The sequence below is a fragment of the Salvelinus sp. IW2-2015 genome, unplaced genomic scaffold, assembly GCF_002910315.2.
Source record: "Salvelinus sp. IW2-2015 unplaced genomic scaffold, ASM291031v2 Un_scaffold16475, whole genome shotgun sequence".
NCBI lineage: Eukaryota > Metazoa > Chordata > Actinopteri > Salmoniformes > Salmonidae > Salvelinus > Salvelinus sp. IW2-2015.
This window is the reverse complement of record NW_019957604.1, coordinates 53,658-125,746: the sequence shown is the minus strand read 5'-3', so window position 1 is coordinate 125,746 and position 72,089 is coordinate 53,658. Positions and strand designations below refer to the sequence as shown.

Sequence of the window (72,089 nt, the reverse complement as noted above, 5' to 3'; positions counted from 1 at the left end):
CTAGGGAGTTTTTCCTAGCCACTGTGCTTCTACATCTGCATTGCTTGCTGTTTGGGGTTTTAGGCTGGGTTTCTGTACAGCACTTTGTGACATCGACTGATGTAAAAAGGGCTTTATAAATAAATTTGATTGATTGATAATAAAATTGCCAATTTTAGGAAATGTTGTATAACATTCTATTTACAAGTTTTTTTTAACCTTTATTTAACTAGGCAAGTCAGTTAAGAACAAATTCTTATTTTCAATGACGGCCTAGGAACAGTGGGTTAACTGCCTGTTTAGGGGCAGAACGACAGATTTGTACCTTGTCAGCTCTGGGATTTGAACTTACAACCTTTCGGTTACTAGTCCAACGCTCTAACCACTAGGCTACCCTTCCGCCCCTGGAATAGTTTGCATTGGTAGGATTTATGGGCTTTGACCCTCTTATGTAGGTGTCATAACCAGCCATAAAATATTGCAATATGTCACAACACGTCTWAATATGTCATGACAATGTTATGACAGGTTATGCCAGCTGTAAAGACACTCTTGACATGCTAATGACTGTGTCATATCATGTTATGACGCTAGGTGTCAGTGTTACCAATTCAACTAACAGGGCTGTCTGAGTGGGTGAATATAARTTGTAATCTCATTGATCAACGTCTCAACCAAATATTACTCAATTATCAATTTTGCAAAGACGTAATGTGCCCAGTGGGACAGGCCTACACATGCTGGTGCACATGCTGAAAGAAATATACACTGGTACGGTTGTTCAAACAACAGACACACACACATGCATGCACATGTATACACAACCAGGCTGTGTTCTGTGGTTGCAGTTCTGTTCAGTATGGACTCACAGAGGAAATTCTTCCCTCACAGTTTCCCTGGACTGAACTGGGAGTGACCTGGCAGGCAGAATTGCAGCCCCGATGGAAGGAATGTGACCCAACTCCCCCCTATCCTGCCTGTATGTGTGTGTGTATGTGTCTGTGTATTTGTGTGTGTATGTGTGTGTGTGTGTGTGTGTGTGTGTGTGTTTGTGAGGAAGAAGAGCTAGGAAGTAAGGAAGAGAGAGAACACTCCACTACAGTGTTATGCAAAATCATGTTTTAACAGTCACTCATGTGCTGTTTTGAACATTCATTCAATAGTTTATAAAGCCCTCTTTCTCTTTTCTCTCCCATGGTGTCAATGGGGGCTCAAAGTCTGCTGGGGCTCTCTGGTGAGTCACAGGTCACATAGTCACTTTGTTGAGGGGACATTCTTAACCCAGATCCCCAGGGGTGGTTTACTTTACACAAACTAGGCCTAACCAGCAGACACCATGGTTATGAACTCCAACAAATAGTGCTCTTTCTGTCAAGTTTGCATGAACATTTGATATACTGTTTGGCAGTGTGATACGCATTGCCCAGTGAAAATGACCCCCCCCCAGTGCAGAACATATTGCTATTAATGGGCTGTCTGGTGTACTGGTGTATTCCTCCCACATAACTTTCATTTGGGGGCAGTCGGGGGCCATGTGGACAGACAGGTAGACATGCAGGCAGGCAGACATGCAGACCTACACTATGGCCTGGTCCAGAAAGATCCCATATCCCCTACCGCCTAGGCACTTCAATTATTGGTATATGCAATATGGAAACAATTCCAACTAGCCTATCAAAAGCCAGGTAAGGTGAACCTACAACCACATTGCTTTTCATATCCAATCCTTTCAGATCTACGCAAGTGCTTAAGGGTGTAGGGGCTAAGGGTTGTTCCTGCCTGGGGCCGGTGTCTCCCTCAGTGAGGGGTATCAGAGTGCTTTCAGTGAGTGACTTGGAGGAACGCAGGTGGCCCTGGGAGCCAATAAACCGGGCTGCAGGAAAGAGGACACCACCAGGGGAGTCTGGACATGAGAGACATCCAGACAACAGCCCTGTAACCCTGTCCTGCTAACAGCTGAGCCTCAAAACCCCAGCACCGGCAAGCCGCCACACGCCACTCTTGCCTTTCATTTTCGTCCCTTTTTTTAATTTGCCCTCTTTTTCTAATTTCACCCCATTTCTCACTATTACTATCCATCCTGTTCTCATTGTGTGAAAAGAGGACATTTCGGGGAAGAGAAAATAACATGGAAAGAGTTTCTAAGTATTCTGAACAAAACTATAAACGCAACAACTTCAAAGATTTTACTGAGTTATATAAGGAAATCAGTCAATTGAAATAAATTCCTTAGGCCCTAATCTATGGATTTCAACTGTGCCGGGCAGATGGCAGACAGCGTGTATGGCGTCGCGTGGGCGAGCGGTTTGCTGATGTCAATGTTGTGAACAGAGTGCCCCATGGTGGCAGTGGGGTTATGGTATGGGCAGGCAGAAGCTACGGACAACAAACACAATTACATTTTATCGATGGCAATTTGAATTTACAGAGATACCATGACGAGATCCTGAGGACCATATTTGTGTCATTCATACGCTGTCATCAGATAACACTTTTTTTCTCACCTAGTCGGCTTGGTGATTCGAACCAACAATCTTTCGGTTACTGGCCCAATGCTCCAGCCCCATCACCTCATGTTTCACCATGATAATGCACGGCCCATGTTGCAAGGATCTGTACACAATTCCTGGAAGCTGAAAATGTCCCAGTTCTTCCATGGCCTGCATACTCATCAGACATGTCACCCATTGAGCATGTTTGGGATGCTCTGGATCGACGTGTACAACAGCATGTTCCAGTTGCCACCAATATCCAGCAACTTTGCACAGCCATTGAAGAGGAGTGGGACAGCATTCCACAAGCCACAATCAACAGCCTGATCAACTCTATGCGAAGGAGATGTGTTATGCTGCATGAGGCAAATGGTGTTCACACCAAATACTGACTGGTTTTCTGATCCATGCCCCTACTTTTTTTTAAGGTATCTGTGACGAACAGATGCATATCTGTATTCCCAGTCATGTGAAATCCATAGATTATGGCCTAATTAATGTATTTCAATTGACTGATTTCCTTATGAACTGTAACTCAGTAAAATCTTTGAATTTGTTGCATGTTGTGTTTATATTTTTGGTCAGTGTATATGAGAGAGGGAGTGATTGTCACGTTCTGACCTTAGTTCCTTTTTTATGTCTTTATTTTAGTTTGGTCAGGGCGTGAGTTGGTTTGGGCATTCTATGTTGTTTTTTTATGTTTTGGTCTGTATGTTATATTTCTATTTGTTTGGCCTAGTATGGTTCTCAATCAGAGGCAGGTGTCGATCGTTGTCTCTGATTGAGAATCATACTTAGGTAGCCTGTTTTCCCACTATGGGTTGTGGGTAGTTATTTTCCGTTTCAGTGTTTGCACCATACAGGACTGTGTCGGATTTCATTTATTCTCTTGTTCTTTTTTGTATTTTGTATTCATTCTCGATTAAACGATATTATGGATACGTACCACGCTGCATTTTGGTCCTCCTCTGCTTCCACGAACGAAAGCCGCTACAGAACTACCCACCAACAAAGGACCAACCAGCGTGGGAACACGGACTCCTGGACATGGGAGGAAATTTTGGACGGCAAAGGACCCTGGACACAGCCGGGGGAGTATCGCCGTCCGAAAGAGGAGCTGGAGGCAGCTAGAGCGGAGCGGCGCCACTACGAGGAATTGGCGCGAGGTAACGGGCACGAGAGGCAGCCCAGAATTCTTTTTGGGGGGGCACACGGGTGATTTGGCGGACTCAGGTAGGAGACCTGAGTCAACTCCCCGTGCTTACCGTGGYGAGAGAGTGACTGGGCAGGCACCGTGTTATGCGGTGAAGTGCACGGTGTCCCCAGTGCGCACGCATAGCCCGGTGCGCTACATTGCAGCTCCTCGAATCGGCCGGGCTAGAGTGGGCATCGAGCCAGGAGGGATGATGCCGGCTCAGCGCATCTGGTCTCCAGTGCGTCTCCTCGGCCCGGGGTATACTGCACCAGTCCTACGCACGGTGTCCCCAGTTCGCCAGCACAGCCCAGTGCAGCCTGTTCCAACTCCCCGCACTTGCCGGGCTACAGGGGGGATCCAGCCAGGACGAGTGGTGCTAGCTCTGCGCTCGAGCCCGCCAGTACGCCTCCACGGTCCAGTGCATCCGGTGCCTCGGCCAAGGACAAGGCCTCCTGCATGTCTCCCCAGCCTGGTGAGTTCTGTGCCTGTGCTAAGCACTAACCCTCCTACATGTCTCCCCAGCCTGGTGAGTCCTGTGCCTTCTCCCAGAGCCAGGCCTCCAGTGATAATCCATGACACGAAGCCTCCAGTGATAATCCATGGCAAGAACCCTCCAGTGATAATCCATGGCAAGAAGCCTCCAGTGATAATCCATGGCACGAAGCCTCCAGTGATAATCCATGGCAAGAAGCCTCCAGTGATGATCCATGGCAAAGAAGCTCCAGTTGAATAATCTATGGCAACGAAGCCTCAGTGATGATCATGGCACGAAGCCCTCAGTGATGATCCTTGGCAAGAAGCCCCAGTGATGATCCATGGCACGAAGCCCTCAGTGGATAATCCATGCAAGAAGCCTCCAGTGAGGATCCATGGCACGAGCCTCCAGTGATGATCCATGGCACAAAGCCTCAGTGATAATCCATGGCAAAAAGCCTCCAGTGATAATCCATGGCACGAAAGCCTCCAGTGATGATCCATGGCAAGAAGCCTCCAGTGGATAATCCATGGCACGAAGCCTCCAGTGACTGATCCATGGCAAGAAAGCCTCCAGTGATAATCCATGGCACAAAGCCCCAGTGATGATCCCCTGGCACGAAGCCAGTGATAATCCATGGCAAGAAGCCTCCAGTGATGATCCATGGCACGAAGCCTCCAGTGATGATCCATGGCACGAAGCCTCCAGTGATGATCCATGGCACGAAGCCCTAGTGAGGATCCAAGGCACGAAGCCCCCATGTGAGGATCCATGGCACGAAGCCTCCTGTGAGGCATCCATGGCACGAAGCCTCCTGTGAGGATCCATGGCACGAAGCCTCCAATGAGGATCCATGGCACGAAGCCTCCGTGAGGATCCATGGCACGAGGCCTCCAATGAGGGACGCTAGTCCGGAGCCTCCAGCGACGCCCGCTAGTCCGGAGCCTCCAGCGACGCCCTCTAGTCCGGAGCCTCCAGCGTCGCCCTCTAGTCCGGAGCCTCCAGCGACGCCCTCTAGTCCGGAGCCTCCAGTGTCGCCCTCCGGTCCGGAGCAGCCAGTGTTTCCCTCCTGTCCGGAGCAGCGGGAGCCGCCCGTCTGTCTGAGCTGCCAGAGCCGCCCGTCAGTCAGGAGCTCCAGAGTCGCCCTTCACTCCGGAGCTGCCAGAGTCGCCTTTCACTCCGGCGCTGCAGTCTCCCGTCTATTCGGGGCCCGCTGCTAGGGTCTCCAATCCGGGGTCGTGGTGAGGGTCGCCGCTCCTAAGGTGCCACAGACCTCCCCTATAGGTTCAGGTTTTTGCGGCCGGAGTCCGCACCTTTGGGGGGGGGGGGGGTACTGTCACGTTTCTGAACCTTAGTTCTGACCTTAGTCTTTATTTTAGTTTGGTCAGGGCGTGAGTTGGGGTGGGCATTCTATGTTGTTCTTCTATGTTGGTCTGTACGTTATATTTCTATGTGTTTGGCCTAGTATGGTTCTCAATCAGAGGCAGGTGTTGATCGTTGTCTCTGATTTAGAATCATACTTAGGTAGCCTGTTTTCCCACCATACGGGACTGTGTCGGTTTTCATTTATTCTCTTGTTCTTTTTTGTATTTTGTATTCATTCTCGATTAAACGATATTATGGATACGTACCACGCTGCATTTTGGTCCTCCTCTCCTTCCACCAACGAAAGCCGGTACAGTGATTCAGGAAATAGATTTTGGTTTGGGAAACTCAGCAAGAGAGAGAGCTTTACCATATGCTAAATGAAAACAGGATTAGAAAAAAAACACAGAGAAAAGGTTCTTGTGGGGACTATATTTTTTTTTTTAAAGAGCAGTGGCAGGGTAACCATTGGTGAACGGGGAGAGTATCACTCTATTTCCTTCCTCTTTTTTAATTTAAATTCTCCATTCATCAACCACCCTTCATCTCCTTCTCTCCCTCTCCTATGAGAGCAGTTGGCTGGCATGCTCACAGCTCTTTCCTCACTTTTTAATGGGATCTTCCCAATCAAGTTTTTATTGCAGGAAATTTTAGCACACCACATTGCGTGAGCCGGAGGAACGCGCCATTCTTAGCTCCATGCTGTCAAGTGCCAGGGTGCCTTCGCTTGCCAGGAGAGAAGGGGGTGGAGGAGGAGAGGAGGCAGTGGTGTCAGATTGGTGCCAACATTACAGTTCTGGAGGATTTTTCTTTCTTTCTCAACAGTACTGAAGTCAGAGAGAATGCTTGCTGAACCATTGAGCTAAACAAAACAAACATTGCCAGTCACAATAACACAGATGGAAGACGGATAGAATTTTCTTTGTTAGATTCTTGGTAATCTCTCGTGGACAGACACATGTAACATAACTGGTATCAAAGACTGGGATGCCGTGACTAACAAGGAACTTGTTCCTGTGTGCAAATTTTTCGTCACTGATCATTTGGACCAATCATATTTTTTAACACGTCTCCTACCCAGACCTTAATCGAGCATCTGACGCAATTACATGAGATTTTAGTTCTGGGTTAGCTGACAACGTCACAAAATCTATTTGCACGCTTCAATGGGGCAGAAGTCCCTGTGTTGTTGTGATTCTGGATGGCCAGATAGCTAGCAACAATGACAAGAAGCTACCTCGTATCTTGTTATCTCTGMTCTTTTCCTTTTCACCAACCTTCCAGACAGGCTTATCTCTGAAATAAGGTCTGTGGTTTAATTGCAATAATTTGCTGTACTCGCAGCCTCCCCAGTACTGTTCCAGCGGTAACCCTAATGAAGCCGACTTAAGATGAAAGTCAGTGAGTGAAGTTGGGGGAGGTGCATCTGCAACAGCCGAAAGTCAGACACTGTTTCAGGGGTCCCCAATTACATTCAGCCGTGGACCGATTTTTCCTTGAACGGATGGTCAGGGGGGCTGTTCAGAACATAGTTATAAATAATTTGTACATTGCAAATTGACCTCATGAATCCCAAACAGATATTGTATTTGATAAAAATAATAATTTCAAACCTTGATTACATTGGGATATGATCACATGTGCCTCGCTCTTTATGAATTGAAATACTTGGAACAGATTTCCTAAATAAAAATTACTTTGAACTGATTTTCTGGTGATTTTAGTCTTATGGCAACGAAAACTACATAAAAAATATATAAATATTTTTTTGCTCAGAAAACTTTAAAATCACCCGGCCCGCGGGCCGCCTATTTCCAATAGCAAGGCTCAGATCAACATAGCTGCTATTGTTTATAAATGTCTTTCTTTAAAAATGTCAAAATAAACTTTTCTATACCCGCATATTACGCACTCACAAACTGAAAATAATTGGTTAGAGAGAGTTCTCAAATATCACTTTCATTTATATCCCCCGTAGCTATAAAATCAGGGCAAAGTTGTTTCCTGTTTCAGTCACGTCTTTGGCCACAGTCGCATGGGTAAAAAAAAACACAATGCAGGTGATGGCTGCTTGGTGCAGTTGGTGAGAAGCTTGAAGGCGACCTTCAAAAACTGCATGACCTTTGATCACATGATTTTTGTCAAATTCATGTAGTCGCAAGTCGGATGATTTTTATAACCATAATGCAACATACTGAAAGGCGGTGACCATCAACTTCACAAAAGTGAACCGCTTGAACGCGCCCCTATTCTCCCTTAACAACAAGCATTATTTTTAGCTTCTGCACAGACTTCTGTCATTTCCTGTTGGCGGTTCAGACCCTGCACACTTGATTCAGCCCACAAGTATCACAAAGCCTCTGAGCTGAGGCTTTGACGCTAACACCATTCTCGAAACCAAACATGTCCTCTGAGCCCGGAGAATATAATCTCTGATCCTTCACTACCAAAAAAAATCCTATTTTCACCAGGAAAATACCAGCAAGACACCACCTATCACATTCCATTCCATTTGCAATGATCCTGCATCGGTTCGTTTGGTGTAGCCATGTCTGACTAGAGTGAGAAGAAGCACAAGGAATGTGTCTCTTCTTTCGGTCTCTTCTAATTTTCGATCTCTTCTTTCACAGTTCCAGGAACAGAGAGATCTGTACAGACAGAGCATGCATCAGAGGTCTAGAGTGACAAAGAAAGTCTGAGGGGGGGGCAGTAATTCCTCAACTTCTGGCTCTATTCCTAGAATTCCATTTCCCTCAGCACGGCTGCACGTAAAGCATATAAGCCCAACTCCCTGTGTGATATACGATTGGGCAACATGAACATTGCAGTCCTAAATAACAACAGCACAACACATTTATTAGCGCTTTATAACAGCTTATTTGGTACTTCATAAAAAAAGCTTAGAGCCTAATAAGCTTATGTCGACAAGCCAAATTGACATGAGGCATGAGTCACGACGTCCTTGTGGATGTTTAAGTGGTTAGGGTTAGGGCGTGTTCTGCTTTGCTTACGAATGTGTTTACGTCCTTATTTACTGGTGGACCCCTTAAAAGGGGTTACATATCATACTCAAACCAACACATTTGACAGAAGTAACCTTAAACTCACATGAAAACTGTTGAAATAGTGGCCAGTCCTGTAGTGACAGCAGTGTAAGTCACATGACTCCCCTGGGAGGTTGGTTGGGGAGAGGAGGAGAGATGCTGTGGTCAGGCCCTGACCCCTCTCACTGTTCTGGGCTAGAGAACAGAGGATGGAAAGGCTCATGGCCACTCTGTGGTTTCCCTCTCTGATTCATCCTTCTGGGAACAGGCAGTGGGAAAGGAAACCACAGGGAGACTTTCTCTCCTTCGTCTCATTCAGACACTACCTGCCATCCCTGTCTGCCTGTAGTGAAGGCAGGAATCTACCGCTCCTGGCTTCATTTTATGGTTCCCATTAATAKTTTGAGTTTGTAGACTGACGTTTGTGTTGTTTAAGTGTTCACACAGCCAATCATCCACAAATCTGGGCATCTCCACCACACAGCCCCACCACAGGGCTCTCACTACTCCACCACATAGACCACGTGGTAGCTCCAGCTCAGGGCCTACACTACATCGCAGAGCCCTTGCTTTCTCTGGAAAGAGAGATTCAATAGACTGCTGGCATGTTAAGTCTACAGCACAAGAGAGCGAGCGAGGAGGAAGGAATTTGTCAGAAGTCCATAAGCACACGAACGAGATCCTGATTATAAGCATTATAAGTGAGTAGAGCTTCCTGGAGCCTTCAAGACACAGGGAAGCTGGGGGTGAGAGTAAGCAGAGCTCCTGGGCTTGGAGTTTACAGGAAGGCCAGCCAAGCAACAATGATACAGTAGGCTACACTTGGAGAGAGGCAGAGAAAGAGAGTGAGAGGACAAACAATTCAAAAGAGAGCAAGACAGACAGATGGATAAATACAGTTTGTGGTGGGATCATTTGTTCGCATTTTATATGCATATCATATATGCTATGTATGTGACAGTGGGTTAGTGGGCAGCAATCACTTGAGGAAATATATGGAGGTACAGTAGAGAGAGAGGAATAGTGGAAGGACATGCCGGAGAATATTTTCCAGTGTATCTGTCAGAGGGGGAAAAAGAGGTCAGTCCAGATGCTCACTGTTAACATGTGTTCCGGCTTTTCTTCAGAAGACAGGGGAGGTTGAGGGGTGTGGTGTTGATGATGAAGATAGAACGGGGAGATATGAGAGAGAGAGGTGAGGAAGGAGCTAGCTGYGTGCTCCCTCGTTGACTTGGGCATGGGGAGTGAGGGGGAGAAAATCAGATGTTGGTTCCCAGATGTTGGACAGGTGGGAACTTTTTAATGGGGTGGGTGTGAGGAGGTTGGGGGATCACTAAGCCGCACTACATGACCAAAAGCGTGTGGACACCTGCTCGTCGAACATCTCATTCCAAAATCATGGGCATTAATATGGAGTTGGTCCCCCCTTGCTGCTATAACAGCCTCCCCTCCTCTGGGGAGGCTTTCCACTAGATGTTGGAACATTGCTGTGGGGACTTGCTTCCATTAAGCCACAAGAGCATTAGTGAGGTCAGGCATTGATGTTGGGTGATTAGGCCTGGCTCGCAGTCAGTGTTCCAATTCATCCCAAAGGTGTTTGATGGGGTTGAGGTCAGGGCTCTCTTCATGCCAGGCAAGTTCTTCCACACCAATCTCGACAAACCATTTCTGTGTGGACCTCACTTTGTGCATGGGGGCATTGTCATGCTGAAACAGGAAAGGTCCTTCCCCAAACTGTTGYCACAAAGTTAAAAGCACAGAATCGTCTAGAATGTCATTGTATGCTGCAGTGTTAAGATTTCCCTTCACTGGAACTAAGGGGCCTAGCCCGAACCATGAAAAACAGCCCCAAACCATTATTCCTCCTCCTCCACCAAACTTGGAGTTGGCACTACGCATTGGGGCAGGTAGTGTTCTCCTGGCATCCTCCAAACCCAGATTTGTCCGTTTGACTGCCAGATGGTGAAACGTGATTCATCACTCCAGAGAACGCGTTTCCACTGAACCAGAGTCCAATGGCGGCGAGCTTTACACCACTCCAGGCAATGCTTGGCATTGCGCAATGTGATCTTAGTTTTGCGTGCAGCTGCTGGGCCATGGAAACCTACAATTGAAGTCGGAAGCTTACATACACTTAGGAGTCATTAAAACTCATTTTTCAACCACTCACAAATGTCTTGTTACCAAACTATAGTTTTGGCAAGTCTCTTAGGACATCTACTTTGTGCATGACACAAGTAATTTTTCCAACAATTGTTTACAGACTTATAATTCACTGTATCACAATTCCAGTGGTTCAGAAGTTTACACACACTAAGTTGACTGTGCCTTTAAACAGCTTGGAAAATTCCAGAAAATGATGTCATGGCTTTAGAAGCTTCTGATAGGCTAATTGACATAATTTTTGTCAATTGGAGGTGTACCTGTGGATGTATTTCAAGGCCGACCTTCAAACTTAGTGCCTCTTTGCTTGACATCATGGGAAAATCAAAAGAAATCAGCCAAGAACTCAGAAAAAAAATTGTAGACCTCCACAAGTCTGGTTCATCCTTGGGAGAAATTTCCAAACGCCTGAAGGTACCACGTTCATCTGTACAGACAATAGTATGCAAGTATGAACACAATGGGACCACACAGCCGTCATACTGTTCAGGAAGGAGATGCGTTCTGTCTCCTAGAGATGAACGTACTTTGGTGCGAAAAGTGCAAATCATTCCCAGAACAACAGCAAAGGACCTTGGGAAGATGCTGGAGGAAACAGGTACAAAAGTGTCTATATCCACAGTAAAACAAGTCCTATATCGACATAACCTGAAAGGCCGCTCAGCAAGGAAGAAGCCACTGCTCCAAAACCGCCATAAAAAGGCCAGACTACAGTTTGCAACTGCACATGGGGACAAAGATCGTAGTTTTTGGAGAAATGTCCTCTGGTCTGATGAAACAAAAATAGAACTGTTTGGCCATAATGACCATTGTTATGTTTGGAGGAAAAAGGGCGATGCTTGCAAGCCGAAGAACACCATCCCAAACGTGACGCACGGGGATGGCAGCATCATGTTGTGGGGGTGCTTTGCTGCAAGAGGGACTGGTGCACTTCACAAAATAGATGGCATCATGAGGTAGGAAAATGTTGTTGATATAATGAAGCAACATCTCAAGACATCCGTCAGGCAGTTAAAGCTTGGTCGCAAATGGGTCTTCCAAATGGACAATGACCCAAGCATACATCCAAAGTTGTGGCGAAATGGCTTAAGGACAACAAAGTCAAGGTATTGGAGTGGCCATCACAAAGCCCTGACTTCAATCCTATAGAACATTTGTGGGCAGAACTGAAAAAGCGTGTGCGAGCAAGGAGGCCTACAAACCTGACTCAGTTACACCAGCTCTGTCAGGAGGAATGGGCCAAAATTCACCCAATTTATTGTGGGAAGCTAGTGGAAGGCTACCCGAAACGTTTGACCCAAGTTAAAYAATTTAAAGGCAATGCTACCAAATACTAATTGAGTGTATGTAAACTTCTGACCCACTGGGAATGCGATGAAAGAAATAAAAGCTGAAATAAATCATTCTCTCTGCTATTATTCTGACATTTCACATTCTTAAAATAACTGACATAAGACAGGCAATTTTTACTAGGATTAAATGTCAGGAATTGTGAAAAACTGAGTTTAAATGTATTTGGCTAAGGTGTATGTAAACTTCCGACTTCAATTGTATTTCATGAAGCTCCCGACAAACGGTTCTTGTGCTGACTGCTTCCAGAGGCAGTTTGGAACTCGGTAGTGAGTGTTTCAACCGAGGACAGACAATTTTTACACGCTTCAGCACTCTGCGGTACCGTTCTGTGAGCTTGGGTGGCTTACCACTTCGCGGCTGAGTCGTTGTTGCTCCTAGACTTTTCCTCTTCACAATAACAGCACTTTGAAATTTGACGAACTGACTTGTTGGTGGCATCCTATGACAATGAAAGGCACTGAGCTCTTCAGTAAGGCCATTGTACTGCCAAATGTTTGTCTATAGAGATTGCATTGATGTGTGCTCGATTTTATACACCTGTCAGCAAAGGGTGTGGCTGAAATAGCTGAAACCGCTAATTTGAAGGGGTGTCCACATACTTTTGTATATATAGTGTAATTTATTAAATACAGTAGCTTGACTTACTAAAGCATGGTTAAAAAATTAAGAGCATTAGGATTCAATTAGCGGAAAATCAAGACACTAGTCTAGGAGCCAAAGAAAGACAAAGATGTTGAATAACTTTTGCCACTAACAGTTTTTGAAATGAAATATGGATGGATAGGCTACTATCCCTGTAGTCCCTGCACTGTCTTCTATCTCTAGATGACAGTGTGATTCGATAGGCCAGTTGTTCTTGGCTCAGGCCGGGGCTTCAGTTTGGCTTAGAGAGGAGAGGCGCAGCTTCTGGGCCGGCCCTCTCAGCACAGCCACTGGGAGGAGGTGATCTCTGGAGCGGGTGTAAAATACTGTCTGCGGAGTATTTCTGGTATGAAATGGATGGGAGCGTGTGTGTGTGTGTGTGTGTGTGTGTGTGTGTGTGTGTGTGTGTGTGTGTGTGTGTGTGTGTGTGTGTGTGTGTGTGTGTGTGTGTGTGTGTGTGTGTGTGTGTGTGTGTGTGTGTGTGTGTGTGTGTGTGTGTGTGTGCGTGTGCGTGCGTGCGTGCGTGCGTGTGTGTGCGTGCGTGCGTGTGTGTGTGCGTGCGCCTGGATGAGGTGAGCGGGAGGTCAGCTCACTTCGCCGCCACAGACTTGGCGGCAGTCCAATGCTGGAGATGCAGCGGCAGCTCTCTCCCTTCACCCTACCGTTCTCTCCTTCCTAGTACTGTCGGCCTGGTTGCGTGCAGATGACATGCGAGAGCCGTTTGGTGTGTATCTGTGTTGAGCGCTGGACTTAGCACTCTGTGCAGGGAGAAACGTTTAGCTTTGAGCTTGATAAGGGAAGGAAATTAAAAACGTAAGTGGTTCAGGAGCGAGTGAGGAGTCGGAGCAACAAAAGGGTGACTCATTATTAAGGTTAATTGGCATTAATGGAAGCATAAGTTCATCTCTCAGAAGCAGAGACCTCAGCGCCATTCTACAAAGTTGATAGGAATGTGTTCTCAAAGACGCTAGACTGGCTAGAGTACCAAAAATATAGGATATAGTCACACCAGGGCACATAGTTTTTAGGTCACGAAAGGCCAGGGAGTGCAATTTAGAGACATACAGCTAGTCATATTAGCCTGGGTACCAGTCTGTTTAACTAGCCTGGGTACCCGTCTGTTTAGGTAACAGTCCACTCCCTGTACTCCATGTCATTTCCAAACAATGTTGTGACACAAGCTTCTTATCTAATCGAGCTACACAATTGTTTGGCAATGTCACAGAGTATAAGGAGTCAAATGTTAGGTAAACATACTGGCACCTAGGCTATAGTCATATAAACTGAGTATGCCTTTACAGATGAGTCCTCTATCTATCTCTATGGAACTGCCTCAACTCCTATCTGACTACAGTCTCCATCACTGTCCATGTTATTTTTATTATTATCAGTACAGCCCAGTATATCACCGGGGCCAAGCTTCCTGCCATCCAGGACCTCTATACCAGGTGGTGTCAGAGGAAGGCCCTAAAAATTGTCAAAGACTCCAGCCACCCTAGTCATAGAGTGTTCTCTCTGCCTCCGCACGGCAAGCGGTACCGGAGCGCCAAGTCTAGGTCCAAGAGGCTTCTAAACAGCTTCTACGCCCAAGCCATAAGACTCCTGAACAGCCAATCAAATGGCTACCCAGAATATTTGCATTCCCCCACCCCCCCCCACACTGCTGCTACTCTCTGTTATTATCTATGCATAGTCACTTTAATAACTCTACCTACATGTACATATTACCTCAATTACCTCGACACCGGTGCCCCAGCAGATTGACTCTGTACCGGTACCCCCTGTATATAGCCCGCTATTGTTATTATTAATTATTCTTCTCTCTTACTTTTTTTGTAGGTATTTTCTTAAAACTGCATTGTTGGTTAAGGGCTTGTAAGTAAACATTTCACTGTAAGGTGTACACCTGTTGTATTCGGCGCATGTGACAAATCAAATGTGATTTTATTTGATTTAACTTCTCCTATAATGCCTAATGTGGTTGGAGAACACATGGCAAGGGATCTGAGACCATTCCTCCATACAGAATCTCTCCAGATCCTTCAGACTCTGAGGTCCATGCTTGTGGACTCTCCTCTTCAGCTCATCCTACAGGTTTGCTATGGGGTTTAGGTCAGGGTACTTGGATGGCCATGGCAAAACCTGGATTCTGTGGTCAGTGAACCATTTTTGTGTTGATTTTGAGGTGTGCTTTGGATCATTGTCCTGCTGGAAGATCCAACCACGGCCCAGTTTAAGCTTCCTAGCAGAGGCATTCAGGTTTTGACTCAATATCTGCTGGTAATTGATGGAGTCCATGATACCATGTATCCTAACAAGTTGTCCAGGGCCTTTGGAAGAAAAAAAGCACCACAACATCAAAGATCCACCAGATCCACCAGATTCTCCAGTTGCTTTAGACTTCTTAATTATTGCCCTGATAGTGGAAATGGGCATTTTCAACCGTTGAGCTATTGTCTTATAGCCATTTCCTGATTTGTGCAGCTCAACAACCTTTTGTCGCACGTCATTACTATATTCTCGGGTCTTTCCCATGGTGATGAATGACTAACTTGGCCTGTGTGTCACCTCATATTATTACCCCAGTGAAACAGGAAGTCATGGCTTACTACTTAAGTGTTTCCTAATCACTCAGGTGAACTTAAAAACGTAAAATATGAATGGGAATTTACTTCAATTAGATTTTATTCATAAGAATTTCTAGGGGTGCCAATAATTGTGCCACACGTTTCTGAGAAAAATATTGTATTTTCTTCGATCATTTTACTTCAGTTAAAGGTTCGATTTTGTGATTATTTTGAATGAAAGACGAAGAGGATAAAGAAGAAAAAAAAAGTGTTTTGCTCATATTTACCAAGGGTGCCAATATTAGTGGAGGGCACTGTATATCCAGGTCGCAGTTGTAAATGAGAACTTGTTCTCAACTAGCCTACCTGGTTAAATAAAGGTGAAATAAAGGTGAAATAAAATATGCATCTAAGAAGTAGAAAATAATCACCAAATAATGTCAGTTTACATACATTTTGTTTCACAACTGGGTTATCAAAGTCCTGAAGTGGGTTACCTTCTGTATTTGTACAAATTATGAGCCGCTGACAGGTGAAGGTTGCTGGCCCGATACTTGCTAACATGTGGCTGACTGTTCCATTCATAGGAACGCTCACAGCGAGTGGATGTCTGCATGGTGCTGATGAGGGCCCCCTTGCTGGTCTTCTCTATGCTGCATGTTCGGCTGCAAACTGGACATCTCTCGAACAACTGCAGCATGCAATCTTATGAGGTGGTACTGAATGGGAGGGTCTGTGACAGGGTGATATAATAGACAGCCAAGTGGTAAATTGCATTTTGTTCTAAAGAAAGGAGTTTTTTCTAATGCACTTCACAACCAAAATTACTACTAGTTGTATCTGCTTGGCTGGGGAATTATTCTACTAGTTAATCAAGCCTTGTATTTTTGATTACAACTTTTCACATAACGCACATTACCTGTTGTTGCTGATGAAGCCGTCTGTGTCATCAGGGCTGTAACTCGAGTCACTATCAGAGGCCTCATGATGGCGAGTCCTTTTCACAGGACTCTGGCAGCAACAGAGGTGTCACTAGGGTATTTAAGTCACATGGCACACCTTTATTCGGAGGTCTTGCCTGACAAGCTTTGAAAATAGCAAAGTGAACAGTGAATGAAATGATTTTTGGAGATCCCTAAACCTAACCTAAACTTAACCCTAACGTTAGCCACCTACCAAGAATTCGTTAACATAGAAGTTTAGCAAATTTGTAAACATATAACACGAATTGTAATTCATAACATATCATACCAAATGGGTGATGGACATCTACAAATTAATACATACCATATGAAATGTAACATACACTACATGGAGTGTCTCGGATGTACATACAGAATACGAAATTCTGAGACCAGGTTGGGTGACGCCGTTACACTATTCAACCAACTGACATGTTTTGCTATGGCCATGGGTTGGGTTTGTTGCTGCTAGTTAGCACACTGGTGTAGTCAGACATGAGATAGCTAATACCAGCCTAAGTGCATGCAATTTTTATTTGTGCCCTGAACCAGTACCTGGGCTTAAGGAGATGAGATGCCCTCTGACACCCAGGATCCTTCAATTCAAAGTACTCTCAGTACTCACCAAAATATGGAGTTTTGCAGCAACTATTGTCATTACTGCCGTTACACACTACCTCATTCCAGTAGTGTCTTGGTCCAGCACCGGATTCCACAACTTATTGGAAATTCCCAGAACACCTTGGGGAATTTGTGGCTGAAGGCTGAAGCTTTTAAGGGCCTGAGGCAGGTTTACAAGTGAACTTGATGTTGGCATTGGTATTGTTATAAAAGCAGAGCTTGAGTTTCAGCAGCACATTTGATGGGGACCTGCCTGCAGCAATGTGCTGCTCAGAATCACTGATCCAAAATTCACCTTACATGCCAAATAACCACTCACTATGTGATCAAGATAAGCAAATCTGTGCAGCACCTTGCACAGGGCAATAACATCAAACATGTGGTTGGAGAAGGATTGTGAGAGCTTTGTGCATGTTCAGGTATTATGTAGAGGTCTGTTGGGGTTCTTCAACAAGTTCAAGCTTTTGAGTCACACCCTGCAAGCCTACAGAATGCTTCCCATACTTGCTTGCTCACCCTTTCTCCCTCTGGGCGAGCTTCAATTATTTATAGGTCGGGTAGATAACTGGAAACCGATAACCCACATGCTATTTATACTTTATTTCAAGGAACAAATACTTAACGTTCGGGCCGTGCTTGCGTCTCCAGCCAGCTACTGGTAGGCCCTGGTGGGTAGGCTCAGGCTAGCCCTGGGAGGGTCGGACCAGAAAAGATCAGCAGCCAGTCCCGGGGAAGGAAGGGGTGGGAGCAGGGATAGAATACAGAGAAGGGGGCGATACACGCAGTGCTCTCCGGCTAAACAGAGTAGACTGGCTCCAAATACTCCTACTGAACCCTGTGTCGCTAGCTAGGCAAACTCAAGTCCAATAGACTCCCCAAACCAAATCCTGCATACCCTCATTTAAGTTAAGGTAAACTTGACTAGACTACTTGACTAGACTACAATTAATTGTCTAATTGTGAATTATCCCTTTAAGGTAGATCGAATGGTGAGAGGTAAGAAAATGCAGCACAGTGAGAACGAGATAAAAAGGACGAGAGACCAAAGCACCATTTTGGATTACACTTAACAGTTTTATTTGGAATATTAAGACAATGAAGCATAAGCCAAGCACCAAGTGACAACTACAAGTGTCGCATCATATGGTTCTTTAAAAATGAACAGGTTATACTGGAAAGAAACAACTGTCTGAATGGTGAAGCAGATACACAGAACAACAAAGACTGAAACGTGAACATGATTACGTAATTTACACTCTCCAAATCCTTCCTGACAGCAGTAAAAAAAAAAAAAACTGAGAAAAGAAAAGAAAAAAGGGAAAATGGAACAGCGATATTCGTCTGACCCAAGTTTGGTAAGCCTGTGGTGGTGGCCCCAGATTTCAGAGGACTCTTGTGATTGGTCAGAATGAATAAGGCAGTCTGAGAACACAATGGTGCTTTAGAATGACAACCATTAGTCACCATCGCCATGGCACCCACATCCACACAGCAACCAATGTGCACATACAGCATTAAAGTGACAGAGGATTGCAACCATTGTTACAGTACACTCCATTGCATATTAGGGAGAAGAATGAAAAATAATAAACTTTAGTCATACATCATTCTTTTTTTTACCATTTGCATATAGCATTTTTACCCAGCTTTCCTAAAAAATAGGGGGTAAGATGAGAATAAAATTGTATTTTTCCTCTAAGAGCTGAAAGGATGAGCCGTACCAGGGACATCCCGTACTAGATCCAAGCCAGGGGTCATGATGTGGTCAAACATGGACAGCTGGTGATATGACCTGCCTGTCTCAGATTTATAACAAGACCCAGTGGTTTCTTTCCACAAACATTTTATAGTGCAGCTAATAGTGTCTTTCTACCACTGATATAGTTTTTCAAAATAGTAAATTCACGGCATCTTTTTTTAATTATATATATATATATTTTTATTTTTTTTACATACAGAATATACATGTAAACACCTTTCTTTGTTTTCCCATTTCTGGTGCCACAGACAGAGGTGGTGCTGGCAAAATGTGGTCCTTTAGACATCCCTGGTATTAGGCAAGTGTGTATTTCAATGTGTGTGTGTGTGTGTGTGTGTGTGTGTGTGTGTGGCTGAAAATTAGTGCACGTGTTTCCAGACATTTTATGCACCACAGGTAAAAAAAAATGATCTTCAATTTATTCTTAATTATCCAAGGGTGTTTCTTCTACAGGCCATACGGCAAACGTGCTAGTAGTGTAACGGTCACAGATATTTCCCATGGGGAAAACGGGGGTGGAGAATAGATCCTGGAACTAGCCTGACAGCGGGCCTGCCTGAGAATAGGGGGGAAAGAACCATTGTTCATAGGGGTTCACCCCTCACAGCAGACTCCACATCCGCTCCACCGGACCCCTCTATGTGGCTCTGTCCACACACACACACACACAACACACACACACACACACACACACACAACACACACCAACACACACACACACACACACACACACACACACACACACACACACACACACACACACACACACACAACACACACACACACACACAACACACACACACACACGTGAGTCTGAGGTCAACAGAACAGAAATCGGCATGTCCTCCAACATTGCTTATAATGTATGAACACAAATGAAATACTCCAGGACCACCATCTTCTCCTGGCACACCCACATTCACACATCCTCACCACGAACGAATAAACACAAAACGCACACACAATTAAAGTGCCATTACTTCAACAAATCCGTACCCCCCCCCCCCCATTACCACAGGCAGGAAACTGGGCATTCAATGGTAGGTTGTGTGACTGGGGTGCTACTCTTTTAATGCCAACTTTAGCCTGGCTCCCAAACAGGGCTGGGGGCTGCAGTAGCATGTGAAAGGGAAGCAGACTGCAACAGGCCCCAAGTCCCCTCCACATTATCCCAGCAGCATTAGCAGGGTGATGTTGAGGATGTGGTCTGAGAAAGAGAGGCAGGGGGAGAAAACTGTCTCCCTGACGAAGAGTCACACAGCACCCATTAGGAAACAATGGCCCTTTTAGCACCCGGTACATTTAGATCCCGGCGAGATAAATTTAGCCAGTGATTAGCGCCCACGGGTGCCAGTAGGCCGTAGCATGATAGACAGGTGGTAAAGAGTAGGTGTGTGCGAGCGTACGTGGGCAGGAGAGTGAGTTAACAGATAGCCCATACAATATGTCAGGGTGATCGAGAGACGATGTGTACATAGAACATAAAAGTGCACATGCAAGTGACTTATATGCCAACGTATTTCTTTCAAACAGTCCCCCACAGCCCTTAAGTAATGGTCATAGATCTTACAAATGGGCCATTTAAACATGCAATCTTCAAGCTTTCTGAAAAAGTGCGGGGGGAAATGTTGCTGACTCACTGTAGTAAGTTCTCAGATTTTTTTTAGGAGACCAGGTTTAGGAGACGAGAGCGGGTGGGGATACCCACACAACACATGACCTTTCATTAGTACACTGTTATTATAGAACAATGAGTTAGTCATTAAAAGCAGTTCCAAGACTGAGGTGTGAGGCGTTGGGGGCTCGTCTCTGTTTCTACCTGGTAACAGCGCATGTCCTGTAGACTTCAGCCAATCAGGCATTATTGGGATATGGGCAATTCTCCACGGTAACTGAATTATGCTGAGACTCACTTGAAAATGTATGCCGAACAAAAAACATTGATTTAACAAACCATACAACTCTATGCACAATGACTACTTTGAAGAATTTACACAGTAAAAAAAAACAACGATGTATTTACTGGAAAAACTGTGCAGATGAAGAAAGGTAACATAATTACGGTATAATCTCCCTCAGTTTTATTCGGTTACCAAACTTTGCATCTGCACAGTTCTTCCTACGAAACATCTTCTGCGGAAATTGTTAAAAGTAGTCCTTGTGCAGAGAGTTATATGGTTTGCTAAATTTTGAAATCAAAGTTTTTGTTTCGTATAAAATCTTGTGTCTCATCTTAATTCGGTTACCATGGAATTGCTGTATCCATCCCAAGCTTTGATTGGCTGCCATTGAAATGTTTGTTTTGAAATAAAATTCTGTATTGTCATTTTAAAAAGAGCCCTAGACAACAACACAGGTTGTGTGCAACACCGTTGAATAACAGCGCTTTGGTCACAGACACAGATGCACATGAATAAGCTAATCCTACGCATTCATTCCACATTTTATCATTCACGGTCCTTCCTCTCCGATAACCCTCTACACACACCTGATTTGTGTCAGGTAGTTAAAACAAACATCTTCCCTGCAAATCAGAGAGAAGGGATTTGAGAGTTGCCTTTCTAACCAGGATAAAAAGAATCACTGATACCTCAGCGATAATTCGTTTAGAGCTATATTAGTATACATTGTCAGATAATATCTTCATATACATGTTAGCTGTAGGCTTCCTAATTTTTCAAAGTGTTACATAGATTTTATAGACCCTGTGGCTATGCGCGTCTCTAAAGGTGTACAGTTCTAAAGCATGTCCAGTGTCGAAGTCCTCCAGGACCTGACGCTGCCATGCCCCACACATCTAGTCACACCTATTAAACCCAAAAAGTTTTATAAGTGAAGCCCACTAATTATTCTAACGGATTGGCAAAATGTTCTTGATTAAGTTCAATTGAAAAATATATCTTTTTTTAATCAAAATGTGCACCAATGAACTTTAGAGAGCAAGCTCGGAGCTCACGCGTCACCCTGTTCTTCATCATTCTTTTTCCTCCTCGCACTCATTTAAAGGACTACATGAATGAGAAGTGCTGCTGGAGTATTCCATGCGCCAGGCTCAAGAGTTCAAAGTAGATTTTTTTTTTTTTTTTAAGACCCAGAAAGTATGGATTCAAACAGGAGGCTCTATGAAAGGCACATAGGTTATGCTTTGTTGTATTTCTCTTCCTGATGCCAGCTCTCACAATATGCTGGGTTATTATAGGACATGGCTAGCAGTGACAAAGTGAAGCAGGCCCTTTCCTGGCCATTATGCCGCCCTAGATGAGACCAATAAAAATGGCCGCCCTCCCTTACAATGTTGGCCCGCAATGGAATTTTATGAATGCCCATCCATGTGGTTGGCTTACCGTTTGTAAAACAGGCAGTTGCATTGGCATTATTAGTCCTGATTCCTGTGACTAATTATTTGGGCTATTTAAGCTCTGAATAAGCTACCCCAACTTCATCGGGAGTTATCCTCAGCCTATTTACAAGGAGAATCCGTGTGTTCACACAGCGGGAAATGCAGAAGTCTTTCTTGTTTCGCTATGATGCAGCTCATCCCAAAAAACGGATGAATACAAACGTGAAAATCGCTGATTATCATGTCAATTTAGCCTAAGGGGTGAAACTCCCGGACATTAGCTGTGAGTAGCTTGATTTTCCTTTCCAGATATTGTCCATTTTACTTTGACTCGTCCCGTTTTTGGAAATGTTGTTTGTTAACATGTCATACGTCGACGAGCGTTTTTTTCATGTGATTGTGCGCCATTTAGGTTAGGCTATTTGATCGGAGAAACCTGCATAGAGTAACGTGTCCGTCTCATGCCATTGACATACGTTTGATCTCCACCATGTAGGCTACAGAAAACGCCACTTTCTACGATTGGCTACACGATTTATGTTGGATACTTTTTTGACTGAACATTGGTGGAGTGCTGCACCGGTGAAGCGCGCTGGGCATGGACAACATTTTGCACCCCCTGCTTTTGATAAACTGGATAGGCCTACTGCTTATCACTGGGTGGCATCAGCGCATACCTAAATAGCCCATACGCCACTGGGTGAGAAATTGTCAATGTTTTTGGGTAGAATTATGTAAGAGATATACATGTTGTTTGAGTAACGTCTTGGTCAGTTTAGTTAGGTTAAGCTGGGTGTACACTACACGATTTTGGCCACAATTTAGCTGTCCCAGACAGGTTTTTGAGACTGAAGACAAAATCCCCATGCCGTTGCCTACTTGGGCCGCACGGCTGTCACCGACATGTAGTAACCTAATCTAAATACATTTAATATTTGCGTAGCCACCCTTTGCCTTGATAACATATTTACACACTCTTGGCATTCGCTCTACCATTGGGCTCAATTGTTGACCTAACAATGGGCCTGAATTATAACAACTTAACCCTGAGGATGGCACAGTGTGACACCATGAAGGCAGAACACAGTACCAGAAACAAACCAGACCAAGTTAAAGTGCCTGCTCTGTTGCCAGTTCGAGCCACTGACAGACGTGAGAAAACAACCAGGACAAATATTGTTAGTATTGTTCCATTATAAGAACCGCACTTCTGTGGCAACACAGTAGTGGTGGGAGCCGATGATTCATGCTTAGAGAAATCACAGTGAGGATATCAAAAAGCCCAGGAGTTGCTGTAACCACACCCACTCCTGAGTATGCCCTGCTCCCTATAGGTGTACGGAAGCAGGATGTAGTAGCAGCACCCTTGGACGTGGCCACGTTCCGCGTTGCCCTTGGGGTGAAGACCTACAGGACAGAACCTCTAAACAGCACCTTTAAAAAAAAATCGTCGGGGTGCGTGTCTGTAGGACAAAACGGGCCCTAACTTACTCGCAGCAGGAGTTGTAGTTGCAGCAACCCCACCCCCCGCCCCCAGGAGAGCGATGATTAACATTACACCTGAGGCCTAACGATGCCCGCCAGGCAGTATAGTCGCTTGATCAAGAAAATGGAAAGGGAAGGATAGAAAGCACGAGTGAACTGTACAACATAGCTAGCTAACCATGTGGGCCTAGATAGAGACTGGGGGGGATGAGGGGGGGCATGCAAGCAGCTCATGCTGTGGGATCAGGCAGACACTTGACAGAATGAAAGAGGCGAGAAGGACACAAAGCATGAAGGCTTGTGCTCTCCCTTTCAGAACCTGTTCAACATTAAAAACATGTGTGCTTGCCAGACAGCATTATACTGAATATAATGATACATATGTATCCCAAGTGATGTAAATGATAACTAAAACAATAACGAGATTAGAGTGAATCTTGGATCGCTCACTTCACCTAACTCCTTGTTTCTCCAGTTACCCCTCCTTGCCTGACTGAGTAGTGCTATGTTCATTCAGTATGGCCTCTCCTGATTGGCAGGGATTTTTCTGTTTCAACTCCGTCCGCGGCGCACAGGCCGCCAGATACCGCCCTCTATTTGACCTTGAGTGGCGGCTCCCTCTCCAGCCAGCGCACGCGCACTTTCTGTTTGTAGTGATACTCCTTGAGGAAGTCCTGCAGGGCCGGGGGCAGCGGCAGGGCGCCGATGCCGTCGTACGTGGTCCGGCGGCAGATGGCAGCGCGGGCTAGGTGCTGCAAGCCGAAGGGGAAGGTCCGGTGGAGAGCTGCCGTGAGCAGCGGCTCAAAGAACATGCAGGCACTGGGGTCCTTGTAGTGCTCCAGTAGGCCCGTGACGGTGGACGAGTGGAACACGCAGGGGTCGTGGGCGTCGAAGCTGAAGTTGTGGTTCCACTGCTCGATGCGGGCGTGCAGCGATCGGTTGTAGCGACGGAAGCTGACCGAGAACAGGTAGTCCTCCTGGGCCGAGTCGCGCAACAGGAAGGTGCCCTCGGGCCGGCCATCCAGCAGAGCCTCTGCCTCGTAGCGGTCCATCACGCCCCAGTAGCAGGGCAGCGCAGTGATCTGAAGCAGGTCCGGTACCAGGCAGTGGATGTAGTCGATCTGGGTGTGCACCTTCCAGGGCCCAGACTGGTTGCGGCTCAGATGGCCATCCCCGGACGTGTGGCGTTGCTTAGGCCTCCGGGCCTGCAGGCAAAGGGTGGTGGAGTCCTCCTCCGAGTCGCAGTCAGCCAGCTGGGCTGTAGCCCCTCCGAGCACCTGCACCGACGAGCACGACGACCCAGCCGCCCCTCCTGAGCAGCTGGCCGTCGTGCCCTCCCCAGAGGCCTCTGCAATGCCGGGGGCCATCTTTGGTCCCAGTTTGTACAGAGAGGAGCACTGCGCCAAGGCCTCCAGGGTGTGGATCTGGGCGTTGGGTGGGGGGTCCACTCCCTCCTCAATGCTGAGCCTGCGGCGTTCGCGCAGACGCTCCTCCTCGTCCTCGGGGGAGGGGTGGACCGGGTCAAAGGCGTCTAGCAGAGCCGTGGAGGAATGCGGGCTGACGGGCGCTGTGTGCTGCTTGATCAGGTGCCACTTGTTGGCCAGGTCCGAGCCCTGGGGGAAGGGACAGGTCTCCAGCATCAGCTCTGTCAGGTGGATCTTGCGCTTGGAGATGGTGGGGGTTTGGAAGGAGGAGAGCGAGCGGCGGCGGGGGGGAAGGGGGAGACACAGGCCCACTGTGTCGCTAAGCCGCTGGCGCAGGGAGCGGGTGCTCAGACTACGCCCCCCGTCTCCAGAGTCATCCATCTCCTGGATGGAGTTGACCCCGTAGCGACGCTCCTTTCGCCCAGCGGCACCGCGTGTGCGCCCCGACCGCCTGTCTGTATCCATGGAGCTCTGGGTCTTAGTGGAACATGAGTGTTTTTTCTTGCCCCCCCAAGGTGCATGGCGCGAGTACGAGTCTCTCCGGCCTATAGGGACTCCCCCAGGAACCCCCCTCGCTTCCTCATTGTCTTTTCTGTCTGTGGTTCTCTCTACCATCTGGGGGATGTCTGACACACAGTTGTGACGTCGCCCTCCAGTAACCCCGGGAAGCGGCAAGAGGCTTCGGGAAAGGCTGGAGGCCCGAGATGCCTGGGCCTCGCCTGAAGTACCTCCCCGTCCCAGGTCCGCCACACAGTTCATACCGTCCTCTTCCACCACGCTGTTCTCTGTACTGGGTCCCGCACTGTCGCTGTGGAAGAGGGTCTGGCATCGGCTCCTCAGGTTGCTCCACATCTTGCCCACTTTTTCCATGGATAGTGACCAAGCCCTGCCAGACATGAACACATATCAGATTAGACCAATCGTAGGGTACAGGAATCTCACACAATACATGACCTACATTACTAAACAATAAATGACCTACATTACTAAACAATACATGACCTACATTAACAATTGCAGAATGAAACCCCTTAACATTTTGTTAGGCCTAGACAATGTAGTAATTCTGCAAATTCAAAATGGTAGTGATCCTATTGATCATCGCGCGTACCCCTGCAATGCCGTCTGGGGTACGCCAAATAAAAATGTTTTCAAACAGTCCATTCATATTTTAAAACAGGGGTATACATTTGGGCGAGTTTTTTTGTTGTTGCCTGAGTAGCCTCGTTTCACTGCCAAAAATAAAATGAAACCATCTAGTGTTCAGCGAAATAACAACACAATGTCGAATACAGGTAGCCTAGTCAAATAACTAACATCCAATCACATTAACCGTTACTCTCTCGCGGGAATTCCACTAATGGTCCGTATGTAGCCAAACGTAGCTGCTGCTCATGTTGGCATCTGTACTGATGGCGCAAAAGCCATGACAGGGAGACATAGTGGAGTGGTAACACGTGCAAGCAGTTGCTCCCGACGCCACTTGGGTACACTGCAGCATCCACCGGGAGGCTCTTGCTGCCAAAGGAATGCCTGACAGCTTGAAAGACGTTTTGGACACTAAAGTGAAAATGGTTAACTTTGTTAAAGCAAAGCCCCTGAACTCTCGTGTATTTTCTTGACTATGCAATGATATGTAACGCTTTTATAACATACAGAAGTGGGCTGGTTATCAAGGGGCAAAGTATTGACACGTTGTATTAAAATTGAGAGCTTAAAGTTTTCTTTACTAACCATAAATTTCCCTTGTCTGACAGCTTGCATGATGAGTTTCTCACACGACTGGCCTATCTGGGTGATGTTTTTTCTCTCCTGAATGATCTGAATCTAGGATTACAGGGACTCTCCTCAACTATATTCAATGTGCGGGACAAAATTGAGGATATGATTAAGAAGTTGGAGCTCTTCTCTGTCTGCATTAACAAGGACAACACAGGTCTTTCCATCATTGTATGATTTTGTGTGTGCAAATGAACTCAACCTTACGGACAATGTCAAATGTGATATAGCGAAACACCCGTGTGAGTTGGGTGTGCAATACCCAGATACTTTCCCGAACCGGATGACACAAACAACTGGATTCATTATCCCTTCAATGCCTTGCCTCCAGTCCACTAACCGATATCTGAACAAGAGAGCTTCATCGAAATTGCAACAAGCGGTTCTGTGAAAATTGAATTTAATCAGAAGCCACTGCCAGATTTCTGGATTGGGCTGCCCTCAGAGTATCCTGCCTTGGCAAATCGCACTGTTAAGACACTGATGCCCTTTGCAACCACGTACCTATGTGAGAGTGGATTCTCAGCCCTCACTAGCATGAAAACTAAATACAGGCACACACTGTGTGTGGAAAATGATTTAAGACTCTCTCCAATACAACCCAAAATTGCAGAGTTGTGTGCATCCTTTCAAGCACACCCTTCTCATTTACCTGTGATGAGTTATTCACAATTTTCAATGAACAAATAAGGTTTTATATATAAGATGGTTAAATAATGAGCAAAATTATTGATTATTATATTATTATTATTTGTGCCCTGGTCCTATAAGAGCTCTGTCACTTCCCAGGAGCCGGGTTGTGACAAAAACTCATACTCATTCTTATGTTTAATAAATGTATTGTATTGTGTGTGTGTGGCAGGCTTACAATGATGGTAAAAAACAACATTTGAGTGCGCTGACCCTGATGCTAGAGGGGGTACACAGCTGGAGGTTGAATGTTTGAAGGGGTACGGGAATATAAAAAGTTTGGGAACCACTGCTCTAGACAAAAGCCGGGCGTGGGGGGGAAATTGGGTGATTCTTGTGTGAGTGAGAGCGAGTGAGCGAGTGATTGAGGGGGGGGGGGTAGTTGGAGTGTTACGGTGAGTGAGGAGTTGCCAGGCAAACATACAGAGACAAGGCCATGGCTATAAATGAACCCAGGGATCTGCCTTCTCCAAGCTGATCTGCTGGTATGTACTGTATTACAGAGCCAGTCTGGACCTGACCAAGAACTTTCCCTGTCACAACAGTGTAGACAGCAGACAGAAAGCCAGCCCACATATGCACACTGATTAATTGGTTTGTGTGTGTGTGTGTTATACTAGGTTCTTGAGAGCAGTGACCCCAAACTGCCTTCAAAATAGCTTGCTTCTCCAAGATCGTGTTTAGGCTAATAGCCTCAACTTGTGGCAGGCAGCTCTCTCCCCTCCTTACCAAAGGTAATGGATCTGTTTAACACTGCATTTCCTTCCAACTGAACCCATTAATTGACTTCAAACCTCTAGTAGTGGGAGATCTCATTTGCTCTCCAAACTGCCATGTTGTACTCCCTGGCTCCCTCCTGCATTGGCAGAGATAACATAGTTGCCCCAGTTACATAACATAGTTGGCCCAGTTAGATGAGCCAAGCAGAGCAGGCTCTACAGTCTGTACTAGCATCAATAACTAGGCCTTGCTGGCTACAACAGTGAAATACACAGGCAGAGTGGAACCTGTTTCAATAGACATACAGGGATTTTGCACGGTCAGCTGCAACTGAGTTAAAGGGCAACTTACTTTTAATCCTACCTTGTGATGTCACAGAATACATTTTTTAGGACCTTATCTTTTAAACCTTAAAAACAAAACATTAGGAACACTTGCTCTTTCTATAATCCCTTGATGTCACCTGTTAAATCCACTTCAAATAAGTGTAGATGAAGGGGAGACAGGTTGAGACATCGATTGTGTGTGTGCGCCATTCAGAGGGTGTAAGGGCAAGACAAAATATTTAGGTGCCTTTGAACGGGGTATGGTAGTAGGTGCCAGATGCACCAATTTGAGTGTGTCAAGAACTGCAACGCTGCTGTGTTTTTCACGCTCAACAGTTTCCCTGTGTGTATCAAGAATGGTCCACCACCCAAAGGACATCCAGCCAACTTGACACAACTGTGGGAAGCATTAGAGTCAACGTGGGCCAGCATCCCTGTGGAAAGCTTGACACCTTGTAGAGTCCATTGGTCGATGAACTGACGCTGTTCTGATGGAAAAAGGGGGTGCAACTCAATATTAGGAAGGTATTCCTAATGTTTTGTACACTCAGTGTATGTAGCCACCTGTATTGTGCTGGAGATAATGAATATTAAGATGCCCGACGAATCAGAGCCAGACTCAGCACACGACTGATTACAATGATTAACCAAGGCCTATCCTCCCCTGGCCTAGAGCAGCCAATGACTGACTAACACAACTCATGACATTCAGACTGAGCTAGAATCAGAGGAATTCTCTTAATAACATCTTTTTTTTTTTTTTTACCAAGGACTTTCTTTAAAATTGTACCTTTATTTAACCAGGCTAGTCATTGAGAACACATTCTCTTTTACAATAACCAACGGACCAAGATGGAACACATCATGCACCCAAGTCGCGTGGGCATGACAAAATGACTGCATACGTCACGTATTCTAAAGACAGAGGCACGAGACATGACTAATATGTCACGTTTGGTAGAAGATGCAGCGAACATCACTCTCGTGATATATGCACGTGACAGAAGTGGTGGGCACAAATACCGGTATCCTTAATACATTATGACGTTGATCGCTATATCCCTCTTAATGCCAAAATAATTGTTGCATTCGACAAAACAAAAACATTCAACACACCCACATCCGAGTGGGGAGAGAGCTAACAGTGGACATTGTGTAATGAGCATAGGCCTAATTCTGCATTTAGACGAGGGACGCAAACACCGTCATACCAGCTGGCATAGCGGGCCAAGAAAGAAAGAAAGATGGCAACGGTAACGACAAAAGCACGACGGTGTGTGTTGCTATGGTGATTTCAGTAAACAAACAGTGCAAATCGAAATGCGGTTGAACTTCAAAGCTACGGCAGACGGCAAAAGTTGAAATATTTTAACTCAGGCGGCAAGTCCCGTCTACCGTGGCGGTTGACAGCATTCACCGCCAGCCTCAACAGCATTTACCGTCGTGTGCTCATTGTAAACAATGACATCCGGTTTGCTGTCTAACTCGTACCATCTAAGCCAGTGCTTCCCAAACTGTGGGTCGCGGGACGACATTGTCAAAAGACGTAAACAAACCAAATTGAATGCATGTAGAAAAGATAACAGACCTATACATTTTTCAATAATAGCCAATAATATTTCAGAATTTTAAATCAACAAAATAAAAGCTAGAAAATCAGGCCCCCATTGATTGTTATAAGAATTGACCATAAGAACAAGGCATTAGCCATATCAAAATGCGTAGAATGGCAGGAAATTAGTTTAAAAACGCCACCATTTTTATTTCAGCTCCTTGGTAGGATGTGTGGAATTGCAGGAGATTAGCTTTGAAAATGAAAAATTTCTCTCCGCTGTCAAGATATTTTTTTTACTTATTCTTTGGTCTGTATGTTTTTTCACCGCTCAACCCTTATGCTGGTCACGACTCAAGACACCTCAAAACTGGTGGGTCACGAAGCGAAAAAGTTTGGGAACCCCTGATCTAAACTTAGCATAACTCATAAGGTTGCTCATGGTAGGCTAAAGTGCTTCAGTTCGGCTGTCGGCTAGCCTAACCGAACGAGTGTGCTCACATGCTCCCTGCATGCTCCCTGCTTGTCGAACATCTCATTCCAAAATCATGGGCATTAAAATGGAGTTGGTCTCCCCTTTACTGCTGTAACAGCCTTCACTCTTATGGGAAGGCTTTCCACTAGATGTTGGAACATTTATAATAATGTCTTCATATCTCAATCTTTGTCATATGGTTAATCAAAATGCTATCCAAATCTAAATGAAGATCATACAAACCCAAGAAGTAACTTCTATTGCCATTGCAACTATGTAAAAATACCCTACATAAAGCCTACAAATAAAAACATTGCAGCCTGTAGGTAGAACATATCCTGATAAAAATAAATATCCAATAAATCACTGACTACACATGGCATGTCTGCAACAAACTTGAAACATTGTATCAACTATTAACTTTGGTCAGAAGCTTGAGCTAGCGAACTTGCAACATTGTATAAAATATTCTGGTTCCTCAAGAGCTTCCCGCCCCAGTGAGCTCTGGACAGACACAGGCTATTTGTGCAAGGGATAAGAAGCAGTGCTTGACTTGGGCAGGAGCTCACTGGACCCGAGTACCGACACATCAAATTTTCTAGTGCTTGAGCTCCTGTTCCTCCTATAGAATACTAGCTCAAAAGCATTGTGGAGCTATTGCAACTAAATAAACAGTACCAGTACCTAAAATGAGCCCCGAAACCTATTTCAATCCAAGTCAAGTACTGGTAAGAAGTAATCAGGTAGGCCTATTTTATGACGTTTCCACTGGATCCGAGCATTACATTTTTTCCTTTCACATTGAGTGGTTATCGAAAGGGAGAGAGCTGGAAAGATTTTTTAAATACACTGAGGAACTATAGTCACTCAATTGATGTAAAAACAGACTTTGTTTGCTTACTGTTTGAGGTGAAGAAAACATTACTTTGAAAAGCTGCACAGCTCATTAGTGGTGTTGCGTTAAGCCAATCAGAAATACTATCAGATCCCCAAAGGGGCAAATTTATATGCCTTCATTTGCGCGCAGGCCAGGTAGTCTATAGACCTACTTCTAAGTGTAATCAGGTGTGCGGCCTTACTCAACATTGACAGGAGCACTCCAAACAAAACACAATGACTAAATTGAATTGACAGAACTAAATAGAATGAAATTAACCAAAACTTGTTTCTCACAAGTGTTGCATAGATTGTGTGCCATGCAAACAATGTCCAGTCCGACAATGAAAACAGTAAAATAAAATAAATAACATTGAATTCATTAACAGAAATTACCGTAACCAAAAAAACATAGATCAGAAATTAAAGGAATTAACAGTAAAATGTTCTACTGGTGATATAAACAGTGCCTTCGGAAAGTATTCAGACCCCTTGACCTTTTCCACGTTTTATTAGTCTTAATCTAAAACGGACTAAATAAAAACATTAACAGGCAATCTACACACAATACCCATAATGACAAAGTGAAAACCAAATTTCTTGAAATGTATATAAAAAAAAATTTTAAATTAAGTATTCAGACCCTTTTCTATGAGACTGGAAATGGAGTTCAGGTGCATTCTGTTTCCATTGATCATCTTTGAAAAGTTTCTACAACTTCATTGTAGTCCACCTGTGGTAAATTCAATTGATTGGACATGATTTGGAAAGGCACACACCTGTTTATATAAGGTTCTACAGTTGACAGTGCATGTCAGAGCAAAAACTAAGCCATGAGGTGGAAAGAATTGTCCGTAGAGCTCTGAGACAGGATTGTCTGGGTAAGGGTACCAAAACATTTCTGCAGCATTGAAGGTCCCCAAGAACAAAGTTGCTTCCATGCTTCAATCATTCTTAAATGGAATGGAACCACCAAGACCCTTCCTACAGCTGGCCGCCCGGCCAAACTGAGCAATCGAGGGAGAAAAGAACCCGATGGTCGCTCTGTCAGAGCTCCTCTGTGGAGATGGGATAACCTTCCAGAAGGACAACCATCTCTGCAGCACTCCACCAATCAGGCCTTTATGGTAGTGGCCAGACGGAAGCCACTCCTCAGTAAAATGCTCACGACAGCCCGCTTGGAGTTTACCAAAAGGTACATAAAGACTCCTCAGACAATGAGGAAACCAAGATTAAAACTCTTTGGCCTGAATGCCAAGCGTCACGTCTGGAGGAAACCTGGCAACATCCATAGGGTGAAGCATGGTGGTGGCAGCATCATGCTGTGGGGACGTTTTACAGCAGCAGGGACTGGGAAACTACTCAGGATCAAAGCAAAAATGAACGGAGCAAAGTACAGAGAGATCCTTAATGAAAAGTTGCTCCCGAGTGCTCAGGACCTCAGACTGGGTGAAGGTTCACCTACCAACAAGACAACAACCCTAAGCACACAGCCAAAACAACGCAGGAGTGACTTCGGGACAAGTCTCAATGTCCTTGAGTGGCCCAGCCAGAGCCCGAACTTGAACCCGATCAAACATCTCTGGAGAGACTTGAAAAGCCCTGTGCATCAACACTCCCCATCCAACCTGACAGAGCTTGAGAGGATCTGCAGAGAAGAATGGGTGAATCTCCCAAAATACAGGTGTGCCAAGCTTGTAGCTTCATAACCAAGAAGACTCGAGGCTGTAATCACTGTCAAAGGTGCTTCAACAAAGTACTGAGTAAAAGGTCTTAATACTTTCTTTTGGCAAACATTTTTAATACCTGTTTTTGCATTGTCATTATTGGGTATTGTGTGTAGATTGATAAGATTTTTTATTTATATATTTAAAAAAAATAAGAATAAGGCTGTAACCTAACAAAATGCGGAAAAAGTCAAGGGGTCTAGATACTTTCCGAAGGCACTGTATGTAATGGGGAATTGATATACACTAACAATCAAACGCACACAATAAAGTTATGAAACAATGTGCACAAACTGGCGGGAGAGAGAACATTCTGGAGAAAGAAGTGCATTTTGCATCTGGGCACTGCACGGTCATTCCGACGTCTGCATTGGCCATGCAGCATTTACGGAGATACGGCCTCTGCAGAAGTCAGGGCATTCATACTTCTTGCGCTTTGTGGAGCACAGTACAGAGCTGTTGTGAAGGAAGTTGTCAAGAAAGTGAGTTTGTGTTTATACAGGAAGTACCGTCCCGACGTGCCCTCACCAAACATGTCAATGCGGAGCTCTAGAGCCCTCCGTATTGTTACATTTGGGAGGCGCATGGCGATGCGGTACAGAGCTCGATTTGGCTTTTAGTCTTTGCTTCTGCAATGGATTAGTTCACTTAGATGGGCGCAAATATATACAGTATATATTTTTGCCACTGCACAACTAAAAAAAATCTCATGCTGATGAGTATTTCTGTCTATAATACAGCCCTTTTGTGGGGGAAAACTCATTCTGATTGGCTGGGCCTGGCTCCCCAGTGGGTGGGCCTATTCCATCCAAGGCCCACTCATAGAAGCACCCCTGCAGACATGTAATCCATAGATTAGGGCCTCGTGAATTGATTTCCATTGACTGATTTCCTTACATGAACTGTAACTCAGTAAAATCGTAGAAATTCTCACAAGTGGCGTTTATATTTTTGTACAGTATATATCTGACACCCGTTACCTCTCATTCACAGGTGTCCATCTCAATAAACCTGGGCGTACCTGGAACTAACACTACTCTCATTGTCCGAGAGTCAGAGCATGCATTCGGCTTCAAGGATAAGGATTCTAGGACACAAATACTCAGTTCTTTGTGTGCACTGTGAACCAGTAGTTTTAACCTTGATAAAAATAAAACCTAATTCTGGGACTTCTCAGCGTGCAGTAATTTAGATTAGATTGAACTACACCACAAGTAGAAGAAACTCTGTGGCACAGAGCTCTTCTGTAGTTTGTCAGCTTCAAATAGAATGCATTGAAACACCTTGAATTGAGAAGAAATGCCAACAGAGCTTTTTCAGCACACGGATAAACCTTTATTCTTGCGTCTGAAAGTAAAACGCAATACAAAATTGTTTGCTGAGAACAGACATGTAAACAAGTATATGTAATAAAATATACAGTGGGGAGAACAAGTATTTGATACACTGACAATTTTGCAGGTTTTCCTACTTACAAAGCATGTAGAGTTCTGTAATTTTTATCATAGGTACACTTCAACTGTGAGAGAAGGAATCTAAAACAAAAATCCGGAAAATCACATTGTATGATTTTTAAGTAATTAATTTGCATTTTATTGCATGACATAAGTATTTGATACATCAGAAAAGCAGAACTGAATATTTGGTACAGAAACCTTAGTTTGCAATTACAGAGATCATACGTTTCCTGTAGTTCTTGACCAGGTTTGCACACACTGCAGCAGGGATTTTGGCCCACTCCTCCATACAGACCTTCTCCAGATCCTTCAAGTTTCGGGGCTGTCGCTGGGCAATACGGACTTTCGGCTCCCTCCAAAGATTTTCTATTGGGTTCAGGTCTGGAGACTGGCTAGGCCACTCCAGGACCTTGAGATGCTTCTTACGGAGCCACTCCTTAGTTTGCCTGGCTGTGTGTTTCGGGTCGTTGTCATGCTGGAACCCGCACGACCCATCTTCAATGCTCTTACTGAGGGAAGGAGGTTGTTGGTCAAGATCTCGCGATACATGGCCCCATCCATCCTCCCTCAATACGGTGCAGTCGTCCTGTCCCCTTTGCAGAAAAGCATCCCCAAAGAATGATGTTTCCACCTCCATGCTTCACGGTTGGGATGGTGTTCTTGGGGTTGTACTCATCCTTCTATTCCTCCAAACACGGCGAGTGGAGTTTAGAGCAAAAAGCTCTATTTTTGTCTCATCAGACCCAATGACCTTCTCCCATTCCTCCTCTGATCATCCAGATGGTCATTGGCAACTTCAGACGTCACGTACGACTGACTGCGCTGGCTTGAGCAGGGGACCTTGCGTGCGCTGCAGGATTTTAATCCATGACGGCGTAGTGTGTTACTAATGGTTTTCTTTGAGACTGTGGTCCAGCTCTCTTCAGGTCATTGACCAGGTCCTGCCGTGTAGTTCTGGGCTGATCCCTCACATTCCTCATGATCATTGATGCCCCACGAGGTGAGATCTTGCATGGAGCCCAAGACCGAGGGTGATTGACCGTCATCTTGAACTTCTTCCATTTTCTAATAATTGTGCAAAAGTTGTTGCCTTCTCACCAAGCTGCTTGGCTATTGTCCTGTAGCCCATCCAGCCTTGTACAGGTCTACAATTTATCCCTGATGTCCTACACAGCTCTCTGGTCTTGCCATTGTGGAGAGGTTGGAGTCTGTTTGATTGAGTGTGTGGACAGGTGTCTTTTATACAGGTAACGAGTTCAAACAGGTGCAGTTAATACGGTAATGAGTGGAGAACAGGAGGGCTTCTTAAAGAAAAACTAACAGGTCTGTGAGAGCCGGAATTCTTACTGGTTGGTAGGTGATCAAATACTTATGTCATGCAATAAAATGCAAATTAATTACTTAAAAATCATACAATGTGATTTTCTGGATTTTTGTTTTAGATTCCGTCTCTCACAGTTGAAGTGTACCTATGATAAAAATGACAGACCTCTACATGCTTTGTAAGTAGGAAAACCTGCAAAATCGGCAGTGTATCAAATACTTGTTCTCCCCACTGTAAGTGTTACAAATATTTCTGACAAACAGTACAACAGTGTCTGAAAAAAAGGGTCAAATGTAAAGTGCCAAGAGTGTAGATACATATTTATAAGCGATGTAAATACACTACATGACCAAAAGCGTGTGGACACCTGCTCGTTGAAAATCAAATTCCAAAATCATGGGCATTAATATGGAGGTGGTCCCCCTTTGCTGCTATAACAGCCTCCACTTTTCTTGGAACGCTTTCCACTAGATGTTGGAACATTGCTGCGGGGACTTGCTTCCATTCAGCCACGAGCATTAGTGAGGTTGGGCGATTAGGCCTGGCTCGCAGTCGGCATTCCAATTCATCCCAAAGGTGTTCGATGGGGTTGAGGTCAGGGCTCTGTGCAGGCGTGTCAAGTTCTTCCACACCATTCTTGATAAACCATTTCTTTATGGACCTCGCTTTGTGCACGGGAGCATTGTCATGCTGAAACAGGAAAGGGCCTTCCCCAAACTGTTGCTACAAAGTTGGAATCACAGAATCATCTCGAATGTCATTGTGTGCTGTAGTGTTAAGAATTCCCTTCACTGGAACTAAGAGGCCTAGTCGGAACCATGAAAAACAACCCCAGACCATTATTCCTCCTCCACCAAACTTTATAGTTGGCACTACGCATTGGGGCAGGTAGCATTCTCCTGGCATTCGCCAAACCCAGATTTGTCTGTAGGACTGCCAGATGGTGAAGCGCGATTCATCACTCCAGACAACGCGTTTCAAGTTCTCCAGAGTCCAATGGCGCCAAGCTTTACACCACTCCAGCCAATGTGCATGGTGATCTTACTCTTGTGTGCATGCGGGGGCTCAGCCATGGAAACTCATTTAAATGAAGTTCCCGATGAACAGTTCTTGTGCCGACTGCTTCCAGAGGCAGTTTGGAATATGGTGGTGAGTGTTGCAACCGAGGACAGACAATTTTTACGCGCTCGGCGCTTCAGCGGTGCCGTTCTATGAGCTTGTGTGGCCTACCACTTTGCGGCTGAGCCGCTGCTGCTCCTAGACGTTTCCACTTCACAATAACAGCACATCGTTTATTTATTTAACTAGGCAAGTCAGGTAAGAACAAATTCTTATTCACAATGACGGCCTACACCGGCCAAACTAACAACGTTGGGCCAATTGTGTGCCGCTCTATGTGACTCCCAATCATGGCCGGTTGTGATACAGCCTGGAATCTAACCAAGGTCTGTAGTGACGCCTCTAGCACTGAGATGCAGTGCCTTAGACCGCTGCAAAACTTGGGAGCCCAGTTGACCGGTACAACTCTAGTAGAGTAGAAATTTGATGAACTGACTTGTTGGAAAGGTGACATCCTATGACAGTGCCAAGTTGAATGTAGCTGAACTCTTCATTAAGGAGATTCTACTGCCAATGTTTGTCCACGGAGGCTGTGTGCCTGATTTTATACACCTGTCAGCAATGGGTGTGACAAATAGCTGAATCTACTAATTTGCAGGGGTGTTCACATACAAAAGTATGTATGTATATATTGGAACAATAGTACAATTTTTTTTAAAGTGTCTTATGAACAGACATGTAAATAACAAAAGTGTCAATGGAATAAAATGAAACAGGGTCTAGTGTCTGACTCCGGAGATGTCTGAACAACAGAACAGGTTGTTAATTTCACTGTGTTCCCAGTCGTTCGGTCCATCTCCTCTTCTTGAAGTCATGCACGAACTTATGCAGCTGGTGATCAAATTCGTCCCGGAGTTTTGACAGGAGGAGTTCATCGATGAAATCGGCTATAGGTGCCAGCACCCTGTGGAGAGGATGAGAAGAGAAGGGAAATTAGGAGTGTCTGGAGAGTCGTGTGTGGTGCGGAGATGAGGAAAAAGAACAGAACAGAGGAAAGGGGATCAGAGTAAAGTCTGAAATGATTTATTTACCTCTGGGAGAAGCTGGTGGCTCGGTGCATGACGTTCTCCAAATCTTGAAATATGCCTTCAAACATTTGAGAGTGATGTGTCAAGGACTGCAGCTCTTTTCTCCCTTCTCACACTCCTGCTGCTCTGTGGCATCGATGAGGAGCAAGCCAGTGGAGGTCTTGGAGGTGGGCCCAGGACAGAGCTTTGCAGGTCCAGCATGGATATTGTTTCTAATTCTGCACTGCAACTCATTGCAGGAAATGGGTTAAGAGCCGATCACCAGTCAGTACTGGGGTCAGAGGCAGTGCTTGGGGCCGGTGAACATGCAGTGATGGGGCGCAGAGAACAAAACCAGGTGCTGTTTTCATTCAATGGTGTTTGTGTTGAAAATAAAGTAGAGGGCTATTTAGTACACATATCCAAAACATTAATGAACATCAAATATCATTAACCGAGACTACAATAGACTATATAATGTTGCAAACATTTGAGTAGAGAAAGCCTGGCCTAGCTACTCAACTAGCTGGACCTTGCTACCAAAGCTCATGAATTTCTTTATGACAAAATTTTGTTTGCTCAAAAGTAGTAAAGATCTTAAGTTAGGTTGGTTGGCTTGCTTGCTTTCCCTGCACGAGTATGCTGCAAGTAGCCTAAGCTAGCTGGTTAGCTATTGTTAGCAAAACATGGCTGCTCTTTTCAATGGCTACAATAGAAAATACAACATGCCCTATCCTTTGGTGAAGATGCCATGCTGCTTTCAGTCTTCCCATGCCGAAAAAGAAAGCAGTAAAATTTCTGGAGTTTCCACCGACATTTCTACTGCGGTCCTTGTTTATTTTCTTTGCCTTGACGAACTTGTCCTGAACCCTAACCCACTTTATCGAACAAGGGTTCGGGACAGACCCCAGCGTCAATCTCCCTCCATGAATTGGCATTTACATGCTGGTCTTTATATAATGTATGGCTAGAATTGTACTGGTGTAGGTACTTTTGTAGCTCCTCGGTCAATCGATGCTCAAAGTTGTCGTTCGCCATGTTGAATCCACACCGAGTTTCGGGTCGACAAGAAGCAGAAACTCACATCACTCCTACAGTTGACCAATCATCGACGAAGGGGCGTAGACTTCGGCTTCCAAACTTTGGCTAGAACTCTTAACAAAAAATATATAATAATTTAAGTGTACGCCCGAACCGCTGACAAAACCCTAAAGGATCTCCAAAACGTCACAAAATGTAAATATATCCACAAACTGTTTCGGGTGAGAAGCATGCGGCCGATGTAAATAGTGGGCAAATTTACTAAAAATAAAAAACAGAAATATCTTATTTACATAAGTATTTCCCAATGCACTGTATGGTCTGCTTTGATGAATGTTCTTGAAGTCCAAGATGAACTCCTTTCTCTCAGTTGTGGAGGGGGTCTTTGCCAGACATTAGGCCAGGGTCCGTGTTCTTGTTTGGACTGAAGAAAAAAAAAAGAACGGTTACATTTGGTAAATTAAGATTTCAGGTTGAGTTCAATAGCAGGCCTACAGTAGGTATCAAGCTTTGAAGCTAAGCACACTCTCGCTTGAAGATTTTCAAACAATGATAGTAAACAAAACAAAAAAAGTCAGTCACAAAAAGTCAAAATATGTCTTGTGACTTGCTTTTGTAATTCCTAAACTTGTCACTTGTTTTGACAGCCAGAGTGCTGTGGTGGAGATAGCTATGGAAATGTTAAGTTAGCTAGAAAGCCTAAATGACGTGATGGAGCTGATGTGACAAAGGTGGGAAGTGTGCAAGGATAATGTTAGCTAGGTAACTTGCCACTATGTAGATAGACAAAACCGTAATTGTCAAGAACAGATATTAGCTAGCTAGAGCAAACCTACTAGTTAGCTAAAGCATCAGAATGCTTACCTGTTCCACTAGCCCCTCTTCTTCTTGTGTCGGAGTGACCTCAGCTGCTCCACCGCTGTTTGATGCCATTTTTAGATACTTCTCTCCTCAGACAGCTGTCATTCACTCACCGTGCTGTATGCACCCTGCACCTCTCACACAGGGGAGGAGCTACACCTCTGGCTACACTTTTCAGTGATTCAAATATATCAATGAAAACAGAGGACAAAGTGTAGATTATACAACAAGTACATGTTATTTAACTTTGGCATCAGTTGGCAGCTTATTTTTAGATTTAGAATCGTATGCATTCTCTTTGAAATTCCACAGATTTTCAGCGGAATTCTGCAAGCGCAGATTCCGTGCGGGTCTGGTTAGAAGGCATTTTCAATTGCATTAACCTATCCATCACGATTGTCATGAGCCTCATGGAAGAAAAAGAAAAAAATCACTATCCCATAAAGTGTACAGTTAATATAAGGATTTAGGCCAATCCAATTCAAACAGCAAGGTCATTCACGTATACACTAGGTTCTGATAGGCACAGAAATTCCCCCACAATAATTTCAAACTAGGGGTGGCCTCGATTACTTCCATTATAACAGTCAACCAACCAAGGCAAGCTTCATCCCACTCACAGCAAGACTAACTATGAACATACTGTACTGTACGCGCATGGGTAGCTCGTGTGAGCTAATCTATGCAGAGTACTCTGCTTGCACGTATAGTTCAACTCCATACACAGAGACTGACTGGGAACAGTTTCCTGAATTAGGCTTTTCTTCACACACACACACAAGGTGGTGGTGAAATAAAGAACTCGAGTCTACTGGACAATGCAGTGTTCAGCAAACACACTTAATAGGAGAAAAGTGCATGAGAACTAGCATAAAGCTGTTTGCTATTTTCGTTTGTTCACACATTTCCCTCCCGATGGACTGGTTGGTAATATGAAGCAATATCAAACCATCTTAAAAGGGGGCCATGTTTTTCCATGTGGGTTGGCGGACTTCATCCTGACAAAGGCTAATCACGTCCACGAAAACAAACAAGGAAAAGTTTGTTTACAAGACAAGAAGCATTGGAGGATTTACTTTCCAAAACCAGCTTTAAAATTGTGCCCAAGAATAGCTAGACCATGTGTTGTTTTACACAGAAATAAATATTGTGATTGTGCAACTTTAACAGTGGTTATGTTGGGCCAGTGAGGAATCTGAATTTTGGCGAGTGCCCGCACGCAATGGCTGGCACATAGCCTACATTTGATTGAGAATTAAAGGCTACGTTGTTTCAGTGTTTCAGAATGATAAGGCGGTGGTGGGCACTAGGATATGGGATGTAGCATAGGCTAAATGCACTGCCACAACACTGTAATGAAAACCACAGTTTTCCAGGTCTAAGAGTAGTGAGGCCCACATCTGCTTACTGCTTCTACACAGGGTAGCCTATAAGATACTGTGGTTAGGCTGTCCATCCTGTGTCCACATTAGCATGGCTGCATTCTGATTAGGCATCAAAAAGACTTCAGTGAGCGTTCCAAACGCAGCACCCAAATAATAATGCAGATGTGAGACTGGTATAGAAAGATCACTAGCAGACAAGTAGTAGGCCTACAGTGCATTCGGAAAGTCTTCAGACCCCTCCACTTTGTTACAGCCTTATTCTAAAATGGATTAAATTATTCCTCTCGATCTACACACAATACCCAATGACAAAGCAAAAAAAAACAGGTTTTTAAAAGAAAAATAAATCAATAAGAAGAAGAAATATCACATTGACATAAGTATTCAGACCATTTATTTTTTATATATATTTTTTATTTTTTTATTTTTTATTATTTTTTTAATTTTTTAATTTATTTTTTATTTTTTAACATCCGGCGCCGGAAAGAGATGGCCGCCTCGCTTCGCGTTCCTTGGAAAATATGCAGTATTTTGCTTTTTTATGTGTTATTTCTTACATCGGTACCCCAGGTAATCTTAGGTTTCATTACATACAGTCGGGAGGAACTACTGAATATACGATTAACGTCAACTCATCATCGTTCACTACCAGGAATATGACTTCCCAAACGGATCCATGTTTTGCTTCCCACCCAATACAATGGATCTGATCCCAGCGGCGACCCTGTGCGACGCCGCAAAGGGCAAACGAGCGCGGTCTCGTGGTCAGGCTTCGGAGACGGGCACATCGCGCTCCACTCCCTAGCATATACCGCCAATGTCCAGTCTCTTGACAATAAGGTTATGAATCCGAGCACGGGTGCATTCCAGAAGAACATCAGGGATTGCAACGTGCTCTGCTTCACGGAAAACATGGCTAACTCAAAGAACGCTAACGGAGTCGGTGCAGCAGCTGGTTCTCTTCATGCATCGCGCCGACAGAAACAAACACTCTTCTGGTAAGAAGAGGGGCGGGGGGTATGCCTTATGATTAACGAGACGTGGTGTGATCATCATAACAACACACAGGAAACTCAAGTCATTCCTGTTCACCCGATCTAGAACTCCTCACAATCAAATGCGCACCGCATTATCTACCAAGGGAATTCTCTTCAATCATAATCACAGCCGTTATTCCCCCCAAGCAGACACATCGATGGCCCTGAACGAACTTTATCACTCTTTGTAAACTGGAAACCACAACCCTGAGGCTGCATTCATCGTAGCTGGGGATTTTAACAAGGCTAATCTTAAAAAACAAAACTCCCTAAAACTATCACAACATTCGATTGTGCTACCAGGGCTGGGAAAACCCTAGATCATTGTTATACTATTTCCCCGACGAAAAACAGCCCTCCCCGCCCCCCTTTCGGAAAAGCTGACCACGACTCCATTTTGTTATCCAGCCTAACAAACAGACTAACACACAGCACTCCCGCGCTCAGGTCTTTCAACGCTGTCCGACCAATCTGAATCCACGCTTCCAGACGTGCTTCGATCACGGTTCGGAATGTCAATATTCCGCACATGCAGTCCAACAACTTTGACGAATATGCGTGCATCGGTGAGCGAGTTCATTAGGAAGAGGCATTGACGATGTCGTACACCACAGCCACGACGATTAAAACATTCCCAAACCAGAAGCCGTGAAGAATGATCGGCGCTATCCGGGAATGACACGCGAACACTGCTCTTAACCAGGCAGGATGCCGGAAGCAGCTGAGCGAATGACACAAACAGAGTAAAAGCTATTCTTCCGCAAGCAATCAAACAGGCTAAGATCCCAGTACAAGACAAATCGAGTCGCAATTCAACAGCTCAGACACAAGAGTATGTGGCAGGGATCTACAGTCATCACGGATTACAACAAAAGAAACCAAAGCCCGTCGCGGACCAGGATGTCTTGCTCCCAGACAGGCTAAACAACTTTTTGCCCGCTTTGAGGACAATACAGTGCCACTGACACCGGCCCCTACCAAAACCTGCGGGCTCTCCTTCACTGCAACCGAGGTGAGTAAAACATTTAAGTGATAACCCTCGCAAGGCTGCAGGCCCAGACGGCATTCCCAGCCGCGTCCTCAGAGCATGCGCAGACCAGCTGGCTGTGTGTTTACGGACATATTCAATCAATCCTTATCCCAGTCTGCTGTTCCCACATGCTTCAAGAGGGCCACCATTGTTCCTGTTCCCAAGAAAGCTAAAGTAACTGAGCTAACGACTACCGCCCCGTAGCACTCACTTCCGTCATTCATGAATGCTTTGAGAGACTAGTCAAGGACCATATCACCTCCACCCTACCGGACACCCTACCCACTCCAATTTGCTTACCGACCCAATAGGTCCACAGACGACGCAATCGCAACCACACTGCACACTGCCCTAACCCATCTGGACAAAGGGAATACCCATGTGAGAATGCTGTTCATCGATTACAGCTCAGCATTTAACACCAAATACCCTCCAAACTCGTCATCAAGCTCGAGACCCTGGGTCTCGACCCCGCCCTGTGCAATGGGTCCTGGACTTCCTGACGGGCCGCCCCCAGGTGGTGAGGGTAGGTAACAACATCTCCACCCCGCTGATCCTCAACACTGGGCCCCACAAGGGTGCGTTCTGAGCCCTCTCCTGTACTCCCTGTTCACCCACGACTGCGTGCCATGCACGCCTCCAACTCAATCATCAAGTTTGCGGATGACACTACAGTGGTAGGCTTGATTACCAACAACGACGAGACGGCCTACAGGGAGGAGGTGAGGGCCCTCGGAGTGTGGTGTCAGGAAAATAACCTCACACTCAACGTCACAAAAACAAAGGAGATGATTGTGGACTTCAGGAAACAGCAGAGGGACACCCCCTATCCACATCGACGGGTCAGTAGTGGAGAAGGTGGAAAGTTTTAAGTTCCTCGGTGTACACATCACGGACAAACTGAATTGGTCCACCCAACAGACAGCGTTGTGAAGAAGGCGCAGCAGCGCTCTTCAACCTCAGGAGGCTGAAGAAATTCGGCTTGTCACCAAAAGCACTCACAAACTTCACAGATGCACAATCGAGAGCATCCTGTCGGGCTGTATCACCGCCTGGTACGCAACTGCTCCGCCCACAACCGTAAGGCTCTCCAGAGGGTAGTGAGGTCTGCAGAACGCACCACCGGGCAAACTACCTGCCCTCCAGGACACCTACACACCCGATGTCACAGGAAGGCCATAAAGATCATCAAGGACAACAACCACCCAAGCCACTGCCTGTTCACCCCGCTATCATCCAGAGCACGAGTCAGTACAGGTGCATCAAAGCAGGGACCGAGAGACTGAAAAACAGTCTTCTCTCAAGCCATCAGACTTAAACAGCCACCACTAACATTTAGCGGCAGCTGCCAACATACTGACTCAACTCCAGCCACTAAAAATGGAATTGATGGAAATTATGTAAAAATGTACCACTAGCCACTTTAAACAATGCCACTTAATATAATGTTTACATACCCTACATTACCCATCTCATATGTATAACTGTACTCTATATCATCTACTGCATCTTGCCATCTTATGTAATACATGTACCACTAGCCACTTTAAACTATGCCACTTTATGTTACATACCCTACAGTACTCATCTCATATGTATATACCGTACTCTATACCATCTACTGCATCTTGCCATGCCGTTCTGTACCACCACTCATTCATATATCTTTTATGTACATCTTTATCCCTTATCACTTGTGTGTTGTATTAGGTAGTAGTTTGGAATTGTTAGGTTAGATACTTTTGTATTACTGCATTGTCGGAACTAGAAGCACAAGCATTTCGCTACACTCGCATTAACATCTGCTAACCATGTGTATGTGACTAATAAAATTTGATTTGATTTGATTTGATTTACTCAGTACTTTGCTGAAGCACCTTTGGCAGCGATTACAGCTTCGAGTCGTCTTGGGTATGACGATACAAACTTGGCACACCTGTGTTTGGAGAGATTCACCCATTCTTCTCTGCAGATCCTCACAAGCTCTGTCAGGTTGGATGGGGAGCGTCGGTGCACAACTATTGTCAAGTCTCTCCAGAGATGTTCAATCAGGTTCAAAGTCCTGCCTCTGGCTGGGCCACTCAAGGACATTGAGACTTGTCCCGAAGCCATTACTGTGTTGTCTTGGCTGTGTGCTTATGGTCGTTCTCCTGTTGGAAGGTGAACCTTCTCCCCAATCTGAGGTCCTGAGCAGGTTTTCATCAAGGATCTCTGTACTTTGCTCCATCCATTTGTCCCCTCGATCCTGACTAGTCTCCCAGTCCCTGCCGCTGAAAAACATCCCCACAGCATGATGCTGCAACCAACATGCTTCACCGTAGGGATGGCACCAGGTTCTCTCCAGAAGTGATGCTTGGCATTCAGGCCAAAGAGTTCAATCTTGGTTTCATCAGAGCAGAGAATCTTGCTTGATCACGGTCTGAGAATCTTTAGCTGCCTTTTGGCAAACTCCAAGCAGGCTGTCATGTGCCTTTTACTGAGGTGTGGCTTCCGTCTGGCCACTCTACCATAAAGATCTGATTGGAGGAGTGCTGCAGAGATGGTTGTCCTTCTGGAAGGTTCTGCCATCTCCAGAGGAACTCTGGAGTTCTGTCAGAGTGACCACCCTGACCAAGGCCCTTCTCCCCTGATTGCTCAGTTTGGCCGGGCGGCCAGCTCTAGGAAGAAACTTCGTGGATCCAAATGTTTTCCATTTAAGAATGATGGAGGCCACTGTGTTCTTGGACATTCAATGCAGCAGGAATGTTTTGGTACCCTTCCCAACTCTGTGCCTCGACACAATCCTGTCTCGGAGCTCTACGGACAATTCGACCTCAAGGCTTGGTTATGCGCTGACATGCACTGTCAACTGTGGGACCTTACATAGAAAGGTGTGCCTTTCCAAATCATGTCCAATCAATTGAATTTACCACAGGTGGACTCCAATCAAGTTGTAGAAGAATGATCAATGGAAGCAGGATGCACCTGATGTCAATTAAGTCTCATTGCAAAGGATGTAAATAAGTAAAATAATTCAATTTTTTAAATACATTTGCAAAAAATTCTAAAAACCGGTTTTCACTGTCATTATGGGGTATTGTGTGTAGATTGATGAGGGGGAAAAGTTATTGAATCCATTTTAGAATATGGCTGTAACGTAACAAAATGTGGAAAAAGTCAAGGTGTCTGAATACTTTTGAATGCACTGTAAATGCAAACCTCTCTGTGCAGCATACCTGTGCAGCATCTCAGTGTATTCAATGCAAAGCTAAGATGTAGGCCTAGCCTATGAAAGGGAGAGGGGGTTGCAGAGATCAACCTATTGAGGCGACGACAAACTGACAACACAACAAACACCCTCTTAACACAACTAAAACGGCAGCAATCTGAAATTCCTGCTTTGCCAAATGACACTGAGCAACCCAATTTCACATAATACACACCAACAGCCCATATAAGACCATTATGGATGGATCGTGTTACTTCAGATATAAACTCAGCAAAAAAAGGTCCCTTTTTCAGGACCCTGTCTTTCAAAAGATAATTTGTAAAAATCCAAATAACTTCGCGGATCTTCATTGTAAAGGGTTTAAACACTGTTTCCCATGCTTGTTCAATGAACCATAAACAATTAATGAACATGCACCTGTGGAACGGTCGTTAAGACACTGAAAGCTTACATACGGTAGGCAATTAAGGTCACAGTCATTAAAACTTAGGACACTAAAGAGGCCTTTCTACTGACTCTGAAAAACACCAAAAGAAATATGTTCATGGTCCCTGCTCATCTGTGTGAACATGACTTAGGCATGCTGCAAGGAGGCATGAGGACTGCAGATGTGGCCGGGGCAATAAATTGCTATGTTTGTACTGTGAGACGCCTAAGACAGCGCTACAGGGAGACAGGACGGACAGCTGATTGTCCTCGCAGTGGCAGACCACATGTAACAGCACCTGCACAGGATCGGTACATCCGAACATCACACCTGCAGGACAGGTACAGGATGGCAACAACAACTGCCCGAGTTACACCAGGAATGCACAATCCCTCCATCAGTGCTCAGACTGTCCGCAATAGGCTGAGAGAGGCTGGACTGAGGACTTGTAGGCCTGTTGTAAGGCAGGTCCTCACCAGACAAATCCCCGGCAACAACGTCACCTATGTGCACAAACTCACCATCGCTGGACCAGACAGGACTGGCAAAAAGTGCTCTTCACTGACGAGTCGCGATTGTGTCTCACCAGAGGTGATGGTCAGATTCGCGTTTATCGTCAAAGCAATGAGCGTTACACCAAGGCCTGTACTCTGGAGCGGGATCGATTTGGAGGTGGAAGGTCCGTCATGGTCTGGGGCAGTGTGTCACAGCATCATCGGACTGAGCTTGTTGTCATTGCAGGCAATCTCAATGCTGTGCGTTACAGGGAAGACATCCTCCTCCCTCATGTGGTACCCTTCCTGCAAGCTCATCATGACATGACCCTCCAGCATGACAATTCCACCAGCCATACTGCTCGTTCTGTGCGTGATTTCCTGCAAGACAGGAATGTCCGTGTTCTGCCATGGCCAGCAAAGAGCCCGGATCTCAATCCCATTGAGCACATCTGGGACCTGTTAGATCGGAGGGTGAGGGCTAGGGCCATTCCCCCCAGAAATGTCCGGGAACTTGCAAGTGCCTTGGAGGAAGAGTGGGGTAACATCTCACAGCAAGAACTGGCAAATCTGGTGCAGTCCATGAGGAGGAGATGCACTGCAGTACTTAATGCAGCTGGTGGCCACACCAGATACTGACTGTTACTTTTGACCACAAACAAGCTCAAGGAAAACAATCTTCCGACTCAGTTGTAAATGAGAACTTGTTCTCAACTAGCCTACCTGGTTAAATAAAGGTGAAATAAATAAATAAAAAAGGCAGCTAAAAAGTTAAAGAAAGCAAAACACACACTGACTATGGTTTACAGATCACTGATCGAGAGTGTTCTCACTTCTGAACGAGTGTTCTCAGTCAGGAAGAGGCGTAAACTGGCACAAGTCGTCAATCAGGTCAGTACAACAGTCGTCAGGAAACAGCCACAATTCCAATAAGTGTACACACAGAACATCGCCAGGAAAGAACTCCAGGTGCTCAACAACACCACCCACCTACTGCAGGCATCCTTCGCAATGCTGCTGTCAGGTCAGAGACTAAAAGGCAAGGAAGAATGGACTAATAAAATATTTTAGCCCCTCTGCAGTGACAATCCTAAATAAGACTGATTAACTGACATGTAAATGTTTAATGTCCGTTCTATCGTTTTACTGTAGGCCAGAGAGGCAAATACATTCCCATTCTGTGCAAACGTAATGAACAATAAAGTTGACTTATCTTAAATAATATGCCAGTATAGCCTTGGGATAGGCTAGCCCTACAATAAATCACGTTTAAGGTTGCTAATTGACAATGGTGGAAGGCATACCTGGGACACATAAGGAAACAATTAGCAAGGCTGGTATTCTTGGATTGACTCCATTCATTGTTTTTATATAAGGACGAAGTGAAATATTTCATAATAGCATTAGAGTATGGTGCATGCACAGAACGAAATCAGCTATAACGTAACTATAATTTGGAACATTCATTGCATTGGTGAGGTAACGTAGCTAGCTAGGCTATAACCTAGCTAACTAACTACCAACATTACTGATGAATATTTTCAAGACAATATTCATTAGTTACATTGTGAGATTAGTATTGGACATGCTAATATTTAGGCAGCCAAACGAATATTTTAGCATTGCATGCGAGAGAGAGCCATTTAAAAGGGTGTAGTAGTGCCAAATCAAGGCCTATTCTCGGTCAGAGCACTGGCTAGCTAGCTAACTAAACTAGCTAGTTACTGTAGCTAGCCAACTACTACCACCACTGGACATTGACAATAGTTATCATTACATCATGACCTGTAAGGAGCTGTCTAATACGAATTGGTGTTAGACAGGTGGGAGTTGTGATAATATACCTTGCTAGGTCAATGGTAACGTTACTATACAAAAATAAACTTCACCGACAGATGCCCCCCAAAAGCGCTGTATTTCCCAAATAACGGTGGCTAGCTATCTAGCTGGCATGATGCTAACATGAACTTCAACATCGAGTTGGTCTGCTTGCTAGCTAGCTAGCTAGCTAGCATGAACAAATCTGACACGAAATTACAGACAGACGTATCTAGACAATACTGTTATCTTGCGATAGAAACTAGCTAAATAGCTAACATGTATTCTGTAATTAGTCGTGGTTATAAGTATTCTCAACTTACCCTTTTGTCTTTTTTAACCAGCACTCAGTAGCTCTCTTTGTCTGCAAAAAAAATGGCTATAAGTCAGGCACATATCCCCCTTGAGCTCCACGGTGTCGATGAAACACAAAAATGTATGCGGCCGGTTTTCAATTTCATTCCGAATGGTCTCTCTAATCAAATATCTAAGACAATGTACATGTTAAAAATTATAAAATGTCTCTTGGCCGACACTTCTTTTCGGCCGTGGTATTCATTCCTGTTAAAGCCGAGCAAAGGAGAGGCGTTCAGTAGATTGCAGACGGGTAGAGAATGGCAACATGGAACTCCAATGAGTAAAGCAGAACGGCGAACTTCAGATAGTGGATACGGATAGGGAAAGTCCATGCCAGTGGCCCAGCATGACAGACACTACATATCGCCAATGACAGCAGAGTAGACGATCAAGTGGCCTGGCAACTACTTGGAAACGTGGAGACTGAAAAGGCTGCTGTGGGCCCTGGGTGCCTCGGTTGATTCGTGTCAATTAGCTCGATTTTGTATAATAATTTAAATGGAAAAAACTAGTTTAAGTGTTGTTTTGTGTATCTGTTCATAAACCATGTGTCATGGAATCGCTACATCGAAATTCTCTTCCCAACTATTTTGCAATCAACTTAAACCATTATTCATTGTTGACACGTTTAAATTGTTCTGATGAGTAGATTTCAGTGGTCATTTCGTTTTATGATTTGAACCCACCTTAACATGCATAATGCTCATTCCAGTAAACTGTAAGCATCTGTCATAATGAGTGGTGCACATTACTTTGATGATGGTGGGAATTTGTGGTTCCATTATTGAACGTCAATTTGTTTGACGGTTTTCATACCAATTCATCATGATGAATTAGACGTCATAGCACAACAAACTGCTTAATACTGTTTCAGAAATTGAAGTATAACTTCCAAAAACATAATAACTCTATATCAGCACAACACAGATAAATCAAGTGTTTTTACTCAAACATGGATGTGTCTGACTACTACTTTGTTATTTTAAGTAAAGATGTAAAACATAATGAAATCAAGTAAGTACAACTTATTTCAGAAATGTTAGATTGACTTAAAAATATGAAATAATCATAACTTGTAAAAGCTCAACAACTTTAGATTAGCAGAACACAGATAAATACAGTTAAATTTACTCAATAACCCAATACTTGTTTACAGTACTCAAAAACATTAAGTGATAAGAACATCTAATTGACATCTGAGTGAGTACCACTTACAGTGCCTTTGGAAAGCATTCAGACCCCTTGACTTTACAGCCTTATTTAAAATGGATTAAATACCAAAAAATCCTCAGGAATCTACACACAATATCCCATAATAATGACAAATCGAAAACAGGTTTGTAGAAATGTTCGAAAATGTATTACAAATAAAAAACTGAAATACCTTATTTACGTAAGTATTCAGACCCTTTGCTATGAGACTCGAAATTGAGCTCAGGTGCATCCTGTTTCCATTGATTATCCTTAAGGTGTTTCTACAACGTGATTGGAGTCCACCTGTGGTAAATTCAACTGATTGGACATGAGTTGGAAAGGCACACTTGTCTATATAAGGTCCCACAGTTGACAGTGCATATCAGAGCAAAAAACCCAAAATCTGGTTGAAGGAATTGACCGTAGAGCTTCGAGAGAGGATTGTATCACGGTCACAGATCTGATGAAGGGTACCAAAAAATGTCTGCAGCATTGAAGGTCCCGAAGAACACAGTGGCCTCCATCATTCTTAAATGGAAGAAGTTTGGAACTACCAAGACTCTTCCTAGAGCTGGCCGCCCAGCCAAACTGAACAACCGGGGGACATGGGCCTTGGTCAGCGAGGTGACCAAGAACCCGATGGTCACTCTGACAGAGCTCTAGAGTTCCTAACCTTCCAGAAGGACAACCATCTCTGCAACACTCCACCAATCAGATCTTTATGGTTGAGTGACAGTAAAAGGCACATGACAGCCCGCTTGGATATTGCCAAAAGGCACCTAAAGACTCTCAGACCATGAGAAACAAGATTCTCTGGTCTGATGAAACCAAGATTGAACTCTTTGGCCTGAATGCCAAGCGTCACGTCTGGAGGAAACCTGGCACCATCCCTACAGTATAGCATGGTGGTGGCAGCATCATGCTGTCGGGATGTTTTTCATCGGCGGGGACAGAGAGACTAGTCAGGATCGAGGAAAAGATGAATGGAGCAAAGTATAGAGAGATCCTTGATGAAAACCTGCTCCAGAGCGCTCAGGACCTCAGACTGGGGCAAAAGTTCACCTTCCAACAGGACAACGACCCAAAGCACATAGCCAAGACAAGCAGGAGTGGCCTCGGGACAAGTCTCAATGTCCTTGAGTGGCCCAGCCAGAGCCAGTACTTGAACCCAATCTCTGGAGAGACCTGAAAATAGCTGTGTATCAACGCTCCCCATCCAACCTGGCAGAGCTTGAGAGGATCTGCAAAGAAGAATGGGAGTAAGTCCCCAAATACAGGCGTGCCAACCTTGTAGCGTCATACCCAAGAAGACTTGAGGCTGTAATCGCTGCCAAAGGTGCTTCAACAAAGTACTGAGTAAAGGGTCTGAATACTTATGTAAATGTGATATTTCTGTTTTATTTTTTCTAAATTAGCAAAAATGTCTAAAAACCTGTTTTTGCTTAGTCATTATGGGGTATTGTGTGTAGATTGATGAGGATCAATTTTAGAATAAAGATGTAACGTAACAAAATGTGAAAAAAGTAAAGGGTCTGAAAAGTTCCCGAAGACACTGTATATAATTTGAGTAACCACTACTCAATTGATGTTTGAGATGTTTGAGTAACCACTACTCAATTGCTTTAATGAGTAAGGCTAGAGACGAGCAACTTTGATGGGGATCGGGGCCACAGATTTAGAGTTCATTTTGCAATTCTACACATTTTGCAATCGGATACTGAGAAAATGTTTTATTTTTACTGCAAGTTTTCTGCAATCTACACATTTTGCCATGGGACGGAGAAAAGAGTTTGCAATTGTATAGCTAATTTCATGCAATTCTAATCATTTTGCTATGGGTTGGAGAGGAAAAGTTGCTGTTTTACAGCTAATTTCCTGCAATTCTACATGTTTTGCCAAAGGGTGGAGACAAATGTTTGCAGTTTTTAATATGATATCTGAGTGAGACTGACTAACAAAATCAATCAAAGAGTTACCGGCAGGTAATTCGACCATGAAAACAAGTTTAGATAGCTGTCCGCTAAAATAATTTAGCAATCTAAAAATGGTTTGTTGATATGGGCTAATTGACTGACTATCAGTGACTGACTTAACAGGAGAAACTGCTGATGCACAACCAAATTTCGAAATTGCACCTTGTGTGTTCTACTATTCTAACTCGCAACAGTAAATTGAGACCCTCAACCAACTGCGTTCCTACAAAAAATGTATCTGAGGGCATTGCGGTCCGCGGCCTGCTAGTTGCCCTACCCCTAGTTAGGCAATTACTTTTTACAGTGTATCAGTAAAATCATTATAACTAATTGGTAGGTATACCATTATTTGTTACTTCTGTGAACTTTCACTATCCTCCCTCATGAGGGAGAGAAATTATAAAATATCTTGATATGTAGGTTTTTGCTAACGGAATTACAAGGCACAAGGCAATATTTATTAAACTTACAGAAGGTAATCAATTTCTCCAAAACTAAATATTAAAAGTGTTTTTATTAGTTGGCAGGTGATACCTTTTAAGACTTTTTCTGGAAGATGTTTTCTAAGACCCCTTTCCCATCTGCATATCCAGAAATCAAAACCTTTAATTATGCCTAATTTTAAATATGGAAAATGGTTGAAAAATGTATCTATGCCTAATTTATGCCTAATTTAATTTCCCCAAAATATAGACTCTTGCTTTCACTTGACACCCAACTTCATATGCTCCTATGAACTTCACATCTTGGTGCTCGTTATTCACAATTCATTCATGATTATCCGTAATCGTGGTAGCATCCAGATTAATGTAGAAGTGTTCAGAAACATATTCTATTCTTATTTACAATAAACAGACTCCAAAATGACACAATACATTATTTACCATTCATTTCTATTGGGCACAACATAATCCAAAACAAAACCAAAACGAAGTGCAAATATATCCAACAAGTTTGTAGTCTTAAGCTTGATGTAGTCATTGCATACTATATATGGGCCAAATAGTATACTATATATGGCCAAATACTTTTGACACAATGTAATACATTACAAGTGAATTTGTTCACATACTTATGACACCTTCAAATGTGTCATAAGATACATAATGTGCATTCATTTCTAAATGATAAAACATAACAATACCCTCAAATAAAAGGTGACATTCTCTACTGTCACCTCATATAAAACATTTTATTTCAAATCCGCATTGCTGAAGTATTGAGCCAAATTAAAAGCTTTAGCTTCACTGTCCAAATAAATACGTAGGGGAGTGTATGTGAAATGGCACGATTCTGTGTTTTGTAGTCAAAAAGATAGAGGACGATAAGTGTATCCAATGACATCATCTGGTATGTATCATGTGATTTTAACCAATTATGAGTAGACATGTCTGCTCATAAATGGTTAAAATCACATTATACACACGATACACACGAGATGATACAAACATGAGACATGTGGGTCGTTCCACGAATAGTGCCTCTATCTTTTATATATTTATTCGTAACCACCATTATACATTTTGGCATAAGCTTCTAGATGATTTGTGAAGCATTTATACTATATAAAGCCTTTATAAGTTGTAGTTCGTTTAAAGTGGGACCACATTATTTCCCTTTGCCACTGGATGGCAGGCACACCAAGTACATGTGAGTCAGCTTTGGAACCCACTTATGCAAAAAGTGTTGTGCATGTGAAGATAAGTTGTGTATGTGAACATTTGTTGTACATCAGGCTAGCATGTGACATCAACGATCCTCCTGCAAGTCATTCATATAGTCAATCAATCAATCAATTTTATTTTATATAGCCCTTCGTACATCAGCTAATATCTCGAAGTGCTGTACAGACACCCAGCCTAAAACCCCAAACAGCTAGTAATGCAGGTGTAGAAGCACGGTGGCTAGGAAAAACTCCCTAGAAAGGCCAAAACCTAGGAAGAAACCTAGAGAGGAACCAGGCTATTGAGGGGTGGCCAGTCCTCTTCTGGCTGTGCCGGGTGGAGATTATAACAGAACTATGCCAAGTGTTCAAAAATGTTCATAAGTGACAAGCATGGTCAAATAATAATCATGAATAATTTTCAGTTGGCTTTTCATAGCCGATCATCAAGAGTTGAAAAACAACAGGTCTGGGACAGGTGCGGTTCCATAACCGCAGGCAGAACAGCTGAAACTGGAATAGCAGCAAGGCCAGGCGGACTGGGACAGCAAGGAGTCACCACGGGCGGGGCAGTCCCGACGCATGGTCCTAGGGCCCAGGTCTCCGAGAGAAAGAAAGAGAGAAGGAGAAAATTAGAGAGAGCCAAGATTTTCAAAATTTCCATAAATGACAAGCATGGTCAAATAATAATCAGAATAAATCTCAGTTGGCTTTTCATAGCCGATCATTAAGAGTTGAAAACAGCAGGCTGGGACAGTAGGGGTTCCATAACCGCAGGCAGAACAGTTGAAACTGGAATAGCAGCAAGGCCAGGCGGACTGGGGACAGCAAGGAGTCACCACGGCCGGTAGTCCCGACGTATGGTCCTAGGGCTCAGGTCCTCCGAGAGAAAGAAAGAGAGAAGGAGAAATTAGAGAGAGCCAAGATTTTCAAAATGTTCATAAATGACAAGCATGTCAAATAATAATCAGGAATAAATCTCAGTTGGCTTTCATACCGATCATTAAGAGTTGAAAACAGCAGGTCTGGGACAGGTAGGGGTTCCGTAACCACAGGCAGAACAGTTGAAACTGGAATAGCAGCAAGGCCAGGCGGACTGGGGACAGCAAGGTGTCATCATGCCCGGTAGTCCTGACGTATGGTCCTAGGGCTCAGGTTCTCAGAGAGAACGAGAGAATTAGAGAGAGCATACTTAAATTCACACAGGACACTGGATAAGACAGGAGAAGTACTCCAGGTAACCAACTGACCCTAGCCCCCCGACACAAACTACTGCAGCATAAATACTGGAGGCTGAGACAGGAGCGGTCAGGAGACACTGTGGCGCCATCCGAAGAAACCCCCGGACAGGGCCAAATAGGAAGGATATAACCCCACCCACTTTGCCAAAGCACAGCCCCCGCACCACTAGAGGGAAATCCTCAACCACCAACTTACAATCCTGAGACAAGGCCGAGTATAGCCCACAAAGGTCTCCACCACAGCACAAACCAAGGGGGGGCGCCAACCCAGACAGGAAGATCACGTCACACATAAAGTTAAAGAAAGGGTTGAAGATGAGATTGTTTTGTGGATTTAATCTCTAATAGTACTTATTTCCCTTTGCGATATATACACTTGGGTTTTACAGATACTGTGCCTGCTTGCCTGTCAAATAGACTAGAGCAACCTGATTATAGACTGTTCCTAGGTCTGAGAACCAATGTAGACACAGCAAGAAGTACTGTCCATCCTTGAATAGTTAATAATGTATGTTATTAGGGAGGGTTTCTTGGGATTTTCTTCATCAAACGGCATACCACTGTTGTTCTGCATGGATCATGAGATGTTGCGAAAAGTAGATGAGATAATAATTCATTCTATACATTTCTTAAAGCCTCCCGTGCAGTCTTGGTCATTTTATTTTGAAATCATCACTCTACGTCTGTGTCTTTATGACATTTTCTATTTGTTTGTTTGTTCAACATTTAATTTATCAGGGAGTCATACTGAGATCATGGTTTCTTTTACAGATAAGCCCTGAATTACAGAAATTACAGAAATTACACACATACATATACATAATGAAAATAACTAAATACATTTGTAATTATTTTTTTCCCCCGAGCCTCCTTTGGCCCTCAGTCTGATTGTGTGGACCTTAGGAAACACATGTTAAGATATTTACATACAGAGCCTTGATTGACTGATAGGATCGTCTAGAGCCCACCGCCTTACCCAGATGAACAGTCATTGGTCTACTCTGTTATAATCAGATCACATTGTGACCTATGACCAAATGTTCCCCCCACCTGAACAGGCTGAAATTCAAGATTTGTTTTTCAAACAGCTCTTACACAATTTCAGTGTTATTTCAACCTCATTTTTTTTTTACTTCACGTTATGCTCTCTAAGGCTGTTAAGTTAACTAAGTTAAATTAATGTATTTGGCCACTACTTTTTATCCCTATTATTCATTCATTATTCATTCATAAATATGTCACGTCACTATGTCACATCACTTCACTATATTCTTTCTCTTTCTGTGTGAGTCTCACATTGCGTCCAGTGACTTAACTGAGTAGGGACACAACTTTGCAGACTGCTCACAGAGCATCATTTTTGCCACAATGCTCACCACACAATGGCTATCACAATGAAGTAGTGAGAAGAAAAGCTTTCTATGATTTCATCATAAGTAAATAATTATCTTTTAAATAACAGGAAAGATGCCGTAGCATATCATTTGACCAAGCTGGCACAGTGTGCATGTTCCTCTATTGGACCCTGGTGAGACATGTGAGACAGACAGCAAATGGGGTAATATACTATCAACTTCTGACACTCATGTGACTCACTCAGCATAGATAAAGCTTTTCATTTGCTGCCCCCCACCACCACCCTCCACCCCCACAGAGAGGAGATGCCTTTTGAGGAGGGATTTATTAACCTCTGACTCTTAACTCTGAGAATTTGTAAGGAAAAAAAGCAAACAGTGATTTGAACCAAGGACTCATATTCAAGTGTGCTGTCTTACCTGTGTTTTTTTTACAACTTAAAAGTGTACATTTTACATTTAGCAGATGTTCTTATACAGATCGACTTACAGGACCAATTACGGTTATGTGCCTTGCTCAAGTGCACATCAACAGATTTGTTACAGAGCCAACTCTTCGATTTGGACCAGCAACCTTTCAGTTACTGGCCCCATGCTCTAAATCACTAGGCTACCTGCCTGTAAGAGTGATTTGGGCAGACAAAGTGGAGAATTAGAAATTCTGTTGAAATAATTAGTCCATACCATTTCAGAGCCTTAGACCTATGGAATATTTGGTCTCATACATAACTCCTGAACATTGTAGTTCTTTTGGTGTTACATATTCATTATCAAAGGGCGAGGCGAGACACTCTGATTAAGATCAGTGGTATCAGACCTGACCTGCTTGGCTATTCACTTCCCCTTAAACACGGGACAGTCAGTCAGTCTGATGGTAGTCAAACCTTGTTACCAAACACGTGACCGCCATAATCTACACAACAGCGTTCAAGTCAATCGCACTATAGTTCAACTCCTGATTCAGTTATGTTCCCGTTATTTAACCAGAAGATAATGTGTTTTATACGGTCATTATGATTGTATCATTATTCTTAACTAGTATCATTTTGCCCTTTGTGGAAGGATATTGGGTTCACTAGGTTTACCATCATGATGTACTGCACTGCATGTCCAATCTGGGTTGTGGATAAAATAAATCAGAATAATTTAAATTCAATGTTGACAGATAAACTTGTTAATTAGAACAGAAAAGTCTGCATGAGGCAGATATGAGGGTAATTCTTGTAAGCGATTTGCTTGAAAGGATTGATTTAATCCAGTGGTTGTTAAAGCTGTGCCAAATGGATCATGTGTGTATGGTTTCTTTGAATTGTCTTTATTTGAGTTCAATGAATGAACAGAGGCCAAACATCGACATGAACCTAAAACCATGTTAGGTAACAGCAGATCAGGTCTTAAAGGGGCAATCTGGGATTCAAAAAACAACAAAATGAGCACCTTGCCAATGTTTTGGTAAACAGACACTGTATAGCTTCAAAGCATGGTTAAAGCTATCATTTTGATCTCACGGATAGTCAGCCATGAGATCAAAATGTTAGCTTTAATCATATGCATTTGAAGCTATGTTTGTATGTTTACAAGTACATTGTATACTAACAATGGAGTAAAATAAGTTTATAGTTTGAGGGTGTAAGACAGTGAAACTAAGCTTATGAGGCATTTATAAGCTCTTCAAGAATCAATAGCTTTATCATTGATTTAAAAGTCCCAAAATAGAAGTAACAATCCAAGATTGCCCCTTTAATCAGATGGATGAATGTAAACTGAGAACAATTCTCGTGTGGACAGATTCAAGAGACAACTTTCATGAGAATTTTATTTCTGGGTAACAAGATTGCGTGAGAATTGATTACATCAGATACAGTGACAATATTTTTCTTGGCTTTGCAGCTGTACATATTTTAGTGTTATGAGTGCGGAGTTATACTCACATTTATCCTAGCTCCTCTGAGGAGCCCCCACCTGTTCCTGATGGGTAGCCACCATGGCTCGCTTCACTGGGGCCCTGCCAGCCTCCTCCCCAGCCTATCCCTGCCTCCCAGGCCCTAACAGACTTTGTTTGATAATCCCTAATGGGTCCTCAATCACAACCCTTCACAGTACAGTAGTAGGATGTTCTAGGAACTGAGGCACCCAGGACCGGCTCTAGCCTCTTGGGGGCCCCCTTGCAAGATTTGGTTGGGGGCCCCCCACCTCATTGCAAAACATTTTAGTGGCCTCCGTCTTGATGGTGGAGAGAAATCAACATTTGAAAGTGAATTTCCTACAAACCTGCAAGTTAATTTCCTGTCTCTCCCCCATGGCAAAATGTGTAGAATTGCAGAAAACTTGCTTTAAAACGGCAAAAAGCTAATATCCTGCGATTCTACACATTTTGCAATGACTTATGCCAGGGTTAATATGACACGAGTGAGAATGACTAACAAAATCAATGGGGGCCCCCTGGAGGTCAGGTTTAGATAGCTGAATAGACTAATTGTTACGGAATCATGGGTCGCTCCCTTTCAAAAACTACCAATCTAAAAATGGTTAGTTGACATGACTAATTGAGTGACTGTCAGTGACTGACACAAGAGAAAAACTGCTCATACACAACCAAATTTCAAAATTGCACCTGATGTATTGTACTATTCTTAATCTCAATAGTAAGTTGAAATCTCGACTGAGTTCCTAAAAAAGCGTCCGGGGGCCCTAAGTGGCCGCTTATGTCGCCTATGCGACATAAAACACCTGAGAGATAAAACTACTATCTCTATGGTCACCACCAGCTGAACTTGCCCCAGCCTGGCCATGTTGTTGAGACCCTTTCTGATCAAAGGGTGACAGACATCGCACTCTGTCTGGATCCTGGACTTACTGACGTGCCGCCCCAGACGGTGAAGTTAGGCAACAACACATCTGCCACGCTGACCATCAACACGGGCGCCCCTCAGGGGTGTGTCCTTTGTCCCCTCCTGTACTCCCTGATCAACCAAGACCGCGCACAACTCCAGCATCATAAAGTTTCCCGACGACACGACGGTGGTAGGACTGATCACCGGCGACGATGAGGCAGCCTAGAGGGAGGAGGTCAGAGACTTGGCAGTCTGGTGCCAGGACAACAACCTCTCCCTTAACGTCAGCAAGACAAAGGAGCTGATCATGGTCTAAATGAAATGGAGGGGCGATCACAACCCAATCCACATCGATGGGGCTGTAGTGGAGTGGGTTGAGAGCTTCGAGTTCCTCGGTGTCCACATCACTAAGGAATTAACATGGTCCACACACACCCACACAGTTGTGACGAGGGCACGAAAGTGCTTCTTCCCCCTCAGGAAGCTGAAAATACTTGCCTTCAGGTCCTCCAAAAGCTATATAGATGTACCATTGATAGCATTTTGACAGGCTGCATTACCTCTTGGTATGGCAGCTGTTGAGTACGGCCCAGTACATCAGAGCTCCCTGCCAACCAGGACCTTTATACCAGGCGTGTCAGCAGAAGGCACAACATTTTTTCAAAGTCTCCAGCCACCCAAGCCATAGACTGTTCTCTCTGCTACCTATGCACCAAGTCTGGAACCAACAGGACCCTGAACAGCTTCCACACACAAGCCATAAGACTGATAAACAAGACTGCTAATTAACTAATCAAATGGCTACCTTCATTGACCCTTCTTTGCATTAACTCTATGCACACACACTGGACTATACCCATACACTTACACATGCATACTGACGCCATGCACACACTCAGCACATACGCTGCCGCTACTGTCTATTATCTGTCCTGTTGCCTAGTCATTTTACCCCTATATGTACATACAGTAGCTACCTCAATTACCTCGTACCCCTGCACAGTGGAGGCTGCTGAGGGGAGGACGGCTCACAATAATTGCTGGAACAGAGTGAATGGAATGGCATCAAATCATGTGTTTGATGTATTTGATACCATTCCACTAACTCCACTCCAGCCATTACCACAAGCCCGTCCTCCCCAATTAAGGTGCCACCAACCTCCTGTGCGGTATACTTCCTGTATCTAGCCATGTTATTTTTACTCATTATTGTTATTTGTAATTCACTGTGTATTTATTCCTTGCCTTAATATTTCTATTTTTTTTATCTTTAACTCTGCATTGTTGGAAAAGGACCCCTAAGTAAGCATTTCACTGTTAGTCTACACCTGTTGTTTACGAAGCATTGATTTGATTTGATTTTCTGTCCCATCAGACCTCGGTCAAATAGTATTTTCCAGTTCACTGTCCGTTATCATTTATACCTGTCTGTCTTTCCTGTTATACATAATAAACTCAGCAAAAAAAGAAACGTCCTCTCGCTGTCAACTGCGTTTATTTTCAGCAAACTTAACATGTGTAAATATTTGTATGAACATAACATGATTCAACAACTGAGACAAACTGAACAAGTTCCGCAGACATGTAACTAACAGAAATTGAATAATGTGTCCATAACCAAAGGGGGGGGGGGCAAAATCAAAAGTAACAGTCAGTATCTGGTGTGGCCACCAGCTGCATTAAGTACTGCAATGCATCTCCTCATGGACTGCACCAGATTTGCCAGTTCTTGCTGTAAGATGTTACCCCACTCTTCCACCAAGGCACTTGCAAGTTCCTGGACATTTCTGGGGGGAATGGCCCTAGCCCTCACCCTCCGTTCCAACAGGTCCCAGACGTGCTCAATGGGATTGAGATCCGGGCTCTTTGCTGGCCATGGCAGAACACTGACATTCCTGCAGGAAATCACGCACAGAACTAGCAGTATGGCTGGTGGCATTGTCATGCTGGAGGGTCATGTCAGGATGAGCCTGCAGGAAGGGTACCACATGAGGGAGGAGGATGTCTTCCCTGTAACGCATAGCATTGAGATTGCCTGCAATGACAACAAGCTCAGTCCAATGATGCTGCGACACACCGCCCCAGACCATGACGGACCCTCCACCTCCAAATCGATCCCGCTCCAGAGTACAGGCCTCGGTGTAAGGCTCATTGCTTTGACGATAAACGCGAATCCGACCATCACCCCTGGTGAGACACAATCGCGACTCGTCAGTGAAGAGCACTTTTTGCCAGTCCTGTCTGGTCCAGCGACGGTGGGTTTGTGCCCATAGGCGACGTTGTTGCCGGTGATTTGTCTGGTGAGGACCTGCCTTACAACAGGCCTACAAGTCCTCAGTCCAGCCTATTGCGGACAGTCTGAGCACTGATGGAGGGATTGTGCATTCCTGGTGTAACTCGGGCAGCTGTTGTTGCCATCCTGTACCTGTCCCGCAGGTGTGATGTTCGGATGTACCGATCCTGTGGAGGTGTTGTTACATGTGGTCTGCCACTGCGAGGATGATCAGCTGTCCGTCCTGTCTCCCTGTAGCGCTGTCTTAGGCGTCTCACAGTACGGACATTGCAATGTATTGCCCTGGCCTAAGGCACGTTCACGCAGATGAGTAGGGACCCTGGGCAACTTTCTTTTGGTGTTTTTCAGAGTCAATAGAAAGGCCTCTGTAGTGTCCTAAGTTTTCAGGACTGTGACCTTAATTGCCTACCATCTGTAAGCTGTTAGTGTCTTAACAACCGTTCCACAGGTGCATGTTCATTAATTGTTTATGGTTCATTGAACAAGCTTGGAAAACAGTTTAAACTCTTTACAATGAAGATCTGTGAGGTTATTTGGATTTTTACGAATTATCTTTGAAAGACAGGGTCCTGAAAAATGAACATTTCTTTTTTTGCTGAGTTTATATTTATTCTGTCCTTTCATAACCACATAGGCCTACAATGAGTCTATACATTGTACCTTACTAGTCATACAGTGACACGGTGCAGTATCCCACATTTCAGAGAGTAACGCCTGACTACTTGGGACTTCCACTCACGCGGTCTCACACTTTTCTAACACTTGTGCTGTGTTATAGTTAGTTACAAAACGGTTTATTGTTCTCATGATTAACACTAAAATCGATTTTTTTAGCGTAGGTGATAAGATGCCTTCCTCAATTAGTGCAGCGTTATGATCGTGTCTGGTGGTTGCAGACCAAAAAGTCACACTTTCTCCTGAGAAGCCATGTGCCTACTCCGTAACGAATGTAGGAACGGGCATGACAGTTAGAGGCGCACCCATAAATAGGGCCTGCAGTCACCACCCAATCCATGAGCAATAGTCTACTGTCACCTCTTACCACAACTTAGTCAACAAGCGGTGACTTTATACACAGGGCATTGAATCAAGTTATTTCAGTTTTATTAGAATGGAGTACCAAAAAGCATCAGAGATGAATGGCGTCTGCAATGGAAAAATTGTTACAGAATATCTCAACGGGTTCAGTGAAAAATCCATAGAGGCGAAGAAAGCTGAATTGATGGGCAAGGAGGAGAAGTCCCACAAGGAGTCAGAGGATGTGTGCAAGATATCTGCCATTGAAGGAGCCTACGGCGTCGTACTTCGAGAACTGGGAGAAGACGTGGAACGTGAGGGTCTACTGCGTACACCATTACGGGCAGCCAAAGCAATGCAGTTCCTCACCAAAGGTTATCACGAGACAGTAAATGGTGAGAGCATTGACCGTCCTGCATAAATAGTTGTAAATGTGTTTAATTATATTTAAAATATATGATAGATTGTGAGGTAGATTGTGATGTTCAAACGACAAGGAGAACAATCTTAAAAGGTTCTGTTCTTTACAGTTTTATTATGCATTTAATGTGTGGTCTTATATATTTACACAAGCCTATTTAAAACTAATTTAGCCTTGCTCATTCCTCAGGCTGCATAGTCTTGATAAACTGTCCACACAACTACAGTGCAAGTTGCACGATTCGATTGTGTGCACGATTCATTTAGCTTTGGAGATATCAGACCTCCATTGTTATTTTAAACATTACTGGAAACAGCCATAGACACATACATCATTGGAAGCAACAAAGTGTAATTCAGATTTTGACTAGCTGTTCATTTTGAGTTTTCATTGTATTCATCAGGTCATATTCTATTTGCTGCAAAGAGCGTGGTCCATTACTTTACATTTTCCTCATGGCACCCAGTGTCTCTGCAAATTGAGATCGCAAGTAGAGAAAACTCATTCTTCATACAAAGCTGCAATCTGGAGTTGGGTAAAACAATTGTTCCACTTGTCTCTCTTACCTCTTCTTCCCCAGACATCCTGAACAATGCCATCTTTGACGAGAACCACAACGAGATGGTGATCGTGAAGGACATTGAAATGTTCTCTCTCTGTGAGCACCATCTCGTGCCCTTCTTTGGCAAGGTGAAAAGCAATGATGTATAATGAAGCCATGAAGCAATACATGCGTATTATTTGGACTTACATAGCATCAGTTTGGATCATTTGATACCTATAACGCATTCTGACACTCAGAACATCCCTTGTTTCATTTGTTGTTGTTGAAATCCTGCTAATGTCAATGGTATATGGTTAACAAATCAGACGTCCTCTGAGTTTATTATTGCATTTGCTACTATGTGCTTTGTTTCAACACCAAAGGTTCACATTGGATATCTTCCAAACAATAAAGTGGTTGGTCTGAGCAAGCTGGCAAGGTCAGTGATCGTATTCAGTTGCTATCATATTCCCAAAGATATGCATGCAGGCACGTACGCACACAAACAAGTGCACACATGAGCGCACACACAGACATGTGCACGCATGCACACACACACATGCACATTCTGAGTTACTTGGTACTGTACTAACTTCCCCTTTTATTGCTTCATTTATTTCAGGATTGTTGAAATGTTCAGCAGGAGGCTTCAAGGCGAGTATCCTTTGGTCCTTTCGGTATCACTATCACCGAGCAGCTTGCTGAGAGAGTCTGTGGGTTTGAGTGTATCTAGAGTATTAACCTCTGCTCTTTATGTTTGTTGTTCCCGCTACAGTGCAGGAACGCCTGACCAAGCAGATCGCTACAGCAATCTCAGAGGCATTAGAGCCTGCAGGCGTAGCAGTCGTCATTGAGGCAGCGTGAGTGTCTTTTTACTATGTACTACATGTCTTGTATTACATGTGAATTACATTGTATTGCTCCATATATTTCTATGCCCGGATTAATTGCAAACCTATGCTACACAAACTGTGTCAGGTATTATGCCATGGCTGACAGGAGGTTGTTAAGCCCGTCTATGTTTTATGTGTTTTGGATCAATTCATTCAATGAATCAAAGAGTTGTTCTCAAGAGTGCACCAGTTGATCTGTTTTGAATTATAACAACTGAGTTTGGACCATTGTATTGTGTGTTTCAGTCATATGTGCATGGTGATGAGGGGTGTGCAGAAGATGAACAGCAAGACCGTGACAAGCGCCATGCTGGGACTCTTCCAAGAGGATCCCAAGACCCGGGAGGAGTTCTTGGCTCTGATCAAAAACAACTGACCCACTTGGACCGTTGTTACCTCACCCTGTCCTTCCAAGCAAAAACAGCAATCTCTCCAGCTATCACCAAACAATGCCAGATTGTTTTCTTATTTTTCTCTTCTGCATCTCATTCTTTCATTGATCTTAGCTAAGTATGTTCTGTCAGGTAGGGGACGTTATCTTAGTTGGTTCCAATAAGGGTGCGGGGGGGACTCTTCATGGTGGGTAGCACTGCATTTGAAGGAATATTTTCCAACTATCTGTGAAGGTACCAAACCTGGGGTTGAAATACTATTTGAAATCTTTCAAATATTTTGAGCGCTTTTCTCTAGTGCACCTGGAGTAAAGATCCGGGGTTTGCAGTTTGGGACAATCGCTAAAACTGATATATCAGGGAGTCATGATCAGGGATTAAAAACTATAAGGAACTTGATAACTTTATAAGTTATGTGTAGTCCTTGGATCGTTTCATATTAAGTGCTGCTGCCAAAGGCCCCTCTGTACCCACCTTCAGAGGAAACGCCTTACCGTTACTGTATCGCAAGTGCTTACATTGGTTAGATGTTTTCTTAGTATTTTGGCTGTATATTATGTACATGGTATTCTTAGAAACTTGAAGCTGAAATATGACCCTCATAACATTGACATTTGTTCTGTTTGAACTTAACTCTTGTGCTAGTAAGGGGTGTTAATATCTAGTTGTGCAATGGCTCAAGGTAATAATGATATAGGAGCATAACAATGGAAATGTTCTGTAAATGCCTCTAACCCAAATGTTGTATCACATGAGCATGATGATGCTGATGATTACTTGTCTCGTGTTTGGAAAAAGTTTCCCATCTAGTTAATGTTAAAAATGTTGATTTGTCAATCTTATGAGTTTGAACATTACATTTAGAAATAAATAAATATTTAACCTGCTTTAAAGTTGCTTTCTTGGTTTTGTAATTAAGATATTTGCTTTAGGAAAAGAGTTGCCTCGATTTCCCAGATTCTATAAGCTGAATTAGTGCAGAGTGTGTTCATATTCATTAAATGCACATTTATATGTATTAAATATTAACCTGGATGAACAGGTATTTTTTGTTGAATAAGATACAAGTACCTGTCAAAATAAAGGAAATCCTTGAGAAAATAAGGGATACAAAGTACTGCATACTGAAGGAAGGCACTTCCATACAGGTGTGATTCCTTAGTTAATTAAGCATCCCATCATGCTTTGTAAAATAAAGAGGTTAAAATGATGTCACACAAGCAATTAACCAAAGTTGTATGGAGATGTATGCTCAATACAAAAGTGTAACCCATTCACTGCAACTCTGTCACAAAAAAAATGGAAGAGGCAATTACCCAAAAGAGAAAGGAATGAATTGGTTTGTCTGCCACCAATGAAAACCCATGCATGCCTTAATAAGATGACTAGTAAAAATAGTATAAGAAATCACTTTCACTTAAAGTTGAAAGGGTTGACAACTATGCTGCATAAAATTCAAGATAGTTGGGAACAGATTTGACCATGGCATCAGGTTTATGAACCGATATTCAAAACAACAATTGAGGCATCAATCTGTTCTTTTCAATTTAAACTATTATATAGAATTCTATCCGCAAAATGAATGCTCAATATATGGGGCATTGAACAGTCAGCCCTGTGCAGATTCTGTCACTAGGAAACAGAATCAACAAATCATCTCTTTTGGTACTGTCCTTGAGTGGCTGGCTCTTTAGGAGTCAGGTCCAGGAATGGTTGGTAACCCCCTAAGGTCGATGTCTACACCCCTCGCGGAAATCAAATGAGCATAATACAAACATCCCCATAAAAATCTGTCAGTTTAAGCTAGAGATGTCTGTTTTGTTTTTGCTTTGGATGTGTCTAGGGCTGTGGTGGTCATGACATTTTGTCAGCCAGTGATTGTCCAGTTTATAACTGTCGATCTCCCAGTAATTGACTATTAATAACATACATTTAGCATCTCCTGGCATCCACGCATAGCCTACAAGCCACTGATGCAGACCTTCGGAACATCTACATTTTTAAAGGTTGAATAAATATTTCAGAAGAACAGAATAGCATACTCTGAGTTGTCCTTATGTTAGGTCCTGATCTGACTATGCCATATGCCTGTGGGCAACTCTCGTTCATTTAGCAAACAAGATTTGCTTAGAATGCCGGGGCATTATTTTATATCATTTTATAACATGAAGAACACAATTGAGCATAGCTGAATAAAAGTGTGCACATGCGGCTATTCTGTGTTGAGCGGTTAACAAACAAATAGGTACTCCTATATGATTAATTTAGAGTTATTAATGTAACTTTGGTTGTTCTACAAACATTGGGCTATGTGTTTTGATTTTTAATACATTGTAAGGCTGCATGATGCGACTCTAATGATGATTAGAAAAAAGTTGCATAAAAGGCATGAGCTCTGCTTTGTTTTTTGCACGGGCTGTACACACTTCATCCGTCTCTCATTCACAGTTTGACAACAGCACTTGATAATGCCTCAAATTTTTTAGCGGCATCCCCTTTGTGTGGCTGTAATGCCCCCTAAAAAAATCCATGCCATTTGCAGCCAGTGGCTGTTGTGACCTTGGCCTAAATATAATAATTATAATTTCCTTCTCTGTGCTCCTAAGCACCTCTCACTCAAATGGCTCTCCATCACAAGATTGGGTCTTTCTCACAGGCTACAAGTGAAGACAGACACATCGGGGACACAAATGTGCATGTCCTTTTCCAATTCCGAGGCGCATATTGAAGATATTGGAAAAACTGTCCACATGTAATTTTCGTCAGCCAATAAGATAAGTAGACCTAATGAACAGCATAAGCACTAGCCCATGTTAATCTATTATCCTTGATAGTACAAAAGTTGACCTATTCTGTGCGAGAAATAAATATTCCATAGTTAGACACAGTTGATAGAGCCCAAATTATTACAACTGGCTGGTAGCTTAGTGGTTAGAGCGTTGGACTACTAACCGAAAGGTTGCAAGATCGAACCCAAAAGCCGACAAGGTAAACATCTGTCATTCTGCCCCTGAACAAGGCCTTTAACCCACTGTTCCTAGGCCGTCATTGAAAATAAGAATTCATTCTTTACTGAATTGCTTAGTTAAATAAAGGGAGAAAAAAAAACTTTAAGCAATGAGGCTGACGTAACAGATCACAATGTTGATAAACTATGTCTATTTCGTCACATTATAAGCACAGAAATCCACACAAGGCAGTAGGCTACAAGCGTGAATGTTCAATCAGCAGGAAAACACTGTTCTCAAAAGAGACTGCAAATGTGATTATGCATGTAATGCTTTTATTATAAAAGGTGCATTTTTATGGTGAAAATGATCTCCACAAAACTTTAAACTCACACACTGGGTATGTAGGCCAGTTAGGCTCTACACCTGTTGTAAAGCAGATTAATATGCTTCATTTTAAGAAGTTATTTGACCTTCTCCCATTCCTCACTGCTGCTGATCTCATGATTAGCAATGTCTTTTGACTACACAGACTTCCCCACGACATTGTCTCAGATCGTGGGCCCCAGTTCGTAGCACGGTATTGGAAGGCCTTCTGTTCCCATCGGTGAGTCTCTCCTCGGGGTTCAAGCCTCAGTCGAATGGGCAAACTGAACGAAGTTCCTCCGCTGCTTCGTCTCCGCTCATGTCAGCAACTGGAGCAAGTTCCTCATCTGGGTGGAGTAATGCTCATAACACACTGCCAAACTCGTATGCTGGACAGTCGCTGTTTGAGTGTCAGTTCGGTTTCGCCTCCCATTTCCTGAACAAGAGGCCGACACGAGGGTGCCATCAGCCGAGGCGTTCATTCGACGATGTCGCCGCACCTGGATCAGAGCGCGATCCTCCTTGCTCCTCTGTCCCACACTAACATCAGGCAAACCGGCACCAAAGACCTCTTCGGCTCCTCCGACCGGGTCAACGGGTGTGGCTGTCCACCCGTGATCTTCCCTTAAAGGTGGACTCGCGGAAGCTCGCTCCACCTGCATAGGGCCATTCAAGATCATGAGTCGCATCAATCCCTGTCTCTTATACACATCTAGATGTGTATAAGAGACAGGTTTACCATGTGCGTTCGTTTCCTGAGTGAGTTTGAGACTTAGTGTTTGTTATTTTTTCATGTGTACTGTGATCCTGCGGCTACCGTATCAGTAAAGTATTATGTTTATTCTTAACCACCGATTCCTCGTCTGGTCTCTTCTCTGCACCTGGGTCCAACCTTACCACGTCACAGCAAGCTTCTGCCACAACATGGACCCAACAGAGATCCCCCAGATCCGGAATGTGATAGCCCACCAAGGATCACTGTTAGGACGTCAGCAAGAACAGTTTTCCCAAATCTCTGCAACCCTTCGGTCACTTGCAGAGTCCCTCCAACCACGGCACGCCCCCAACCCAGGAGGAGCCAATGCCCAGGTCTCTTCGCCCAGTGCTACAGACGTCGTTGTGGTTCCTCCAGGGAACCTGCACCGGGAACCCAAGATCCCAGCCCTGAGCACTATGACAGCCACCCGGGAGGATGCAAGGGGTTCCTCACTCAGAGTTCTCTGGTGTTCGAGGTACAGTCCTCCTTGTTCCACACCGATCGGGCCATGATCGCCTACATCCCTCTCTACTCTCGGGCAAGGTCCTGGCGTGGGCAACGGCGGTGTGGGAACAGCAGCCACCATCTTGCAGATCCATAGTAGCCTTCACCGCCAAGCTGCGATGAGTCTTCGACCACCCAGTCGGCGGACTAGAAGCGGCCAGCCAACGGTTCAACCTCCGCCAATGGGCCAGACCAGTGGTTGACTTCGCCATAGAGTTCCGCACCCTCGCCGCCTAGAGAGGGTGGAATACAGAGCCATTGGTTACCGCTTTTTTTTTTTAAGCCATGGGGCCAACTTTTAGACTGGGTGTAGTAGGCTACTGTCCCCATAGCCTTGACCTGTCCAAAACCTTACAAATAAATATTTAGAGAATCTCTCCCATCCCTAAAAAAAGTCACCACACAAACGAACTGAGTATCTGGACGTGTGTACAAAATATAAGTAATGCACAGTACAAATAAAAATGACACAAGACCTAATGCACACAGTAAAAACAGAAACCGGTTAAGTAACAGAGTAGGCTACAAAGGCTGTGTTTACACAGGCAGCCCAATTCAGATTTTTTTCCCCCACTAATTTGGTCTTTTGACCAATCACATCAGATATTTTCTAATCAGTTATTATCCAAACAGGTCTGGACAGGGTTGATGTTTACATATGGGGTCTTAATATTATTGCAATATCGTATTGTAAATAACCTTTAGTATGGGCCTAAACAGTACCAAAGAGGGAAAAAAGTGACATGCTGGGAGAACGACCATGGTTTAGTTTCCTCCAAATTATTGATCAGTCATAATTCACTAACGGAGCCTTTAACATGATAACCTATAGCAAGACGCGTGGTCAAATTATGAAAATGTAGAAAAGCGGCAATCGATAAAAAAGTGCAAAGGATCACACGTTAAGCAAATACTATGGCTTTATAAAGGAATAAAGTGTCAATCAAAAAGTAGCCTAAAGAGTCCTTCGTATTGTAGCCTACATTATATTGGACAGTGGCCTTGCGCATGCTTACAGAAGCTATGTGCCTTTATGCATCAGTTTGGACATCTTCTGCACTTTGACGAATGGAAAACGCTTGAAGATTCACAGAATATAATACAATTTCAAAAGACTGCATTATAATACCACTGTATTCTTTTTTATATCTGATACAGCAACTGAAATCGACAATTCACCCACTGCCCACCGTTCATTCTGGCTAGATCTAAAAAGGTACGGGGGGAACATTAGGCCGACACATTATACCTTTGCCATGCACTTGTCATGCACCGCAGCCTTCTACTGCGACTCAATCATTGTCTGTCCCATGTATCCCCAATACATTTAGAGCTCAGTTTAAATTCTGCTACTACAGTCCGTGGCCTTTCTGTAGCCTACAATGCTTTCGAAAATTTGATTTTGCGCTGGCATTTGACAGGAGAACCCTTTTTCCTCATTCTGGATGATAACTCTTCATAAATATCTTTATTTGTATTTGCCCATTTTATTCAGAGCTGGACGCGGTCTTGGACTGTGGCATCCGACCACAGTGCCAATAGGCACTTGGCTTCTAATGAAGACCATGATCTTAATTCTGGAGGAATTGTAGAAGTATTGTTGTCTATGATTACTTACTACCTCAACTGGCCAGTGTGTTTTGTTTTGAGAGTCCAGGATAAGCATAATGTCGGCCAAATGTATATGCTTTCGTTGTCAGTATTCGTACGAGATGCACCTTTGACTACCTCCAGAGGTGGTCAGGAAGCTCTAATCACAATCAGATCACAATTAGTATTTTGATTGTCTACACATGTGGGCACAATCTGAATGTGGACAAGAACACAACTAAGTATAAACGGGGCAAAAAAACACCTGTGAGATGGTAAGTCACCAGCAGTGAATTCATAGAAATAAACACTTAAAAAAAAATCCTACCTGAACTACAAATTCCTACATTGCAGAAGTTACATTGTATCTAACAAAAGTGGTGCCACCTTATTAACTGCACAGTCGTGAAAGTAAAAGACTGAAGGTTCCAAGGAAGGAGACACTTCACATGTAGGAATTCAAAACACAGAGTAGATGGCAAAAATACTGTTTTAAATGGAAGTGAGGAAATGAAAGGAGAAAAGTAA

The 72,089-nt window shown here is 44.0% G+C and overlaps 2 protein-coding genes and 1 long non-coding RNA gene across 3 annotated transcripts; 1 reads left to right on the top strand and 2 right to left on the bottom strand.

Moving 5' to 3' along the window:
* Nucleotides 1-19,414: 19,414 nt before the first annotated feature.
* Nucleotides 19,415-49,959, bottom strand: LOC112080760 (suppressor of cytokine signaling 5-like). Its single transcript, XM_024146665.2, has 2 exons — nt 49,543-49,959; nt 19,415-25,752 (listed from the first exon to the last, which is right to left on the bottom strand). Exon 2 carries the CDS (start codon nt 25,734-25,736, stop codon nt 24,036-24,038), a length of 1,701 nt encoding a protein of 566 aa, XP_024002433.1. The 5' UTR covers nt 25,737-25,752; nt 49,543-49,959; the 3' UTR covers nt 19,415-24,035.
* LOC139027471 (uncharacterized) lies at nt 35,902-39,605 on the bottom strand. The gene is made up of 3 exons (XR_011479560.1): nt 39,253-39,605; nt 37,943-39,072; nt 35,902-37,815 (listed from the first exon to the last, which is right to left on the bottom strand). It is a non-coding gene; the product is annotated as an uncharacterized lncRNA (long non-coding RNA).
* A 13,191-nt stretch (nt 49,960-63,150) lies between the features above and the next one.
* On the top strand, nt 63,151-66,283 carry LOC112080759 (GTP cyclohydrolase 1). Its single transcript, XM_024146664.2, has 6 exons — nt 63,151-63,541; nt 64,148-64,257; nt 64,495-64,550; nt 64,734-64,765; nt 64,887-64,971; nt 65,251-66,283. Exons 1-6 carry the CDS (start codon nt 63,241-63,243, stop codon nt 65,378-65,380), a joined length of 714 nt encoding a protein of 237 aa, XP_024002432.1. The 5' UTR covers nt 63,151-63,240; the 3' UTR covers nt 65,381-66,283.
* The last annotated feature ends 5,806 nt before the right edge of the window (nt 66,284-72,089 follow it).

Excerpts from the sequence above, each read along its gene's own strand:
- LOC112080760 (XM_024146665.2), bottom strand. The coding sequence starts at position 25,736 with ATGGAAAAAGTGGGCAAGATGTGGAGCAACCTGAGGAGCCGATGCCAG.
- LOC112080759 (XM_024146664.2), top strand. The coding sequence starts at position 63,241 with ATGGAGTACCAAAAAGCATCAGAGATGAATGGCGTCTGCAATGGAAAA. Across the intron at positions 63,542-64,147 it reads TTATCACGAGACAGTAAATG|ACATCCTGAACAATGCCATC; the intron begins GTGAGAGCATTG and ends CTTCTTCCCCAG. Across the intron at positions 64,551-64,733 it reads GGTCTGAGCAAGCTGGCAAG|GATTGTTGAAATGTTCAGCA; the intron begins GTCAGTGATCGT and ends CATTTATTTCAG.